Source organism: Theobroma cacao, chromosome 2, assembly GCF_000208745.1.
Source record: "Theobroma cacao cultivar B97-61/B2 chromosome 2, Criollo_cocoa_genome_V2, whole genome shotgun sequence".
Classification (NCBI taxonomy): Eukaryota; Viridiplantae; Streptophyta; class Magnoliopsida; order Malvales; family Malvaceae; genus Theobroma; species Theobroma cacao.
In genome coordinates, this window is record NC_030851.1 from 4,075,684 (window position 1) to 4,144,474 (window position 68,791).

The 68,791-nt window shown below is 34.9% G+C and overlaps 10 protein-coding genes and 2 pseudogenes across 11 annotated transcripts; 7 read left to right on the top strand and 5 right to left on the bottom strand.

The window, feature by feature from the left end:
• Window positions 2,633-7,620, top strand: LOC18607754 (glucose-1-phosphate adenylyltransferase large subunit 1). Its single transcript, XM_007042084.2, has 14 exons — window positions 2,633-3,449; window positions 3,611-3,733; window positions 3,920-4,090; window positions 4,437-4,529; window positions 4,665-4,748; window positions 4,831-4,886; window positions 5,006-5,099; window positions 5,530-5,715; window positions 5,999-6,079; window positions 6,426-6,512; window positions 6,585-6,689; window positions 6,810-6,916; window positions 7,000-7,060; window positions 7,157-7,620. Exons 1-14 carry the CDS (start codon window positions 3,219-3,221, stop codon window positions 7,256-7,258), a joined length of 1,581 nt encoding a protein of 526 aa, XP_007042146.2. The 5' UTR covers window positions 2,633-3,218; the 3' UTR covers window positions 7,259-7,620.
• Window positions 7,918-10,898, top strand: LOC18607755 (annotated as a pseudogene).
• LOC18607756 lies at window positions 11,446-16,329 on the bottom strand. The gene is made up of 4 exons (XM_018115343.1): window positions 16,129-16,329; window positions 13,551-15,024; window positions 13,330-13,355; window positions 11,446-12,834 (listed from the first exon to the last, which is right to left on the bottom strand). Exons 2-4 carry the CDS (start codon window positions 14,977-14,979, stop codon window positions 12,064-12,066), a joined length of 2,226 nt encoding a protein of 741 aa, XP_017970832.1. The 5' UTR covers window positions 14,980-15,024; window positions 16,129-16,329; the 3' UTR covers window positions 11,446-12,063.
• LOC18607757 (protein RER1A) lies at window positions 20,190-23,543 on the top strand. Its single transcript, XM_018115344.1, has 4 exons — window positions 20,190-20,311; window positions 21,006-21,374; window positions 22,537-22,717; window positions 22,874-23,543. Exons 2-4 carry the CDS (start codon window positions 21,025-21,027, stop codon window positions 22,925-22,927), a joined length of 585 nt encoding a protein of 194 aa, XP_017970833.1. The 5' UTR covers window positions 20,190-20,311; window positions 21,006-21,024; the 3' UTR covers window positions 22,928-23,543.
• On the top strand, window positions 23,908-28,937 carry LOC18607758 (adoMet-dependent rRNA methyltransferase spb1). Its single transcript, XM_007042092.2, has 10 exons — window positions 23,908-24,508; window positions 24,597-24,755; window positions 24,858-24,904; window positions 25,123-25,279; window positions 25,365-25,426; window positions 25,653-25,845; window positions 26,187-26,276; window positions 26,832-26,974; window positions 27,077-27,194; window positions 27,662-28,937. The coding sequence occupies exons 1-10, from the start codon at window positions 23,987-23,989 to the stop codon at window positions 28,718-28,720; spliced, it is 2,550 nt and encodes an 849-aa protein (XP_007042154.2). The 5' UTR covers window positions 23,908-23,986; the 3' UTR covers window positions 28,721-28,937.
• On the bottom strand, window positions 29,328-32,396 carry LOC18607759 (isoflavone reductase homolog). The gene is made up of 5 exons (XM_007042093.2): window positions 31,987-32,396; window positions 31,765-31,899; window positions 31,450-31,687; window positions 29,825-30,028; window positions 29,328-29,713 (listed from the first exon to the last, which is right to left on the bottom strand). The coding sequence occupies exons 1-5, from the start codon at window positions 32,167-32,169 to the stop codon at window positions 29,547-29,549; spliced, it is 927 nt and encodes a 308-aa protein (XP_007042155.1). The 5' UTR covers window positions 32,170-32,396; the 3' UTR covers window positions 29,328-29,546.
• On the bottom strand, window positions 33,213-35,712 carry LOC18607760 (probable pinoresinol-lariciresinol reductase 3). The gene is made up of 5 exons (XM_018114612.1): window positions 35,423-35,712; window positions 35,202-35,336; window positions 34,643-34,880; window positions 34,343-34,546; window positions 33,213-33,621 (listed from the first exon to the last, which is right to left on the bottom strand). The coding sequence occupies exons 1-5, from the start codon at window positions 35,603-35,605 to the stop codon at window positions 33,458-33,460; spliced, it is 924 nt and encodes a 307-aa protein (XP_017970101.1). The 5' UTR covers window positions 35,606-35,712; the 3' UTR covers window positions 33,213-33,457.
• LOC108660613 lies at window positions 36,397-37,229 on the top strand (annotated as a pseudogene).
• LOC18607763 (aureusidin synthase) lies at window positions 49,286-51,824 on the top strand. 2 transcript variants are annotated; one of them, XM_007042098.2, is made up of 3 exons: window positions 49,286-49,401; window positions 49,515-49,881; window positions 50,054-51,824. In XM_007042098.2, exons 2-3 carry the CDS (start codon window positions 49,772-49,774, stop codon window positions 51,639-51,641), a joined length of 1,698 nt encoding a protein of 565 aa, XP_007042160.2. In that variant the 5' UTR covers window positions 49,286-49,401; window positions 49,515-49,771; the 3' UTR covers window positions 51,642-51,824. The 2 variants fall into 2 exon arrangements, with proteins under 2 accessions (XP_007042160.2, XP_007042161.2); XM_007042099.2 differs by having other exon boundaries at window positions 49,292-49,401; window positions 49,525-49,881.
• On the bottom strand, window positions 55,140-57,540 carry LOC18607765 (laccase-11). Its single transcript, XM_018114646.1, has 6 exons — window positions 57,411-57,540; window positions 57,168-57,319; window positions 56,834-57,078; window positions 56,618-56,746; window positions 55,598-56,521; window positions 55,140-55,484 (listed from the first exon to the last, which is right to left on the bottom strand). Exons 1-6 carry the CDS (start codon window positions 57,516-57,518, stop codon window positions 55,354-55,356), a joined length of 1,689 nt encoding a protein of 562 aa, XP_017970135.1. The 5' UTR covers window positions 57,519-57,540; the 3' UTR covers window positions 55,140-55,353.
• On the bottom strand, window positions 58,152-59,866 carry LOC108660614 (putative pectinesterase 11). Its single transcript, XM_018114842.1, has 5 exons — window positions 59,628-59,866; window positions 59,341-59,500; window positions 58,773-58,961; window positions 58,428-58,663; window positions 58,152-58,344 (listed from the first exon to the last, which is right to left on the bottom strand). The coding sequence occupies exons 1-5, from the start codon at window positions 59,864-59,866 to the stop codon at window positions 58,152-58,154; spliced, it is 1,017 nt and encodes a 338-aa protein (XP_017970331.1).
• LOC18607766 (universal stress protein PHOS32) lies at window positions 63,540-66,276 on the top strand. Its single transcript, XM_007042103.2, has 5 exons — window positions 63,540-64,074; window positions 64,176-64,255; window positions 65,570-65,688; window positions 65,826-65,902; window positions 66,006-66,276. The coding sequence occupies exons 1-5, from the start codon at window positions 63,843-63,845 to the stop codon at window positions 66,029-66,031; spliced, it is 534 nt and encodes a 177-aa protein (XP_007042165.1). The 5' UTR covers window positions 63,540-63,842; the 3' UTR covers window positions 66,032-66,276.

Genomic DNA, 68,791 nt, shown 5'->3' on the forward strand with positions numbered 1-68,791 from the left:
AATGTGCTTTGGATTTTCCTAGATTGTCTTAAGCTCGGCTAATTATATTTGATCAAATCACAAAGCAGATTGGCCCAGCAATCCCTTTCATTATCTTTGTCTAGCAATCATCAACTTCTTCAACGAGGACCCCTTCCGCGCCCCCCCTACTCTAACTATCTTCTTATGTTGCATGTTGGAAACTTACACTCTCTCTCTCTCTCTCTCTATATATATACATATATATATCATCTCTTGATACACAAACTTATTTATCTGAGTGAAAATGTGAACCACATTTCTTGTCAACTGACAGTTCTTCACCTGAGAGAGTAAGACAAAATTAAAGCTGTACTTGGTATAGAAGGATAGAAAGCTAGAGAAGTGAAAAGCTGGTCCATCACATAGTATTGTAGGATATTTATCAAGAGAGGAAAACTAGAAAATGAAGGGGAGAAAACCAAAGGGTAGGCTGAAAAACTGAAATAGGAAAGAAAGATCAATAAAGTTTGCAGCTGGGGACCAAAAGAGAAGATTTTGTGTGGAGGAACCCCACAGCTGCAAACCAAGATACGGATTGGTGGGCACATAGGACAAGTCAAGGCACGACATGGGGGGCTGTTTCTGCACAACGAAATGAGAACCGTCCATGCGGTTAGGTGATGTGTCGGTCCAGAATCTAGAGGTTTGGCAGGAAAATATTCATGACTGAAAAATCTCCTTGTTTGGACATGGCCTCTTAGGCCCCACGCAGTTTCATCAAATTTTATTATCACTAGTAATAAATGGTCTTGAATCTTCTGATTTTACTGCCAGTGGTAGTATTTTTTATGTGCATGCTGTCATCAGATGTCACTGATTCAGTGCCCACTGCCAGCATGGAGATTGTCCTGTTTATAATGAAGAGCGTACGCGAATTCTACGACGTTTTCTTTGCCTACGATCATATCATAATGGATGGAAAAATATAATAATAATGAACAGGTCGAATATATGTTCTTCTTTCAAGATATTCTTTGCAGCAATAATGGAATTCTTTTTCTTTCTTTCTTTTTTCTTGGTTGGTTATTTTAATTTTGGCTTTTAAGATTATTGTATCAAATCAGTAAAGCATATATGTTCTGCTTTAAATAACTACTCAAAAATTCCAAAGGTGATTGCAAGGGAAATAGTTGAGAACCAAAAGAGAAAATGGTTTTAGGGTAATCAACCAAAGCGAAGACGGTGCTCAAGGAAACAATAATGTTCTTTACCGTTCAAATTGATGAAAACATCAAACTGCAAGCAATGCTTGAAAACCTCCAAAATCCTGGAAGCAGATTGGTGAATTCTGTGACAATGCTATGGACAAGTGCAGCCAGGAAGCATTTGCTAGCATTGAAAAAGAAACGGAATAGTACATGGTTAATAACACACAAAATGTACAAACAAACATGTCCTCTCTGGGGTTGGATGTTTCTCCATATTTGTTATCTTGGTGCATTATCAAAAAGGAAACAAGGTTTGAGTGAGACTAGTGGAGTGGGAGGTCTAACCAAGAAAAAGAAATTTGAGTGAAGGCGGTTAACTGGTTACTTCAAACTGGTAGCTTAGCTGCATAGGCTCTCAAACCATCAATCATGGAGCATGGTTTTCAGCTTAAAAATTTAGAGATCCTGACCTGAATTATGCAGCTCATCTGATTTACTACTCTGATGTGGACCTCAAATTTGCTTTGCATTTATGACAAAAAACAACAAGGACTCAATCAAATTTCTCTTCCATGTTATAAAACTTCACCTGGTTCGTAAAAGGATTTCCCACCCAATTGTCAGAAATAAATTCTTGCATCAATTATGATATGATCCCTTCAAGGATGACAGAAAAAACATTAAATTACTATATATATTGATATTATTCTTTTTTGAAGCCAAAAACCTGAAATATATGCATCTTTCCTATATAGCCAATATATTTATATTGATTCCATCCAAGAATATATTCAACATAACCTCAATTTCATTTTTTGAATTTACCCAGAAAAAAAGTTTTTGAATAACTTTTTACTTATGAGTTTAGACCAAAAAACCTTCTTTTTATGATTGTTCAGTGCACCAACTGGCTATCATCATCAAGCAGTCATATAAATCTGATTACAAATGGAGACAACTATGTTACTACATAAAGAGGTATGCAACTTGTATACTGATTAATAAGGGAGATCACAATCACACTTGTGAAGATTACTAGGTAAATTATCAGTTAACTAGCAACATGTCCAAGTGGGGGGGAAAGATGTTAATTTCAACTGCCCAATGAGTCCTTCAGGATGCAAACTTGGCCGTGAAAACATTTTCATGACCAGCAAATGATCAAGATATCAACAGCTGGAGTCTAGAGAGTGGGGAAGAAAAAAAGTCCAAAATTTTGATCACGTGACACATCTGTTTATTTATTCTTTAATTAATTCTAAACTATATTGGGTTGAAAGTTGAAATGGACAGGTGTTTGGCAATAATGACTTCCCTTTTGTGTAAGCAGAGACTAGACTAGAAACTTGAACTGAGAGTGGCATTGAGTGGCATTTTCAAGAGAAACAAGGTCACATTTGTTTATGATACATTTTGTTTGTTGTATCTTATACAGCTATAAATACCAGGTTACAGGATTTCTCGTGAGGGCTCACAAGCCGAAAAAGCTAGCTATAAGCAGTTAACCACCACCTTCAACATACATCACACATTTTCACTTTCCATCTGAATATTGACCTGCATTTCCCTCCTTAACCACTAAAAAGCTCATTTGATTGCTTCTCTGAATCCAATTCTACAACACTTGGTGTTGTTCTCTCCTTTGATCTTTCTATTTCATTTTATTTTTTAAAAAAAAGGTTCTTTGGCCTCCGGGTCATTCAGAATTTTGCTTCTTTGGAAGTTTTGTGATTTGGGTTCTTCAAGTAATCTTAAATGCTTTGATCTGATCCGCTTATTTAGCCTCTTTTCAGTAACTTGCTTTTGGGGTTACCTTGATGTTAGTCCTGTATCATATTCGGTGCTGTAACTTTGAGTATCTGACAGACTGACGCAACTGTATTTCCCTTTTTTTTTTTTCTCTTATAGCTTTATGTGATGTACACTTAACTTGGTTACTTAGATTAGAGGGTCTTCGACGGTGGTTCAATACTTTAGTAAGTGTCTTACTATTTGACCCATCCTCTGTTTCATCTGGGGGTCATTCGTTACCACCAGCCAGGAATTGTAATGGATTCTTGTTGTGTGGCCTTGAGAGCCAATTCTCATTTGGTGAACGCAAGAAAAGGTGGCTTTGGCAATGGAAATAATGGATTTTGGGGGGAGAGAATAAGAGGGAGTCTTAATAACAGTCTTTGGGTTAATCAGCTGGCTAACAGCTTGAGAACAGATAAGAAAGAAAAGAAGATCAAAACTGGTGCTTTCGCTGTTCTCACATCAAATACTCCCAGAGAAGCTGTGGTATGTTAATACTTTTCTGCAATCTGTTGTCCCTAAGATGATCTTGTTTTGCATCTACCATTTTTGTGTGATCATGACTATTTTCGTAATTTACTTTAAAAAAAATGAACTTTTAATTTTTTTGGTAAAGTCTCATTCATTTTCTTTGATTTTGGTTTTAGACCTTACAGCCACGTCGAATTGAGAGACGAAGAGTAGACCCAAAAAATGTGGCTTCAATCATATTGGGAGGAGGTGCAGGGACTCATCTCTTTCCACTTACCAAAAGGGCGGCTACACCTGCTGTAAGGACACTAAACAAATTCTCTTATGCTAAGCTCAATTTCATGACAGAACAGTCTCTTTTTTCAGTACTATATGCTTGATGCAGATACTTAGCTTACGTTAGACTCTCTTGTTACATTGAATCTAGATCATGTTGGAACCACTTTTGATTGTTGAGGATGGTTTTATCTGAATATGATCTGTAGGTTCCAGTTGGAGGATGCTATAAGCTGATAGACATTCCAATGAGCAACTGTATAAACAGTGGGATAAACAAGATTTTTGTTTTGACCCAGTTCAACTCAGCTTCCCTCAACCGGCACCTTGCACGCACGTACTATGGCAATGGTATCAATTTTGGGGATGGTTTTGTGGAGGTATGAATTCCTTAAGGTCAATAAAGATCAATTTGTAACTTTCCGCTGATTTAGAAGGTAGAGTAAGATGGCTAAGGGCTGATTTTGTATCAAGAGATGGAAAAAAATTTTCCTAATTATACTTCCTGTTGTATATTGATAATCAATCAAGAAATAAAGAATAATTGTGATGTTTTCCAGAAAATAGAAAGAAAGCCCCATCTTCTTTGTCAGTTTAATTATTGCAAAACTCAAGTTGAGCTTTTGCTAAGGAATTCTTGTATCCAATCATATATGAATCTGTAGTAATTCTATTGAGCATTCCTCCATTATTACATCACTTGAACAAAACTCTTTTGGTCAACAGGTTCTGGCAGCAACTCAAACATCAGGAGAGGCAGGGAAGAAGTGGTTTCAAGGAACTGCAGATGCTGTTAGGCAATTTATATGGGTATTTGAGGTAGAAACTGAAAGTTTTATTTCCCTTTCTCACGTCATCTCAAACAGGCACTGATAACAGTGGTTGGGAATTCATGTAGTTCACATTCATTTTCAACCTAAATTAAAATATGATAAATCCAATTTATTCTTGTAGGATGCAAGGAATAGGAACATTGAGTATGTACTGATCCTGTGTGGGGATCACCTCTACCGAATGGATTATATGGAATTTCTACAGGTATTGAATACTTTTACTTGATTGCACTAATTTTTTTTAGCATTGCTAGAAGCTCAGCTAACTTATTTGCAATGCATAACAGCGTCACGTTGACAGTAATGCAGATATTACAATTTCATGTCTGACAGTGGACAACAGGTCTTTTAATCTTCTCTGTTGATTTAATTTTGTGTCTGTGTTTCTACATTATAATTTTCTATCAACAAATCTTAAACTTCATTTAAAATGCTGAGCATGGATAATCGATTACTTTCCAGCCGTGCATCTGATTATGGACTGGTGAAGATTGATGGCAGGGGCCGTATTGTCCAGTTTGCTGAAAAACCAAAGGGTGCTGATTTGAAAGCAATGGTAAGCACTAAGATGATGTTCTTAGTCCAGCTATCCTGTTAGTTTCCTTTTTTCCTATGTATTTCTGAAATTCAGCATTCTGAGGGAACAAAAATATTTAACATTCCCAATTAAAATTTACCATATGCTGCGACTTTGAAGGAAAGTTTTGGCTGCTTCCTATATAGCTGCATATATCTTGCTAAATATTTGTCTATCACTGGATCACTTTGTGTACATCTTACTGAAAGGCTATTCGATATCTTATGAGGAAAGAAAGTTATGACGTTTACTTTCTGCAGATAATCTAAACTGCACACAATCGTTTTATCAAACTGTCAGCTATTTAACTTTTAAATTTTGTTAAAACATGTTATTACAGTAAGACACTTTTTAACTAATTAAAATTATCTCAACTGATACCACTTTTTCTTTTTATGATTTTCTGCAGCAAACGGATACCACTCTTTTAGGGCTGTCTCCCCAAGAAGCCATGAGATCCCCTTACATTGCGTCAATGGGAGTCTATGTATTTAAGACAGATGTTTTATTGAAGCTTCTGAGATGGAGATTTCCTACATCCAATGACTTCGGATCTGAAATCATTCCTGCTGCAGTGATGGAGCATGATGTCCAGGTAAGAGCTATTAAAATGGAACTTCCATTTTCTTAAGATATTACTCATCATTTCTAACACAAGGGTTGCGTTTATTTGTCATGGGGCTTCAAACCCGGCACCTACTGCTACCAGCAAAGAAACATGCCCTTCCACATTGCATTCTGGGATCTTTAAGACTATAAATTTGAGCCATCATGTTATTCATATTCTTCATAGTTTCTGTATGTCAAAAGCATCTGATTTCTAAATGTAGATTGAATAAAAGATGCGCTACATTCTGAATGTTTTCCTGTATCTACAGGCATATATTTTCAGAGACTACTGGGAAGATATTGGAACGATAAAGTCATTTTATGATGCCAATTTAGCCCTCACTGAAGAGGTTGGTTTTAATTGTAGAACTTTCGTGTTTTGAATTTCTATCCTTTGGTCTCTAAATCATGAGTTTCTTGAATTTGTTTCTATTTTTAATTAAAAAAATTGTGCACTATTTGCTAGCATTCTCCACAAAATGAGATAGACTAACGGTGGGTTCATACTACTCAAGGAAAAATTAAAGCTATTTTATTGTCATTTATTTAGTGAATGGCATTCCTATAGGCACCTTCTTGTGGCACCCTTTATATAGCTCATTGTAATGTCAGATGTTCCTTTTGTATGTGAAAATATGGTTTTATGCTCCTCCTTGAAATAAGATTTAACCTCTATAAATTGTCTCCTCTATGCAGCTTCCAAAGTTTGAGTTTTATGACCCGAAGACACCTTTCTATACATCTCCACGATACTTACCACCAACCAAAATTGATAAATGCCAGGTATGATTGTTTACTTTGGATTAAAGTGACACTTTATGTTCTTCCTTCTCATGTTTCGGTCTGTTTTTGCAGATTAAAGATGCAATAATCTCACACGGATGCTTCTTGCGAGAATGTAATGTCCAACACTCAATAGTAGGTGAACGCTCGCGTTTGGATTATGGCGTTGAGCTTCAGGTGAATTTTACTGGTTTCCCAAATTCTTCTTTATGGAACAATTAAAAACCTTTTTATAGCAAACCAATTCCCTCTGACGTTATAATTTAACTGGACAAGTTCACTCCTTCCTATTTACAGGACACAGTAATGTTGGGAGCAGACTATTACCAAACTGAATCTGAAATTGCATCTCTACTAGCAGAGGGCAAGGTCCCAATTGGGATTGGACGCAATACCAAAATCAGGTAACTTAACACAAAGAACAAATTTAGAGAGTCAAACGAAAATCAGAATCTTGTGTTCTGAAAATGTGTCATTCGCTTTGTAGGACCTGCATAATCGACAAGAATGCTAAGATAGGAAAAGATGTGGTCATTGTGAACAAAGATGTAAGCATGCTATCCCTGCTCATTCATACCTTTTTCCTCCACCTTAAAATGTTGCTGCATTCGTTAAGGCATCCACAAACTGCTGTTCTTTTGTAGGATGTTCAAGAAGCTGATAGGCCAGAAGAAGGATTTTATATCCGGTCAGGGATCACCATCATACAAGAGAAGGCAACAATAGAAGATGGTACAGTTATCTAAATGGATCCGAATACTTCCACGGACAGCTCAGAGATTGGAATTGAAGGTGCGCAACAGAGAGCAGTCATGACAGTCTGCTGGAAGACGGTGCGAAGATGGCTTTTTGCAGCATTTTGCCACAGTAAAACCAGCTGCATTTCTATCAATTACTTTTGTGTAAATTACAAGTCCTTTACTGTACTGTAAAATAGATCTCAGATTTCATGTAAGGTCCCCAAATAAATCAGATGGCTTAGCAGCCCGTTGTTTCTTTCAATTAGTAGAGTAAAATCTTCTGAGAGACGATTTGGCTGATGCTTGTATTTACCCCTTTGATGTTCATATATCATAGCACGATAATGGTAAGTACCTTTAGTCATTCTCATAACTCTCTGAGATAATGGCTCAGCTTTGATCCTAACCTCAACCCTTTTAGGCCCTTCCTTGTTAGACAATGCATAATCGTATTAAGTATTTGATTCAGTAATTAGCATAATAACGACCAACTTCGACTCCTCTCAAATAAATGAGAACATAACAAACGCGGGATGATTTAGCTCCTACCGCTGACTCCACGTGGTGGATAGCAGTTGACACTCCTGTTTTGTCTCCAGACGTGGCATGGTAACATGTCGACATTTATTCAAATGCATGAAACCGAGAGAGAAATAGGAGGAAGGGTTGGGCATGACTGAAACAACAAAGGAAAGGGAACAAGAGAACACAGAATCCAATCACGATGCAAGAAACGAGGAAAGCAGATTTGCGACAACTGGAAGGTGTAATGAGAGAGGCAGAAGGCGGCGTTGTGGAGAAGAAAGGGATCGCCACGGCTGATCACGTTCAAAACAACCCTGGAAAGGATTCTGCAACTGCTCTTCAACTTTTTCTTGATCGCATCCCTATTAGTTCGATCCCTGGGATAAAAAACTCACCCGGTAATTCTTTTTTATGACATAAAAGATATTTATCGATAATCGTTCTTCTCCAACGAAATTGCGGATCCAACTCGGATTCCTTCGACGCCAAATGTTGATGATAGTACGGTATTTGTGACTTTTTCTTTCTCCTGATTTCCATTTGCAAGTGGTGGAGGTGAAAACTGGGGATAATGTGAAGGATGCAATTGAGTTGTTGTACACGAAGAATGTGTTCGGTGCTCCCATTGCGGATGTTTTAGACCCTGATACCACAGTAGGCAGGTTTTTTGATCGGTATATTGGTTTTATAGATTTTTTTACCATGGTTCTCTGGTCCCTTGAGGTGATTTGATTTCTCACATTGTCACCACTCACCAACTTGCACCCTCTTTTTTCTCTCTCACTCAATGTATCCAAATGCATTTTTCGTGTTATGACCTTCTCAGAAATGTGAAAAAGCTGGTGTCCCAACTGATAGCGGTGCTAGCGAGGAGACTGGCAAAAGCAGCATCATGTCCTTGCTTGAACAGGATGCTGACATTGGACATACAAAGGTCCTTTTGCCTTATTTCATGCTGTTAATTCCTGTTTATTTGGAATTGCCGAATTGCTTTCATGGACATCATCAGTTTTTTCCCACTAAATCATATCCTTTAACGGGAAGTGTCTTTTGTTCCATGTGAGACACAGGTAGGAGAGTTGGCAAAATCTTTCCTATGGAATCCGTTTTTCCCTGTACGCTTAGAGGATACCCTCTCTCATGTTCTGCTGCTGCTTGCAAAGCACCGGGTGCAAGTTCTACCAGCCATGGAGCAATCTGCTCTTCGGGCCATTGGTTTTGTTACGCAGGTATTTTAAGGCCACTAACTACGCTTGCTGAACTAATTGGGTAATAGGAAAAGCCAAGAAACAGATTGTTCATTACTTTGGCAGATAAAGGCAACCAGTGGAGTATAGCAAATGTAACTTGTTAAAAATTATGGTAAAATATCTAGACATTCTCAAATTTTGATTAAAATTATATGAAAATTTATTAATTTAAAAAATAAATATTTCGCTTTAAAAGAGTATTTATTATTGAATACATAAGTTCAACGATGATTAACTATTAAAGTTTTCGTTGGTTTATTGACATGATAATGTTTTTTGAATAATTTTATTTTTGAACATATAAAAATTATAATATTATATAATTTTATTTTTATTTTAAATTTTTAAAAAAATTACCTTCCTTCTTCACTTAAATTCGACTCGATCTAACGCATTGGGCTCCCTCAAGGAAGTGCTAAATCTCTCTTATGAGGGAGCGTGATATAGAGCTTATCTTACACTCTAAGATGTTGAAAAGTGTCAAATTTGACCACAAGATAGTCAGTCGATGTTAAAAAACATCACCGATCAATCAAATTGTTTGAAAAAAAAAAAGTTTAGAGAAAGAGAAAAGAGTAATTTAGTTTTTTCACTTTTTCTGTTAATAGTGTTAAGGCTTTTAAAGTAAAGTATTTATTTTTCAAATTAATTGATATCTGTGTAATTTTGATAATTAAAGAATATCTAATTATTTTACTCTAAAAATTAAAACATTTTTTTATCAATGCATGTCTGAATTTGTAACTTGTTGCCTTTCGGTAGAATGCAGTTATCCAATTGCTTCTTCCATCTGATGGACTAGCATGGTTCGACAGTATTGCAGAAAAGTCTCTATCAGAATTTTGGTAGGGCAAACTTGAAAGATATTTCAGAACACATGCGTCATTTTTGAGGAATCATTACTTAGTTGCTTTATCACACCCATCTTGGTTTTCTGCATTCGTATTCAGGTTTGAAAATGAGGAGAAAGTAAGCTGTGTGTATGGCGGTGAGAGCATAGCAAGGGCTCTTCACATCTTGTTCAAAAGTCAAATAGGTGCAATTGCGGTCATAGATAGACAGACTCAAAGGCTTATCGGTAGTGTCACGAGCAGTGATGTCTATCTTCTTATGGAGAATGACAATCTCTTCCACAATAGAAAGTGAGTAATTTTTCCTTCCAATGCTACACTGCTTTTTCTTGCCCAGTTGACCTATAAAAACTATGCATATTTGAGTTAATAACAGGGTTGTAACCGTGGAGGAATTCATTCATATGGAGACTAGCAATCCAGACTCTGATCCTACTATCGAACGAGACATAGGGGCTCTTTTATCAGCAGGGGTTCTTCATCTACGAAACAGCTTCCTTCCAAGAATGGACTCGCCAGTCACCAACAAGAAATCTGACACTCTCAAGCAAGCCATGAAGAACGTAGCAGAGACTAAAAGCAATTGCAGTTTTCTAGTTGATGAGTTGCAGCGTCCAGTGGGTGTCTTCACATTAAGAGACATAATCCTTCAGTTTGCCCCGCCCTCTGTGGACTCCAATATTCATCGAGGTGGTTTCTTTGAATCTGCTCTCGAACAAACTGGTTGTCAGGTCAAAGATGGAACCATAGTTTGTGACCATTAATGCACTTACTCCTCTGCCTGGTTCATGAGAATTTATAAGATGAAAGAGGGGTTGAAGTGGGTTTGGTTTGCAGATGATGAAAAAAATATCTATATATTTGTATATGACCTTAACTTCATCTGGCCCCCAAAACCGTGCCGATCTGCGCCAGAATATTCAGGCCTTGATGGCAAGACTGACTGACGAGTGACGTGTATAACTTGTGCTACTTAATCTTTGCTTTTTTCATCCAGAAAGAGAAAGCAGCAAACAATGGACAGAGAAGAAAGAATTGCAATCACTTGCAGCAAGCACCTCATTTCTACTACTCAGTTGGGTCCGAAGAAAATAAAATGATAATCTGTTTTGCTTGCAGTTTGTAATTCTTAGCTGGAAAACAGATCAACATGTACGGTACAAGAAAAGTTCAACATTCCCTTCACCAACAGCAAGCTATAAGTCACTAATAAATACCCCAGGCTTCCTCTTCAACACGCTCAGCTTAATCAAAATCGTCAGGGGAAGATCTTAGCATACAAGTTGTAGCACTTTGGAGAAACACCCTTGGGATGTCGGAGGATCCGACAGTTATTCCTCGTCAATATGTTGGGAGGAATAGTGCATTACGATTGAAAATAGGATTGAAAAGGAGAGAATAAGCTCTCTCAAGTTGGACCAACCTCCGTTTACAACCCGAAGAAATTAAAGAAAAAAACATATCCAGATGTTATGAGTTGCCATCAGGATTGAAGTTCATGCGTTGTGACCAAAACAGTAATCACATTGTTCCTAGACCAACGGTAAATTAAACGAGCTCAATCCACTTAAAAAGCAAAACTTAATAAAAACCTACCTGTCTTTCACTCATCTCTAAACACACTGATAATGTCTTAATTAGCGACATCGTAACCGTAACAAACACATATCGGGTTCATTATTACAGAATGTTACTCGAATATATTTATGATGTATGACAGCCCTGTTTGATACTTACATTCTTATCATTTCTTGAGTCCATTCATTGTTTACTTCAAGCAATTTTAGAGGACCAAATCAGGAAATATAATGGAGAGTTCTTCAAACTTACAGGATGATGTGATGGCTGTTGAGATCGCCGTTTTTATCCTCCATCCAAGTGCTCATTCAAGACAAAAGGCCTCTGTTTGATCCTCCAATAAGTAACCCGTCTAGATAAAATTTTTCGTTTGATGTAAAGGTCACATAAAACAAATGCAGGCAGGGAACATACCTAAGCAACATTCTGACTTCATAAAACAGTATATCATATCCTGCCAAAGATCTGATTGATATGTAATATGGATGGGCAGAGCATTTTGTCCCCTAATTAACAAATTGCACCCACCAAGAGAGTTGCATCACCTATTAGGTCACTTTGTCTTTCCCAACATGAATAGTTTTAGCTAGAAATACCTCAAAAATTCTCAGGTGCTCGTGCTCCAAACTATCAAAGACCCGCTTCTTCTAAACTCACAAGGACGAAAAACGCTCATGGCCTTCCCCATCAGAGCCATAGCTGCAATGCTCGGAAACCGCTTCTTTTCGAGTTCATCCAATGTAGCCTTTGCACTCTGTGGTTCACATAGCACCACAGCTTCAGGCTTCTTGTTTGGAGACGCGGCTCTGTGACGACACCATCTTTGAATCCAAGAACGTGAAAGACGTCTATCTTGACTTTTCCTCAAAGAATCACTGGAAGTGGAGTCACCGTTCTTTAATAGCATTGCAGTTTGATCAAGTGCCAGTTCTGGTCTCACATGGCTTCCACATACTGTGGCATCTGAACTAGTTTTGCTGCATTTCGAGATTTTGTTGAAGATCTTGTTAACCCTTTCACAGGATGAACCTTCTCCAATTTTAGAGCTCTTAGGACCAGGAGCAAAAGGATCCGAAGTGCTCAACTTCAGACGTTTAACCCATCTGATGCTTGTCTCTGGTCCCAGAGAATCATCTGGACAAGCAGTAGTTTTAAAATTTGAGGGCTGCTCAGCATGGGAAAGGAGATGCTCTGCATCTAAACTCTGGGTTCTGGAGGTACTTGTTTCTCCATCGTCTATTGAGTTTGCCACAGCTGGAAGTGCAGGAAGCCCATCATTCATATCAGGTAATTCAGTATTTGCCATTTTGTCGCCAGCTTCTTCTCCAGTAGCATTCTCAGTTTCAAATAATGATGAATTATGAATCTCCTTGATGTTCTGCAAAAATTATCAATAAACTTAACTAGTAATGTCTAAATTTAACAGCTCAATTGTGCAATGGGGACTCTTAGTATAGAAAGAGATAGTGTTCTGGCATGCTATGCTCACTAGAATTCCATGATGCTTGGAACCAATGACTGGATGATACAGCAATCTGTTAACTTAGAATGTAACAATTTTCTACTAGAAATGGTTCTCAAGGTAATTTTTTATGTTTATTATGCACCCAAATTACTTTGATGAGGACCAATGAACACATGTAACCTCACCTACCAATTCCTTATTTCTGTTAGTCGATAAATTTTTTTTTTTTGAAAATCTTCTGTTAGTTGATAATGAACCAAACTAAAACATAGTCCTTGAGAGAAGATGCAAAATATAGAATGTCAAGAACATGTTGTTCATAAACACTTTGGTCTATAAACCAAGCAAGTAATCATCTAAAAACTACCATTACATGCACATAGTAAAATAGACATTAACAAGAATTACCTGATCTGATGGACATAAAGCCACACCTGCAACATAAAGTAAACATGTTAAAAGTATGAACATACAATACTGAAAGACCAAGTAATTATTAAATTAACTGAATCCACAGATATTTCTAATCATAAGTTTCTGTCAGTCTGATGTGACCATTTTCATAAAAAAAATTATACTATAAAGTTCCATTCACTGTTCATAATTATAGAGGTAACATAAATACATACTTGAAAGATGGCTCTTCTGGAAAACATCCAGTTCCATAGCATCAGTTTCAACTGATGATTCATGCTTTAAGCAAACAGTAGAAGTTCCGACATCTCCAACATTGTCTTTTTCTTCACTATCCGAGGAGCTCCCTAGAGGTTGCAATTTCACTCCTTGCTGACCGTGGAAACCAGAACTGGGAGATAAACTCAGAAACTCACTGAACATATTTCCCTTCAATTTGGGGGAGACTATAGAGTCTTTGAACACTTGTCCTCCTTCGTTTATGTTCACACCAGTCTTCTTTGTAATGAAAAATTTGTGAGTTGTCTGAGAAAACTTAGAAGGACCTCTGGGTAATTCTTCCACAGAATCTATAGTGGTACATATTCTCATAGTCTTGACATCATGAACAGAACGAGGTACTTTTGGCAGCAAGAAATTTTCATCATATGCTTTTCCTGATTTTGCCACCTCAGGATAGCCCAAGCTTGGAAGCAATCTATTACTAGAATTGTTTTCTACCTTCTGACTCTGTTTATTAAGAAAAGAGCATAACTGACTATCGTTGGTCAACTGATCATTAAGTAATAGAGGTGCATCTCTCTGTCGAGATAATGAACTCCCCAGTTTTCTGGACTCGAAAAGGGTATCAGCTTTCTTCTCATGGACCCAAAAGGTAGAATAGCTGCAAAATTTACCATCTGTGAAGTGCTCTTTGGATGCTACAACAGGACTTACTTGATCAATATTTTCATGCTGACATGTAACGGATTGCATTGGAGCCACTCCACTATTCATTACATATGGTACAATTTTAGAACTTGACCCAATATCATCCTGAAAAGATGATGAAACAGCTAAGTTGTTCTTTTCAAGAAATTCATGAGATTTTACCAGCTGCTCAGGAACCCTTGAAATGCCTTCAGGCTGAAATTTACGTTCTCTAGATGGAAATTCCATTTCAGGATGAGCCCACTCACTTCTACCCATAGTAATAGAGTTATAGCAATTATTGAGATCAATTTGATACTTCACCACCTCACCTTTAGACGAAGTACCTGCATTATTCTTTGAAGCCATAGCACTCTCCCTATTCCCTGAAATATTGAACATTGGAGGAGGCTGTCCATCTAAAACTTCTTTCCCAAACTTCCTTGAACCCATTTTCGAATTCTTGCTCATGGTGTCAACTGTTCTGGCTTCAGAAACTTCTCTAAATCCTTGAGCATAGTTTGAAATATCGGTTTCCATTTCAGGCCCAGAAAGCAAAGGATGATGCTTAGAATTGCTATGATCATCTTTACGCAGTAAATGACTGTGAACCTCAGTGGATGGTTTACGACTTGTATTCTTCCAATGATCCATCCAAGCAGCTTGGTAATGATGGATGGAATGCCTAGCTGTTCCAGCACTATGGTGATCTGATTGTGCAACACGATTCGACATGATATGGTCAAATCCTATTTTAATTAAAGGCTCATTGTGCCTTACCTGAAAATGCAATTCAGCAAGCACTATTAGACATAATATCTATTACGTTTTAAAACAAAATTACAAGAAATTAGAAATAAAAAAAAATTGAAATCAACAAATAGAAAAAATCTAGAGCTCATAAGGCCAGCATAGAGAGTCTATACGAAATTAAGGATCTACAAAACATATGCTTAACCAATTATTTTGCACCCACATAAGCACACATCAAACAGTCCTTCCTTGATGGACTAAGAGTGGTTAGTATTTTAAAATATTAGCTCAAGATGGTTTGATTTCTGAAGGTTTAGCATTGGTAGTGCCCCTGTTCTTGATCGATACTCCTAGTGAGCCAGGAATAAAAATTAAAAGGGGGGAGACCACAGAAAGAGGCAAAAAAATGCTCCCAATTCCTATAATCAGCTTCCCATATACCAAACAAAATCAAAGAAAAAAAAAAACTACCAAACGCAAAATATTTTAAACATGAGTTGCCAATTATCCAGAAAGGAAATTTGTAAGGACAAATTAAAACATCTTTCTTCATCTCATCTCAACACAATTAAAAATCCAACATTATCCAAAATATTTCTAGGAAAAAAAAAACAGCTTCTTCTTACTGCAACTTCTCTGTACAGAAATGTGTGATTACCCAATTCATGTCCCGTCAAACAGGGATCTGCAGAAGTGTGAATTAGAAACCTTAAAGTTGAAACAATCCAAGATCCTTTTAGATAGCACCAAACCCTTTTTTTTTTAATTTTAGTTACATCATATATGAGCTCAACTCTTCAACATAATGAACAAGGAAATATCACAAAAACGACCCCTTACCAAGCTTTTCTTTTCTTTTATCACTACCAATAAAAATAAAACAAACTCTACTGTTCAGTAAGCAACGTTAGAATCATGAACTATTCAAACAGAGAGCGAAGGGAAAAAAAAGAATAAGAACTTGAAACGAAAGAACTAACACAAGTAACCAAGCTCCAAGCTACGATCAAACAACAATAGAACAAGCTAAAAATTCACATGCATACATACTAAGCAAGTTTTAGAGAAAGCAAGAAAAGGGTAGTTCACAAAAGCACAATCAAAATTAATTTCAACCATGCCAGGACTCACCTTAAGAGCGAAAGTAAATAAAAAAAAAAAACAGAGTTCGTAAAGCCTATGAAGACCCAGCAAAAGAGCAACGGTGAAACACAGGTCCAGGGAGAAGTTGAGATCACAAACGCAGGAAAAAAGAGTGTGTCTGTTTAAATAGTAAAGAATGAGAATTTGTGGACAGGCAGCGATGTATTTGGTGAGGGAAGAAACAGCGAAAGGAAGGAAGAAAGAAAAGAAAGCATCTTTAAAAGCCGAGGAGCCGCATATAGATCCCCCCGAGCCGACGAAATTCGGGAGCTGAAGGGCCCCACTACATTGCACTTTTGTAATTGGGCCTTCCCTTTTCTAATTTTTTTCACTTTCTTGGACTTTTTATGTTTTTTTTATTTTATTTTATTTTATGTTCTTATATGTATGGTTATTGTAGTCCTAAACACAAAACAATGCTTGGCCCAGTTAATAAAAATAAAAAATGAATTTTTATTTGATGGAAAGTAACAAAAATTAGCATTTTGTAGAATATGTTGAGTTCTTTTTTCCTATTAATCCGGCTCTTGATAAAAGAAGTAAAATTTTATTTTTAAATAATATGCGATGTGATAATGTTAAGACATAATACTTTAAAAGGTCTTTAATTATTTTTAAAAAATTAAATAAATATTTATTATTTTATTATATTTAATCAAATTTTTATATATTTTTATTTTAAATTAAATATATTTTAATTAAAATATTACTTGTCATTTTTATATCATATGGTATTAATATGATATAAAAACATTTCACATTGGATAATTATAAGAAATGATATTATTGTCATATGATATTTTTTACTTTTTACTCAATATCATATAGGTATAAAATGATATTTAATGAATTGTTATTTACGAGTAAATATTTAATTCAAAATAAAAATTTAATTAAATATAATAAAAAAAATTTAAAATATTATTAGTATATGAATATTAGAAACATACTGGCTCATGGGAATTTGGAATTTGGATGGATAAGGTTGACGCCGTTGGTGTAGGATTAACTTTACCTCAGTAACGGTGTCTACTACTAGGATTGATCCAAAATTTTACACGTTGTCTTCTTCCTCTCCGAAATATCTTCGTTTTTGGGAACCAACTTGTTGACTTCTCCATTTAAAGTAAAAAAAAAATAAAAAGAAATATTTTTAAACTCTAGGAATATGAAATTTCGGTAATAAAATAGTGGAGAAAATTTATACTCTATGTTTCTTGCCTTTGTGCACATTTGGTACGGATATAGCTAAGTCATTCTTTCCTTATTCCTTTTCCATTTTTATTCTTTTTTTTTGGTAGGTTTTTGAGGTAATAGTTATTCTCCAAAATTTTAATTTAGCCATTCTCCACCTCCCCCTGTGTTAATGGCTATTCATGACTATGGAGTAGAGTCAAAAACTTATTGGACAAAAATGTTCCTATTTATTGAAAATAATTACAATTTACAAATACAAATTATATTAATAATTTAATAATAAATTATTAATGTTTAAAATTTTAATGAAAATAGAAATTAAAAGATTAAAAAATAAAAGTACAAATAGAGAAAAAAATAAAAAGAAATCGAAATAAAAAATGATATTAATAATTTAATAATAAATTAGTAATATTTTAAATTTTTAATGAAAAAAAATTAAAAAGATTAAAAAATATTATTAAATTATAATAATGAGTAATTTTGTTTAATTTATTAAATTATAATAATGAGTAATTTTGTTTAATTTATTAAATTATAATAATGAGTAATTTTATCATTTTATTATTTATTTTTTAATTATTTTAAAATTATTTTTATTAATCAAATATTAAAATAAATTATAATAATAACTTTTATCTTATTCTATTTTATATATCAAACTATATAATAACATTATGTTATATTCCGTTGCCCAAGTATGTTAGATGCAACGACCGAAGCTCGTGGCTCGCAAGATCGAACAGAAACGAGAACAGTAAGGCGGACTGGCTACTGTGGGTGAGCTCGGCTGGGTGAGAGTTGAGCCGAGGGTATACTGAGCTGGAGAACAGGAGGAAAAAACAAGAAAAGGAAATACATGCTTTCATTACAGTACAGCGATGGACGGCTGTGAATGGCCACCCGACATATCCGAACACGAAGCAAATGAAGATTTGGCTATCCTTTGTCCACGTCATCCTATGACAAATCCACCCATCAGTCATCCCAATCTCTTTCTTAAAAAACGCTAAGTGCATGACAGGGTAAATCGTAATTTAGATTCATTTCCGACACCATTCTTATCTACAAAATCAATCACCCTCAGTCTATTATAGCATTTCCTTACGTTCCATCTTATCTCCAACTCAAGAGTAAACTCAATCGAACAAGACCACTCGTGCTACTTGCCTTAATAACTTTTATCCTAAATATTTATGTTCTCCTAATTTATAATATTTTTATTAAATTATTTTAATTTATAAATAAATTATAATACATATATATATATATATATATGTATTTTTAGTGAGTGAATGAGATAGCCTGGATTTGAATTCTTTAACAGGAGTTTAGTTAAGTAACCATGCTAAGTCTCGATTCAAAGTTGACACCAAAGCCATTGGGTCAGGGCGGCTTCCGGCCCACTGATGATGCTACCAAGGTGAAATTTTGGATTATCCTTGGAAAAAGCCAACTCCGGGCCACGAGGCTCTAACGACGTTATGTTCCCCCGATATTCAGGAACTAGCCCATCCACGACATCTGTTAGGCCCCGAGCGGGGACGGTTCTGAATTTACGACATTACTCGACAGCTTAATTGTCCAATCCAATCCCATGTAATGAGAAAGAGATAACATTTTAAGTTAATATTTATCGAAAAAATATTATCCATTCTTTAAAGGATAAGATTTAATGTTTCAAAATCCCCAATCCATTTTGATTTCTTCACATGTGTTTAAAAAGAAAAGTATTTCTTTAAAAAAGTTTATTTTTATAGCTTGAGTTTTAATTATAAAACTAACTTTAAATCCTCACCAATTGGTGAGACCTATCAAACATTTTATGAATAAGCAAAAGAAAAAAAAAGTTAATTTTATGAATACTCTATCAAATATTTGACAAATGCATCTTTTAATTAAGGATGTCAAAATATGTACCTTATAATCAAACACTTTGGATTATTGAATCCAAACCAATTAAATAAGATTAGAGTATCTTATAATTAAGTTTGAGGCGTAAAATCACGTTTTATTATAATTTGGATAACATTTGAGTGGTGATTTTAAAGTAACTATTATTGAACTCAACTATAAATAATTATTGTTAATATTAACTTTTAATTATATATAACAATTATTTTTAATTTGTTAATTAATATATTATTTACTAAATTTCATTAATATTCTTGATATAATTTTAAAATTTAATTTATTTTTGTATGAATTAACTTTAAATTATTAATTTAATTTTCAAATAATTAATGGATAGTATATAAGAAATTCATACACAAAATCAAAAAGAATTCAAAAAATTGATAAGATATTTATAAAATTCGAATAATTTATCAAATAATAGAATTTATGTTAGAGTATTTTAAGACAAACAAAATATCTATTTTTTATAACTAATTTTACAAAAAAAATTATCAAAAAATTAAAAGACTTAAAATTCTCTTTCACCCATTTTTATTTGACTGGAAATCAGTTCAATTAATTTTTCCAGTTACATCTTGACAATCATCCAAGTCCAAACCAATCCTTTTCAGCTCATATAGAAAACATAAAAAAAAAAAAAANAAATTTAATTTATTTAATTAATATAATAATTTACAGATTTATTGAAATTAGAAAAGTAAACAAATCTTGACAAAAAATTACTAAAACAAAACACATGGCAAAAACCGCGGCATAGAAAAATGAAAAAGCATATTCCTTTTTCGCAAGCTCCGGTTCTTTAACTACTGTTTTCAAGCCGCGTCACTGTCGGTAAACAAAAAAGTAAACGACCCAATTTCCCCGTCTAACGGTAAAAACTCCTAGTAAGAAAAAAAAAAAAAGTAAACGAAGTGAAAATACCTATAAAAATAATAATAATAAAAAAAAAACCCATCTCCAAATAGATCTGCTTCTGCTTGGTTTTCGCTTCCTCTTATCAGAAAAGAAAGGAGAAATTTTTCAGAGTCCAAAGCTTAACAACGGAGAGTCCTCCGAGGTTAGCCTTTTTCTGCCCTTCTTCGACTCTAAAAATCGTGTGCTGTATATTACCATATTTTGACTTTGTATTGGTTGTTATTTCTATTGATCGTAACGTGTCCTTTTTAAGTATTGAACCATTTCTTCATGTTGATAGTAGATTCTTTTATTCAACGATTTTATGGTTACGTAAATCTAGGGTTTTGGTTGTTCTGGATCTGGGTTTTCACGCTTAGTTGTTCTTATTGAAGGACGTGCTCGATTTGTATTTTGATAGACACTAGGTTCTTGTTTTGTTGGTGATAAAGCTGAGGGGAAGTTTTGGGATCTCATGTTCTTTTGGTATTGTTTTGGGTTTGGTGATGGTAGTGGGTTATTTCTTGCGTTCAGTTGACGGGTTTTTGTTTTTATCTCTGTTCCGAGATTCTGGGCATGAAATGTTTATGCATTTTCTTGGTAAACAAACATAGGATTAGGGTTTTCCTTTAATTGGATTCATTGGTTGAAAATGGCTAGCTGTTTTGCGTTATCTTTTGTTGCACATGGTCGTACGTGGTGATATCTGATGATTTACAGCTATTAGTGCTTAAATTGAATTGAATGTTTACTTTAAGTATCAAGTTCACTGAGTGTTGACTTATAACTACGATGTTTTTGGGAACTTAATGTATTTTTTGTGTTTAAGCTGATTGGGTCTTTCTCTTATGGTGTAGGATTTGAAGCTAATATTGAATGGAGGGAATTGGAGGCGACGGTGCATCAGTGGCATCACCTTTGCCTCAATGGGGGCATGATGCTTGGAGGATGTATCAGTATTATCTGGATAAGACTACTCCTCATACAGCTTATAGGTGGATTGGAACCCTTGTTATAGCAGCTATCTACTGTTTGCGGGTCTATTATGTTCAAGGGTTTTACATAGTTTCATATGGACTTGGGATCTACCTGCTGAATTTGCTAATTGGGTTTTTGTCTCCTCTGGTCGATCCTGAAATTGAAGCTTCTGATGGGCCTTTACTGCCAACAAAAGGTTCAGATGAATTCAAGCCGTTTATTCGTAGGCTACCTGAGTTTAAGTTCTGGTAATTGAAAATTTATCTTTGGTTTCTTATCTGTTATGATGCTTTTCGTGTTACAGAAGCAATTTATTAGTGGTGTTTGTTCCTTTTTGTGGTCTGTGCCAAAATCTTTTGATATGGTTTATTAAGGGAAACCATCTACTCAAGGTTCATTGACCTATTTAGGCAAAGTCATAAACACTGTCTGATCTTTGAGATATAATAGAAACATGCCCTTTGTTATTTACCAAAAAAGGGAAAAGATATGTGGAAACATGTGATGCTCATGTAAATGGTGTGATCCAGCAGCATATTAATATCAGCTTTCTGGTTTCTCTAGAGAAAGTTCAGAAGCCCGTGAGATCTTTTATGCGTTCTGATCATTTATGAAACTCAGGGAATGTTATGCATGTTTTAAGATTTTAGCTTAAGATAGATTACTTCATGGTGGGTTTGATGATAATAGCTTGTATTTAATTGAAATCAAGGTCTTAGTCATTCTTCTTCGCTGTTTGTACTTTGTAAATCTTTGATGGAGTTAAAAATAATATAAAGGGTTATAACATGCACAACAAGTGATACTTCTAGTAAGACTTCCTTTAACAACAATCTTGCATTACATGCATAATTGACAACCAGCAGCCATGTTTTTCTCCTCTAGTTACCTAATTTGGTCTGCGCAGATTTTACATGACCTCAAGTTCACCCTACCGTTACTTGGTGGCATGTCATATGCCTAGTTTGCACCCGGGCCTTCCTTTCTCTTTACCTTTATATACCTCAAATGAAAAGTATCATAATGGTTCAGAAATCTACTATAATGTTTCCGATTGTGGGAACGTAGGAGAATATGCTTGAAAGCATTTGCTCCTCTGTCAATTTCATTAGCCATTACCTTGTCATTGTCAATCACTCGATCTCATGCGATTCACTGTTTCCTTAGAATGTAGAATCTTTAAATTTTGTTTGTTTTACCGAAGAATTACAGCTTAGAAAAGTATTTCTGTTTATAGCATAGAAATGTGCAACTAATTGTGAGTGGAACTAAGTTATTTGCTATAGTCCATCATTCTTCTTCATCCATTGGGAAGTTTCATGTCTTACTTGAGATCTGTTTGAATTTGTGCTTAATGAATGGGTATGTAAGTATGGATATAATACTTCTTTTGTTTTATTATTATTGCAGGTACTCCATGACAAAGGCTTTCTGCATAGCATTTGTCATGACTTTCTTTTCCGTATTTGATGTTCCTGTCTTTTGGCCTATATTGCTTTGTTATTGGATTGTTCTCTTTGTCCTTACAATGAGGCGTCAGATTGCACACATGGTCAAATACAAGTATATCCCATTCAACATTGGAAAGCAGGTCAGCTTCCAATGAAAAAATGATTTCTACTTGTATAGTTTCAACCATATCAGCAAGCACCTTTCACTGGTACTTCTAATTATGAGTGGCAGCAGGGAAGTCTCTAACATTTGCATTCTTGAAAGATAAACAGTGTTTTTCTTCTCTCTTTGACAGAAATACACTGGTAAGAAAGCTTCTGCAAGTAGCAGTGGCTCCCGCGGGGATTGAAGCTTTGGCTGGTTCACAGGGGAAATGGTAAAGGACCTGGTGGAAAAAGGAAAAGTAGGCATTCTGAAGATTCATGATAATTGATTTCACCTTTGGAAGACAGGCATTTGTGTTATTATGGATTTTTTAATATGCAGTTACTACAAACATAAGTTCAGTTGTCCCTGTGAAGAAGTGCTGACGTCGCAGAACTGAAACTTTATTGTTTATACAAATGGTTTTGGAGATTTGATCAAAGTTTTTGGGATTATTGGGCAGTAATTTGTACAACAAAATATCGTTCCCTGATCTCATCTACGTTACTTGATTTGTAGTGACAAGACCAAATTTCTTATTAGGAGACATCCCTGGCAGATTTTAGGCGTTTATTTTTCTTTTGTACTTGACGGGTGCAAGAGCAAAACTGCAGTTTTTCCTTAATGCATTGCACATTTATGCACAATTTCAATTGGGGTCCAGTTTTTCACAACTGGGGTTTCAAGTTCCGGTAACTCAAGTATTTGAAGAGGGAGATAAGATTATGTTTCTTCAACCTGTAGGTGTGTGGACATGTGGTTCCAAGGGAACTGATCCATTTTCTTCGCATCTGATAGCAATAATATGGGCTTACTCACCAGTCACCACCTTTCCTTAATTGTATGTTCATTTTTTTCACTTCCATTAAGAATTAGAGGGAAGAACCTATAAGCATTCTTATACTGTGATTTCTCAGAAAGATGATACTGTATCTGTCCTATAGTATGTATTTGCAAAAAAAGGCTGTCTAAATAGAAAATTAATCTCACATGCTTCCCCTGTTTTGTTTGTATATTCTAATTCCACATAAATTTTCACTTACCAAGTTATTAAGAGCTTGGGCCTAATCAGCTGGGAACCCCACTCACCCAGGCTCAAGCCCAAATGGTAAAGACCCAAAGATAAAATGCAAAACCCTAAACCCAGGGAGTCGGTTTGATTGTTTTCAGATATAACCCCCTAAGACCTCACTTCCTATTTTCTCCCCTTCTTCTCCTTGCTCAGATATTTTCCCTTCTTATTCGATCCGAGTGAAGAAAGGATATGGGTAAAGTGAAAGGAAAGCATAGGTTAGATAAGTACTACCAACTTGCCAAGGAACACGGCTACCGTTCCAGAGCATCATGGAAGCTAGTCCAACTCGACTCCAAGTTCTCCTTTTTAAATTCTGCCCACGCCGTCCTCGACCTCTGCGCCGCCCCTGGTGGTTGGATGCAGGTTGCTGTCCAGAGAGTTCCTGTTGGCAGCCTCGTACTCGGTCTCGACCTTGTTCCCATCGCCCCAATACGAGGTGCCATCGCCCTCCAACAAGACATAACCAAATCCGAATGTAAGTCCAAAATTAAACGGGTCATGGAAGAGCATGGGGCCCCGGCTTTTGATGTGGTTTTGCATGATGGATCCCCTAATGTTGGTGGAGCCTGGGCTCAGGAGGCAATGAGCCAAAATGCTTTGGTTATTGATTCTGTTAAGCTGGCTACCCAGTTCTTGGCTCCCAAGGGCACTTTTGTTACTAAGGTTTTTAGGTCCCAAGACTATAGTTCTGTTCTCTATTGTCTCAAGCAGGTGATTATTTTCCTTCGTTTTTTGAAGATATGATCATATCTCTGTAAAGTTTTGTTCTTCCTTGATATGTGTATTTGGTTTGCTTCAGTTATTTGAAAAGGTTGAGGTCGATAAACCCGCAGCTAGTCGTTCAGCATCAGCTGAGATTTATCTTTTGGGCCTGAGGTATAAAGCCCCTGCAAAGATTGATCCACGTCTTCTTGACGTCAAGCATCTATTTCAGGGATCAGTAGAACCACAGAAGAAGGTTTTTATTTTATTTTGGAGTTTCAAAGTCTCTTAAAAGATAACTTCTTCCTTTGATTGAGTCTCTGCTAATTTTGTTCTTTCTACCAAATACTTGATGTAGGTGATTGATGTACTTAGGGTAACAAAACAAAAGAGACACCGTGATGGGTAAGCTTTCCCTTTACCCTACAGCTATGTGAACTAAATAAAATGAGTTTCTGATAATAAGTCAGATAAACAAATTTACTGCTTGTTAGCAATGACTGAACAAGTTAATAGCATGTACAAGAAAATTAGAAATTTTTTTCATCAATGTTTGTGTTTGTGGATATTGTTTCAAGTGGGATCTATGTTATGCTTTGTTGCTAACTAGGTTCAATTTACAGTTATGAAGATGGAGAGACAATCTCAAAGAAGGTGTCTACAGCTGCTGACTTCATTAGGTCTGACTCTCCTCTTGAAATCCTAGGTTCAGTTACTTCCATAACCTTTGGCGATCCAGCTTCATTGCCTATTAAGGATCACAGTTCTACCACAGAAGAGGTAATTATTTTTGTGTATTGTTATTGTTTACCTTGCCTTCAATCTTTCCAGGTTTTGATTGCTTATTTTGCTGCTGTCTGTCCAGATCAAAGCTCTTTGTGATGATTTGCGTGTTTTGGGAAAGCAAGATTTCAAGTGCCTTTTGAAGTAAGTAACACAATTCTGTTTACATTTCCCCTTTTGAAATTTTCAAATCTAAACAACTTGTGAGAATATGAAAGCCAGTGTAAGCAAGTTTTAATCAATGCACTTGTTCATAATATTTTGAGTGGGAGCTTGATAAGGGAAGAATGCTAGATTTTTGTGCATATATAAATGTATTACATGGCACCGTTCCCTTGTTTTGATATTATCATGTTTGTTTTTCATGTAGGTGGCGGTTGCAATTGAGAAAAGCTTTGTCTCCTTCAGAAAAGGCTACTTCTTCCACCCCTGCCACAGATGTTGACAAAGGGGAAGAAGAGAACGAAGATGATAAATTACTCAATGAAATGGAGGAGCTCACATATGCTATGGAACGTAAGAAGAAAAGAGCAAAGAAGCTTGTAGCAAAAAGACAAGCTAAGGTTTATTTCCTTGCTCAGATATCTCTGGTCCCTGTATCTATTTCTTAGTGCATTTACAACATAATAGAAACCATGAAATGGAACAAATTTATTGATTTTACCATGGTTTTGTATCTACAGGATAGTAGTGATAGTAGCTAAATGATACATGGTTTTCTTTTCCCTTTATTTTTGAAAAAATTAAGAAATCATATATAGATTTGGTACTAATGTTTCAGATACCTATGGTGTTCTATATTGGTCCTTACTGTTGGAAATTTCATGTTCCTTCTTTAGTTTTAAACTCTAGGATGTTGCCATGCACTCATTTAGTTGCTGCTTCTTGCCTCATCGTTTTGCAGGATAAATCACGGAAGGCAACAGGAATGCAAATAGATGCCTTGGAAGATGGTTATATTGATCATGAGTTGTTTTCTTTGTCTTCAATCAAGGTTTGCTTTTGATCAAAAGACTTCAAATTAGGAAACTCAATGTTTATTCCATAACAAGTTAAAAAAAAAAAAGAGGCTAGTCTAAACAAACATCTAAAACAAAATTATTGGACTTAAGACCGCAGTTATGTCATTTAACCAAAGGCATAGTTCACATTTAACCTTTCCAAGCCCCTTTATTATGGGCTAAACCATGGCATCATCTGATGTTTAACCTTATTGTCCATGATATGCTGTTTTGAACAAGAGGCATGTTTTGCTCTTAACATCTTTTCTTCCAGTTATGTGTTGGCATCTGTCTGTTTGTTAACTGAAGTGTTTCTTGGGCATTTTTTATTGAGCTAGACTATTTGTCATGATAAAATGAAGCCTTTCCTTTATTGTCTGGAAACTGTAGGATTATTGAATGAAGTCACCACTGCCCTTCATATTTCCTTTTAAACTGATGTTTATAGTAGTCATTCTTTGGTATTTCCTAAAAAATTGACTTAGATTTTCGTCGAAGCTTTTTTCTTTAGATAAAGTTTATTGATGCTAGTCCATTAATGCCTTTAGGGTAAGAAAGATCTAGCAGCAGTTGACTCCACTGAGTATGATGATGGGAATAATGACTTAAGGGGTAGCAAAGATGAAGAAAACCAGGACAAAACTGAAGAGGAGTCATCCAGTGATATTGATTCTGATGAAGAACGCAGAAGGTTGGTTGCCCTGATTCTTAGTTATAACTGGGGTTTGATTTGAGCAATATATAATTTCTAACATTCTCTGTATGTAAATCAATCTTGTAATTTTGATGCTAGATATGATGAACAAATCGAAGAGATTCTTGATCACGCTTATGAACAGTATGTGGCCAAAAAGGATGGAAGCACAAAGCAGAGGAAGCGTGCAAAAGAAGCCTACTCTGACCAGTTGGAGGTATGAAACTCTTGTAGTGTGTAATTGAGAACTCAACATGTTCAGCATTATCACAAACTTTAAACTCACATGTATAATGTGCAATCTTTTATTTATTTGCCTGACATTCTAAAATGATCATGTATGCCATGTTTGTTCAGTGTCTGATTTTGAAGGCCTTGTTCTGTGTTCTATTTACAAATTCCCTCACTTTCGCTCTCTCATTCTCTCTCTTTTCAGTTTCCTCTTCCACCCCCCTTTTTCTCGCATTTGCATGCATAGTCCCCCCTAGGTTGCTCTATCTAGTACAATTTTTTTCTTCCCCTATGCTTCCTAACTTCATATTCTATCCATATGAATTTTTGTTTTCCCAGTGCTATTATCATTCTTTCTTATTTATGCTGTTAATACAGCATGGATAATGGTTGATTTTAAAAGCTGACCAAATTTTTACTGATTAGATTGAATTTCTCTTCTCGGCTGTGCAGGGTGGTGATGGTGATGATATCATTCTTTCTGATCATGATTCAGACAAGGACGAGGCTGATCCTGAAGCAAATCCTCTCTTGGTACCACTGGATGATGGGGAAGGACCAACTCAGGAGGAGATTACAAACAGGTGGTTTGGTCAGGATATTTTTGCTGAAGCTGTAGAGCAGGGAGATTTAGGGAAGTATGACAGTGATGATGCAATGGAGGTTGATAACCAAGTGGACAGGCTACCTGTTCCTGAGAGGGCCAAAGAAAAGAAAAGGCAGGATGAAAGACAAATCGCTGACAAGGTCAAGGAAAAGAAAACAAACAATGCTTCGGGCCTCAATCGTAGTCAACTCCAGGCTCCTAGGGCGGAGGATGATTTTGAGATTGTCCCTGCTCCAGCTACAGATTCTAGTGATGATTCGTCTTCAGATGACTCAGAGGAAGAAGATGTTGATACAAAAGCTGAGATATTGGCTTGTGCGAAGAAGATGCTCAGGAAAAAGCAAAGGGAGCAAATTCTTGATGATGCCTATAATAAATATATGTTTGATTATGAGGGTTTACCCAAGTGGTTCTTAGAGGAGGAGAGGAGACACCACCAACCAATTAAGCCTGTTACGAAAGAAGAGATTGCTGCAATGCGAGCACAATTCAAAGAGATCAATGCTCGACCTGCTAAGAAAGTTGCAGAGGCAAAGGCTAGAAAGAAGCGGGTAGCAATGAAAAAGCTTGAGAAGGTTCGACAGAAAGCAAATAGTATATCAGACCAAACTGACATCTCTGATCGGTCAAAGAGGAAGCAAATTGAACAACTATACAAGAAGGCTATGCCCAAAAAGACCCAAAAGGAATATGTGGTTGCGAAGAAGGGCGTACAAGTCAAGGCTGGCAAAGGGAAAGTCCTTGTCGATCGGCGGATGAAAAAGGATTCGAGGGCACGCGGAATGGGTAAATCAGGAAAAGGTGGTTCAAAGAAGGGAAAGAACGGAAAAGTTAGGAAAGGCAAAGGATCCGTTAAGGCTTCAGGGAACAAGGAAAACAAAGGGAAAAAAGGTGTGCGCGCATGACTGAACAATTGAAGTTCTGATGGATACATTTCAGATAAAATTGAAGATGAACAACATATACATTTTTGTTTTGTTCTTTAAAATATTTTATCCATTTTGTTGGGGTTGATTGATAAAATTAAGTACGATGTTTTGATGTTTTGAGTATTGATTCAAGGTGTAATTGTGATGAATGAGGAGCTGTAGATGTTTTACAGTCCCGAAAATTTTCCTTCTACCTCTCTTCTCTGACCAGATTTCTTATATACATATTTATCCACAACTGGAAGGATATAACCTCTTAGACATGCTGAATCCGTGTTTCCATCGTGAAATTCAGATTGCTAGAACCCATCGGCCTGTTATATTTTATACGTGAATTCAGTTTTGCCCTGCACCCTGCAGCTCAACTTATTTAATTTCTGTTTTCTTCAATCTTTCCTTTCTTCTTTCACATTCAATTTTAAAACTTATCATTTTCTAATCCTTTTTGCTTTCTCCATTGTTTTTACTCTATACCTACACATGGCGGCTTTTTTTGCTTGCTTGTTCGTCAAGTTTAAACATGTTCCCGCTGCTGGAGTCTTGCCTCTTAATAGGAAAAAGGAGCAGCTTAAAACTAAAGCAATTGCAGAGAAAGAGTGAAGGTAGATGCGAAGGCAACAGATAATTCCTTCACAAGCAGTTGATTATTTTCCTAAGTTTAATTCTTAGCAAACTGGAAGTCCAGCACTCACTAATACACATCCTAACTTGGCTAGCAACTTACAAAGTCTGCCAGAATAGCACAAGCAGAGAGAACAGTATCTACTTATTTATTCAGACGATGTACGTCGATGCAGGAGGATCAGACAAACTGATCAAGATACTCTTCAACGGTAGTATACTTGACATCCGGGTACAGCTCCGAAGCCTCAACTCCAAATGAAGGTTCAATTTCAAAGTTGGTGTGATCTCCTTTGACAAAAACAGAGTGTCTGATTGACAATATCACATTCAGTGGAACGGCAGCTTCTGCAAGAAAGGGAAATTATCCAATGCTTAATTAGCCAATTTCAACAAATCTCAAAACGAATTCCTTGGATGGGTTTTGTCCAAATTTTACAAAACGAATTTCTCACTGACCTTGAATGTTTTTCAGCAGTTGTTCTTCTGAAACATAGCTCCTCTCAAGGGTTCTGCCAATCTTCTTTTCCCACAAGGAGACAAGATCATTGAATGAATACGTGTTGAGAGGGGGTCTAATGTAGAGGATTTTGTTCAGGGTTCTGGGATCATCCACAGCTTTGATAGTATATGTGCCTATATCATCTTCCTTGTTGAAAACAGCTGCAAATCAAAACATGAAGATGTAAAGTATGCTGGCGCTCTAGACACCAATCATTTGTTGGCAGGCTGCAATTGATCCAATCAATTTTGTTTACCTTACAAAACTTTTGGTGTAGTATTTTCCTCCTTCCCAAAAAGGTTATCAAAAGAGTCACCTAACTTTGCTCTGCCTTTTTCTGGAAAGGCTAAAGAGAGTGATGCTAGGGGATCCAGAGTTCGTTGGGATTTTATCTGTCATCCTAAAACAGAAGGTGGTTTGGGGCTAAAGGACATCTATGTGGAACACATCCTATTCTCTAGCCAATATGGATGCTCCTTTCTCAAGCAGGATCCGTATGGGTAGCTTGGGTAAAGGCTTATGATTTTGAGTGCAAAAGATTTCTGGCAAGTGCAACCATCTACAAGCAATAGCTAGGCTTGGAGGAAATTGCTCAAGCTTGGGTCTATAGCAAATTCCCTTATGGACTTCATTCTCAATGGAGTAAAACAGACTTTGGAGCCTACATGGTTGGTCTCTAATTCTGGCAAATATAATGCTTCTGAGACTTGCAATACCATTCGGCATCACCAACCTAAAGTAGACTGGTACAGGCTTCTCTGGTTCCCAATTACCTTCCCAAGCATGGTATAATTAGTTGGATGGCTATCCTAGAAAAACTGCCTACCCTGCACAGGCTTTCATCTTGGAATCTTCCTATTACAGATGACATGTTTTATTTCGGTAAACAAGCTGCAGAAGACAGAGATCACTCGTTCTTTTCTTATCTTTTTTCTAACCAGGTTTGGAGTAAAGTGCTGGTTTGTTCTGATATTCCTAGATCTGTTGAATTCCATTGTGCTAAACAGTTGAAAGGGAAATCTCTTCCTGTGATCATCCTCAAAAATTGCCAGGAAAACTAATATCTACTTTCTCTGGATCGAAAGGAATAATAGGAAATTTGGAAGTAGGCTCATGATGCTGATGAAGGCTTTAACTGTATAGTGGAATCTGTCAGCTTCAAGTTGCATAATTGCTCCCAACAGATCAAAGCAAGACATGCCCTTCTTTGTCTTAATTAGAGAATTCCTTTTGATACCTTGTAAATAATATTTAAGACAATTATGCTGTATAGTTGTTGTACAGTTTTTTTTGGCTGGTTATTTGCCCTGCTTCTTGGATAAATATACTGCCCATTTATCCCAAAAAAAAAAAAACAGAAAGAACACGTAAATTATGGGTTTTATCACAATCTTTGCCATAACATTTCTCTGATTGTTAACCCTGGTTTCACAGCCAAGCCCAAACAATGAAATAAAGGAGCTGATTTTTCTGTCAAATAGTTTGATCAACCATGTGCCCTAATTAGCATCTAATCTCCAATTTCGGTTCCACCATCAACAACTTAATAAGCATAAAAATTAAACGAAAAATAGAAGCTCACCTTTGGCATTTCCATCCCCTAAAATGATGACTTTATCTCTTGGGGGTGCGGTGGCTGCAGGTTGTGACAAAGTGGGAAGGAAATATCCGGCGAAAAAATTCGACGACACGTAGGTGTAGGGTATTCCTTGAGCTTCGACGGCTCGTCGGATTTTAGCCTTTGTAGCAAAGGCTGTTTTCGCCGGCTCCACCGCATGCACACGGTCCACGTCATTCCCAAATTCCGAAGGAAAAAATCTCTGCAAAATACCAAAAAAATAAAGAAAAATCAAAGAACGTATATATGAGAATCAATGAAATTATAGCAAACTTTTACCTTAACATTGCCAGCTTCTTTAATGGCAGCGATGATCTTGTCTTGATCAACTAGCTGGGCGTGACCAACTGTTGATATCACCACGTCCACCTGCTTTATCGCCTTTACCAAGCTCTCATGATCGTACAAATCTCCCTACATGCATAACAAAGAAAACTTCTTTTCATCCTAACGAACCGACATGAAAGATTGGCGGGAAAAAAGAAACGAACAGTTACGCACGTGAAGGAAATTGACTCCTAAGGTTTTGAAAGTGTCGACGGTGTTGGATTTGGCAGGGTTCGAGAGGGTGGCTTCCCTAACCAGAACAAACGTAGGGTGACCGGCTTTTGCACTCGCTTCCACTATGAACTTACCGATGTACCCCGTACCTCCGATCACCAGAATCTTGCTTTTCTCCGCCATCGGAAAGGTATAATCCGGCAACGTCGTGATTGAGAGAAAGAGAGAAATGTGAAAGAGACGTTACGGGTATGCTCTTGTCTCAACGGACGAGTAGATATATATCCATCTGTACTGTAAACTGAGAAGGCTGGAACTAGAAGCGCTTGCTAGGTGCGCAATTACTCAAATGCCTTCCATGATTTTGCTACAATCCCCAAAATGCGTCTTGATTCATCTTGTTTTAGGCTTTGATGGGTCTTAATTTGCATTCACAAGGGAATAGTGGACAGAAGACGCTGTTGCAAATTTGGACCAATGAGGAGTTTAGTCTTAGAGCTACAAAATCCTTCCTTGTTTTGATTCAATTTGAGTTTGTTTATGATACGGTAATCTGTCTAGATTCATTCCTTTTCTTATGGGGGTTTTAGACTGATATCCTCACTAGTATTATAATTAATATAAATGGTATTTTAATTTAATACTCAATGTCACGATGTTAGAAGAAAAGAGAACCGTGAATTTCGTGTCAATTGTGAAATAAAGTAAAATTAGATATTTAAATGTTCACAATTTTTTCTAAAATAAAATCCTTGAAGATCAATGATTTATGAAAACAATATCGATACACTCAATCATATATATAAATTAATTTGAAATACATACCAAATAAAATATTCGATGAACCCTTTTTATATTTATGTATATATATATATATATATATATATATAAAGATAATTTTACAAATCTATAACTAATATTTTTTAAATTTATGAATAAAAGAGGAAAAAAATTAATTATCATCACTTTATGCCTATTTTGTCATTTCCAATAATAAGAGAAAAAAATTCTCATTTGAAATCATTTATCTTCCTTTCTTTCACAATACCATTTCTACTCTTGTCTACTATGAATTCATTCGTTCAAAGGCTCCGCAGACATAGGATTTCGCAAGAGTGGGTTAGGCGTGCACTTAAATGTTGCCCACCTATAAACTGAACTAGAATTGTTAGGTAATAGTGAACGCATGGAAGTATATGACTAGACAGTAGGGGCATTGAAGAAGGTTCAAGATAAAGAAAACTCCCAAGAGTTTTTCCAGCTCTAGTCCCTTTTGATCAGAACTCAAAAGGACAGTTTAAACATCTTCGATAATCTCAACCAAATTGATGACAGGTTTTGTTACATAATAGTACCGAAAAATTTGCCAGAAATTCCTTGACATTGCCTTTCTTCTTCTCTAGAAATCAAAAGCTCCAACCCTTCTGAATCTATTCACCATATAAAAAGTGTGGCGTACAAGTCATAATTCTCACAGTAGAGTGTCTAAATGCTCGCTGACTGTAGTGTATTTCAAGTGTGGGTACAGTTGTGTACCATCAACTCCAGCAGCCTCGATATTGAAGTACGTATGATCTCCCTTTACAAAGGCAGAATATATGAATATCATCTCCATGTTGTCTGGGTAAGGAGTCTCTGCAAATGCCACAAGCTACCTAATTTTAGTACATTTTAAAACAAAAAAGAAACAAGAATAAATTGTTTGGAAAGGCACCAACTCCCATGCCTGTTGGTCTGGAAATAATCCAAGTAAATCAAGTAAAGCTTTAACATACAAGCAAGTGAATGCATGATGTGCACTACTATGCAAGAGCCCCACTTTTGGTAGTCTTAATTTATTGTATTTCTGCTTAAGTTAGAGCCTTTCATGCATCAATTAATCTATCACCTCTAATCCAGAATCACAATGTGACCTAATGCCAAACAGAATGTAATTACGAGCATGTCAAGCAGCTATAGTTGCATTATTCTGTGGTTAGGCTCTTAGGTTGGCTAGTGATACACCGAAGATATTCAATGTAGGATGATTTCTCCTACTCTCCAGTTTTCACGGACTGTATTACTTTTAAGAACTTAGTTATTCATTATCTCAAAAAAGAAAAGAACTGAGTTATTCATGGAATATAGAAGGAATCTTTAGTTGCTCCTCTGTAACCTAGATGCTGCTTAGAGTACGTACTAAATAATAACCCAGAGCTACTTCTTCCTAATCAATTAATCATGTAATTCTCCTGTTTTGCTTACAACAAGCAATAGAAGCTAAAAAATTTTCAATGCTTTTTCTAAAAGCCTCACTTTTTTCAACTTGCTAATAAGTATATTATAAACTTGCTACATAATGATACATTAGATATACCTTTGATTTTTTTAAGAAGCTCCTCTTCGGGCACATAAATCTTCTCAAGTTTCTTAGCAATTTTATTCTCCCAAATAGCTACCAGCTCATTCATGGAGTATACATTTCCAGGGGGTCTCAGATACAAAGTCTTATTAAGTGTTCTGGGATCGTCTATGGCACTGATGGTGAAAGCAGCAACATCAATATCCTTCACGAAGACAGCTGCAAGAAAACCACAGCAAAAGCACATTGCTTTACAGGTCTCCTAATTTCCATAGGAATAATTAACTTATTACTCCTAGCAGATCATCATCAAACCTTTAGCATTTCCATCTCCAAAAATAGTGACCTTGTCCTTTGGGGGAACCTTTAAGCCAGGTTGAGCTAGCCATGGAAGTAAATAACTCATCAAAAGGTTGCAGCAAATGTAAGTATAAGGAATGCCTTCAGCTTCTACAAGGCGCCTAACCTCAGCTTTTCGAGAATAGAATTGATGGTCCAGGTCAGATATCTGAATTTTGTCAGGATCTACACCGAATTCGGATGGAATGAACTTCTGTTACCATTGCAATTATTAAGTTCAATTAAGAGTACGGAGTCTGTGTTATCCAAAAAGGTTAACAAAAGGATTGATATTTATTTTCTGTTAGTCGATCCAGAATATTCACAAAATACAATGGCATTATAAAACCTCTCCAATCTAATAAACAACTAGGTAGTATAGACACAAAAATCCCTTGGCTGGTTCAATTTTGCCTATCCTACAAAGTGAAATGTACCTAGAATTTAGACAACATCCATGACCCATCAACAATAACTAACCAAGAAAAAAGAGAAAGAAATCCCTCAAAGCCAGCATGAATGAAGGGATACTAACCTTAATGCACCCAGATTCTTTAATAACCTGGATGAGTAGTTTCTGGTCAAGAGCCTGTTTTGATGGGATTGAACAGATAACTACATCCATTCGCTTCACTGCTTCCACGAGACTCTTCTCATCTTCAAGTGAACCCTTCAATCCAAATCGAAAAAAAATAATTAGTCCTTTGGGTATCAATAAATCATAAAGAAGTAGAAGAAAACTAAAAAAGGAGTGACCTTGAGGGGAATAGCACCAGCAGTTAGAAGAAAGTTGAGTTTTTGAACTTTGTTTGGATCAGTTAAAGAGGAGTCTCTGATAAGAATAAAAGTGGGGTGACCATGTTGGAGACTAAATTTGGCTAAATGGCAACCTAATCTTCCCGTTGCTCCTATTATCAGGACCCTGCTCTTCTCCTCCATCCTTCGTCTTCTCTGTCCCCTTCACTTCGAATGGGCAGCGTGGGACTGGGAAGTGGGGAACCCTTCGATCAAACGATACCGTTTGCAAGTGTAAGTGAACAATTGAAGAACGACAACGTTTTCCTGCAGGAATTCGCGGATAAATGGGCTTTTAGCCTATTAGAATATGGAAACCTTCAGATTTATAATTTGAAACAAGATATTGCAGTAACGGAAGCCATCATGACTCTTCAAAACTGAGAATCTTTGCTATTAAAATGAAACCTGAGAACCATAACTAGTTGCAGAGACTCTCTTGTTTGTGCAAAATCAATTCAAGCATTTGTCATTTTTCTTTCGAGTTTTTTGATCTTGTTTCTTAAATGTCGAGGTGCTACTTCAAGGTGACAGATTAAGGTTCATACTTCATATATAGTGATATTTTTCTTTCTTAGGCGATTATATCAGTAACCAACAGGTCATTGAATTCTTTTATCATCAGTGACAGTGAACAGTAACTTTAGAACATATGTGGGATGATATTTTTTTTAGATTATTTGTTGGATAGACAACAGTAATGCAATTAAGTACAAGCAGCACCAAATAACTCAATCAGTATTCCCTTGTTGATTTAACTGTTACATATATGTGGCTTACCATTGCTTGATAATTAATTTGTTTCTTGCTCCTCTTTACTCAATTTTGTTTGTTTACCCATTTGATTGTGTTCTTTTAATTTGTATCAAATCTGTTCTATTGCTTAAAAGAGAATCTTTTTGTTTTATAGGTGGGGCATTTTAAGTATTTCAACTATGAATGATCTCATGACGAAGTCTTTCCTTAGCTACGTAGAACTCATGAAACAGGCCATGAAAGACATTGAAGCCGAGGCTGACCAGGAAATGGGCCAATTGCATCCTAGAGATGAGCAAAACCTCTCCAAATTCTTTATGTTACATTGATCAAGAATGATATGGAAGAGATTACCAATCTTCTACTTAATCTCAAGACTTAAAAAGAAGAGGCAAAGACCACTGACAGTGCAAAAGTTCTTAGGGGTGTTAGTGATAGAATAAACTCAGATATAGTTACCATTCTTCGAAAAGCAAGGAAAATATCAAAACCAGATCGGAATCAGTTGATCAATTTACTATAGAAAATCGTAATGTCTGCAAAGAAGGGAGTCATGTTGATCGAACAAGGGTCTCGGTGACTAATGGTTTGAGGGAATAGATTGTGAAAGACCACAGAGAGGGACTGAAAAGGAGGTATCACAAAGTGACTGGACAGGAACCGAGTGAGAGGAAATGATAGAGAAGATGATTTTGGAAGGTGGTGAGCAAGAGAAAGTTTCCAAAGGGAAGGCAGAATTGGCGTTGGAGAATTCAGAAAAAGGCACTAGGCTTTGAAGGCAACACAGAGGACTTTGATGGAGCTGTACCATCTTTTCCTTGACATGGCTGTCAATGATATTGAAAACAATGTGGCTCAAGGTGGTGTTCATGTTAATGGTGGGACTAATGGGTTGCTCTATGCAAAGCAAATGAAGAAGACAAGGAGTTGGGCTTGTTGGGTAGAGGCTTTAGTGCTGCTTCAGCTCTTGGTATGTATCATCATATCTTCTTTTTTCTTTTATAAAGGTTAAGTCGGATTCATTTCGAAGGAAGGAAAAATCCTTACATTTACAAAAGGGAGCAGCCGAGTTAACTGACTTTAACGTGGCTTAGAAAAAACAGCCATCAGCAGAACCTGCGAAAGGCATCAGGATTCACAAAATCTGCCAACTACCTCAAAATCTATACAACTTTGGGAACTTGACAAGTGTGACACTGTAGAGGCCCGGCCCGGCCCAAGTTTTTATGAGTTAAGAAAATATGAGTTGGGCCGGGTCAGTTCATTATCTACATGAACCATCAAAACCTCAACCTAACCCAGTCCTTATTAGCCATGGGTCGGGTTAGATCAATTTATTTTTTTAAAAAAATTATTTTTATAATTTTACTTAATAAATTTTCTATCAATAAAATTGTTTTATGTTTTAATTTATAAATTGAATAATAAAAACATGTTACAAACAAATAAATTACACAAAATACAAATAAATAAATAGATTACATAAATAAATTATAAATCTTTAATACAAACTACCATCCCATAAATATAAGTATATAATCAAATAATATAAACTTTAAGACTCATTTATATCCTTCTCAATCCTCATTCTCAAGCAAAATATTTAAATCTTATTTAGACAGTAATGATGTCTCAAGTCTGAATCATTATCAATTTATTATATAATATTCATTGTCATAAAAGAAAAAATAATAATAAGTTTTAATCTAAATTAAAATTATTAATTTAACAAGTAAATATTAAAAAAATTGAAATATATAAAATAAGTACTATTATTAGTAACTAAATTATTAAATTAATTAAAATTATTAATTTTTTCAAATTCGCAAGGCAAGGCCGCCTCAACCCACTGATTTAATAAACTGACCCATTTAACCCCAATTTAAATATAGACCTAAATTTTTTAATAAAAAATGAATCAACTTAACGAGTCAAGTCCATTTTGACAAGTCTATGTGACAGTAATCAAACAGGAAAGCAATTCGCAAGATCACTCCACAATAGAAAAAATAAGAAAGACAACCACAACCTGCAGGCCTGTTCACAGTTCTTACTTCTCCGCATGCTCGATGAGATTAGGAGAGAGTGAAATCCACCATATCCATATGAGTTTCCAAAATTGACAGAGACTCCCGAGAGAATCAGAAGCAAGAAGGACAAGCTATTGAGAAAAGATATGTAACAAGTCACTTAATCTATCAACTCCCAGTTTGGCGAGGTTATCTGCTATCTATTACCTATCCTCGGAGTATATTGAATCTGCCAGCCTGCTACTTTGCCTTTGAGTACAATGATTTGAAATATCAAATGTCGAGGTTTCCATGGAGCAGCCTTCGATTTGTTCATCCAAGTGACGGCGTTACTAGAATCGCTTTCAATGATGAGGTTCAATAAGTTTGCCCATAAGAAAAGCTGCATGGTCATCACCTCCCGTATCGCCAATACTTTCGCGAGGTTGGCATCCCCATCCAGTCTTCTGGGAAAACAACAGTTTAAACTCCCCTCATCATTACGTAGCACCAATTCAATCCCAAAGTTTCTCGAGCAGTCTCTGGTAGCACCATCCGTTTTAAATTTGAACCAACTTTTAGATGGTCTCTTCCAAGAAACAGTCTTCTCCATGGATTTCCTCGAAGTAGACTCACGTGCAAGGAAAAGGCATACACAATGTCCATGTTGGATCCATCAACATTTGGTCACTTGGACTTGACTCACCATATAATTCTTATTTTAATAACATCGAAAACTTGCTTGGCATTTCACAATTTCTCGTCAAAAATCATTTCGTTTCTAAAGAGTCAAAATTTTCTTAACAATAGTACTTAGGGTCTATATGCATTTAAACTTGAGTTGATAAAAAAAGTTACTTCACTAGGGTTTATAAATACTGATTAAGGATAGTTAAATATTAATTAAAAATATTACATTTAGTGTACTATTGTCATTAAAATTTGGAAAAAATAATACACTAATTACAATTGTTTTCTTGAGTATCATCCCTAAACACTAATTATCATTACCCTTCATAGTAAAAAGTGAGATTTTCTGATAAAAGAAAGCCAAGAGAAATTGTCTGAATGAGATCTGTCTTTCTTTTTCAACTATTATGTCAGCATTTAAAGACCGAAATGATTGGTTAGTTGGCTGTTGCAACTAAGTAAAGGACAGACCCATGTGAGCTTGTCAAGCTCGTTTTCGAAAGAAGAGTGAGCTTTTCTTTTCTCCTGTTTCAAACCTAGCCAATGAGTAGGGTCACAAGTCACAACTCAAATGTATGGTCACAGGCAATGCCCAACACCATCTTTTCTTTTTCACCTCCATCATATTTACGCACAAATAAATATTTATCTTTTTAATTATATTTAATTAAATTTTTATATTTTAATTTTAAATTAAACAAATTTTTATAATTAATTATTAATTAATATGATATTTATTATTTTTATATTTATATAATAATGATATGACGTTAATATGAAAAATAAAATTATCATACAATCATGTAATTATATTACGTGACTATTAATTATGACATGTCAATTACACATAAATAAAAAAATCATATGTCATTTGATTAGAGACGGTAAATAAATTATTAATTATAAAAATTTATTTAAAAATTAAATTTTAAAATTTTAAAAAAATATTATTTTTTTAAAAAATATATTTTAATGATAAATTTTTTTTTCAATTATCTTACTTTGATAAAAAATTTTGATAAATGTAAATATTAACATGCACTCGAACATTTAACTCATTAATTGATACATAATTTTTCTACTTAAAAAATAAAATTTTAATCTTTCTTTCTTTAATTATAAAAAATATATATATATTTTTAAAAAATATAAATAGTAACATGCATTAAAATTAGAAAAGAACAAAGTGAAATACGCAGCGAGTATTTTCCTTTTTAAAAAACATGATACACGTTTTATGAAATTATTGTTTTTTTTAGTACTTTTTTGTGTCGTATGAACAGTAACAATAGTAGTAGGCAGGTTTCAGGAAAAAGCCAGTGCTCTCACAAACACTACAACCATGTCACAAAAAGTCGGTAGGCAAACACACAATCAATTTAGAACAAAAAGTCAAAAAAAGAAAACAAACTAATCAAATTTGACATAAACAATAAAGTATTCTTTAACATGGCAATCAAAAGATTGACATAGACGATAATCATGTTGATGTTAGATATCAAGTTACCTAGGTTGTTTTAGCCCAAGAAAATTATTAGTATTACTGTTCCCAAGAGCAGGGACAAGACACTTGAAGGAATGGGGTTGGTTTAAACCAGTATTTGTTCAAGGAGCATCATAAGAAAAGGGTCAGAAGGATTCCATTCTGATTTGCACCGAGGTTTAAAGGACAGAAATCAGCCACGAGCATTGAAAGGGTGTCTGAACCAGGCGTGGTAGCTAGAGAATGTGGGGCTCTCTATTATTTACTTTTCCTGCTTTTACGTCCTGGAGCCATCAAGATGTCCTTCATTTCCTGCACAACCTTCATGATGTTTTTTAACTTATTCAATTGATTTAATTGAAATTTTCAATAGTTGGTAGGTAGGCAGAGCCGTTCTATTTTCTTTGTTTACCAAAAAACAATGTAACGAAGTCCCACTTGCGGTGGAGTTGCTTCCTCCTCCAGATATTGTCCATACATGTCGTTTTCTTTACTCCTTTGGTGTTCGAAGTTGCAACGTTTATACACGGTCTCACAAGTATTTTACCTAACTCAGCTTTTCTATCTGATGCGACATGTGGAAACGAGAAATCATTTGACCAAGAGCGAGAAAGAAGAGGAAGAGGTCATAGTTGTCCATGGAATTGAAGTGAAAGGAGACGCATATGTTAAGTTTGATGTGTATGTGAATGTGGTTGATGAGACAATAATGACTCCAAAGTTCAGGGAATTTGCAGGTACCTTTGCTCACATCCCCGGTGGTGGGGAGATGATGAAGAGGAAGACCGATCTCAAATTGGGCGTGTCGGAACTATTGGAAGATTTGGAAGCCGATCAAGATGAAACCATTTGGGTAACATTGTTACCTAGGACGGCAAGCTGTAGCAACGTCACAATTGGCGGGGTACGAACCGAGCACATCAGATAATTCATGTCTGTTATTACCACTTTTTTGAAATATATAGTCTCTTTTACTTTTGGAGATGCCATTATACCAAATACAAGAGAAATGAATTATGTTTTCTTTTTTTTTTTTCTAATGCAAAATATTTGCTCAAATTCTTTTCAAGGGTGGAATAATTAAGTCGTCAATGAATTGAAACTCCTACCTTGTTAATGGTGCAGATTCCTTACCTCGAAAATGGTACAAATGGTTATGGGTTCTTTTTATTGGGTTAGGTCAATTGATTTTTTTATTTATAATTTTATAATATATTGATTATTATCTTATTTCCGTATATATAATAATAAATATATATAATTTAATAAATGATTATGGACATCACACGTTTGAGTGGTGATGATAAATTTATTTAAAATTTTGGATAAATATTCATTAATTTCTACCATGTATAGTTTTCCGTAGTTCCCCACCATTTAAACTTTAAAATAATCTAATAAAAAAATCTGAAATAGTTGTTATAGTATATGTAGTATTTGTTTGACGCAACTCTTATTCATGGCATACTTCTCTTACTATGGTTTTAAATTTCTTAGTCTAAGGATATTTTTTCTCTAAATCAAATCAATAAATTAAATTATCATGACATAATTCGAGCAAAATTAGACCAAAAACTAATCATCATGCTATGAAAGGTAGTGCCAACATAACAACATCCCAAAAGACAAGCTCAAAGAATCACGTTCATAAAACTTGAAAATAATAATTAAGACATGCCGACAACCAGCCTGTAACGCCATCACCGATCAACACCAAGTGACAAATATACATCTCGCAATCTCATTTTCGCCATAATGACAGCACCATAATTTGCTTTTCTCAGCACGTTCCGAAACAAGATATATACAATTACACCACGCAACTTATAATTCAACGGCCATTTTAATAGTATAAACTTCAGTATAGTCGCAATCAAACACACCAATGGGACCAGAAAATATAACATGAAAATTCCACAAGAATTTCTCAAAATATATACCTTCACATCTCGTAGGATGTAACTTGCTTCTAGCACAATCCTCCACGTTGAATTTTAAAAAATTTGCTTGAGGGGACTTTCCATATAGCTTCTCTTCTGTATGCCATGAACTTTGACTCATGTGGCCAGGACTGGCTCTGGGGTAAAACGAACAAAACCTTTATTTTAAATCTCAAATTTTTATAAGTCTTATAATTTTATAATAATATAATTAATTATATTAAAAGTATATAAAAATTAAGAAAATTTTCTCCCAAAAGATCCAACTCCGTGAACATCCAAGAAGCAAATTAGTCAAAAAATTTGACAATATATATATATATATATATATATATACTATTCCCTTCCATTTTTTCCAACAGTCGTCATCATAGTTTTCTTATCTCTCTATCAATCATTAGGACTTTTTGCCACCCAAAATAAAGGCGTTCAAAGGATATTTATTTTTCTCGCCTTTTGATAATATACTAGAGTATGACCCGTGTGTAACACACGGGCCTCTTTGCAATCCCTTCTTTGCTTCAACGATAAACTCTGATCTCTTTGCAATCTTTTCTTTCTCTCTCTTTGCTTCAATATCTTTTCTCTTTCTCACTCTCTCTGCCCTCACCTGGTCAATTCTTCTTTTTAAATATATTACAGAAATTACAACTTTTCACATGACAAAATAAAAATGTGGCCAAATATGGAGCTAGTTTTGGATTTTCAAATTATATATGTTATAGATATGCACTACAAAATCTAGAAGGATAGACTAAGTTACTAATTTGAATAGTTGTCAAGGCAGATTTTAATAACGCTCAACAGTTAATTATTTCTTTTAAAGTTTATGTTTATTATGAATATATGTGTAAATATTTATTATGTTACGATTGAAGATTTTAGACTAGACCGTCTAAATAAGCTAAACAACTTAACAAGTTAGACATAGGAGTGTAATTTGATTTGAACTTTTATATTTGATTATATATATATAGATTTTGATATAAATTAAATTATATTAAGATTAATATTTAATCCATCCACATCAAATCCCTTAATATTGTCTTTATCTTATAAATTTTATCTAGATAAAGGGTTATTAGCCTAAAAATAAGCACTTCACTTCATTTCATTTGTAAATACACACTCTTTAATGAAATCTTCTTATTTTATTAATACTTTTCTCTCATACTTGTTTTTTCATATTATATTTTATAATACGTTATCAGCACGATTATCTAATTTATCAATTTTTGGTATTATTTAGTTTTCATCATCTTTAGGCTTCAAAAGGAGTTAATGGTTTGATTTTTAGTTTTAGCACATCAAGTAAGTGACTTGATATCTCTTTGGTGTTTTTATTTCCTAAAAATCAATCTTAATGTGAATTTTGCTATCATGTAGTATTTATCATATTTTGTCCATTGATCAGGTTGAACATGAAAATATATATAATTATATATGATATATTCGTTTCAATTTTGAAATATGATTTTCTTAATATATGATTTTTTTATTGAATTTTTACTATAATTTTGCTCAATATATATAAATCTATCTTTGATATTATGAGATTTTGCATAAGACATTATAAATTGAATTAGTATGATATTTATTTTTGTAATAAGTAAAAAATACTATACTTTGGGTAATCTGAAATATGTTTTGTTTTGGATTTCATGTCTTTTTTGTAGTTGAGCAAAACAACAAGCCACCAATGAAAAATCATGAACTTCGTCTATTCTTGAATTGAATGTGACTTAATTTAATAATTATGATCATGAATATAGAATAAGTCACCATAATAATTACAATAATGGTGGTTACACTAATCACTATTCTAAGAATACGTTTACCCACTAGAGATGGATGGATACTTTTACTCACTAGAGATGGATGGATACCTTTACTCATCAGAGGTGGATGAATACCTTTACCTATCAGAAGTGAATGGCTACCTTTACCATCAGAGGTGGATATATACTTTTTACCCATCAGAGGTGGATAGATACCCTTTACTCACTAAAAGTGAATGGATACTTTTACCCATAAGAGGTAGATGGAAAGCGAAGCGATATAAGAAAGATAAAGGTAGATAGAATAAAAAGAATATAAAAAATATCTATCATCGATGTGGCATGAAAGGCCATTGGTCGTATACTTGTTTTATGTCAAAACATTTTGTTAAATTTTATCAAGTATTACTGAAAGCTAAAAGAAAAAAAAATATCGAAACAAATTTTGTTCAAAATTATTTTAATCATAGCCAAGTTGTTATAACAAATCTAGATGTTGTTGTTTTTTTTTGTCCACCCTAAAGAAGGAATTGATCATATGATTGGTGATTAAAATATACAAGAATGGAATTTCTTAAATAATTTATTGTTATGTTTAATATAATTTTATTTTTGAGATGTTTTTATATGTTCTCATTATATTTAAATGATATATTTTTATTATGTATTTTAATAGTAAATTATATATCTAATGTTATCTTATGTTAATTTGCAAGTTTCTTACTATATATGTATCTTATTTTATTGAAGAAAAATATGAATATTCATCTTAATTATACTACACAAATATTAGAATGATTGGAATTCATACCATAATAAATCAGAAGTTTACTAATAATTTTAATATTTGGTATAACCAGTTGGGCCATCCCGAATCAATAATGATGAGAAAAATTATTGAAAATTCATATGATCATCTATTGAAAACTCAAAAAATGTTTCTATCTGATGAATTCTCAAGTGTAGCTTATTTTCAAGGTAAATTAATTATAAGGCTATCACTAGCAAAAGTTGAGACTAAATTTCTTACATTTTTTAAATGTATTCAGGGTGATATATGTAGATTTATACATCCATCATGTGAACTATTTAGATATTTTATAATTTTAATTAATACATTGATTAGATGGTCACATGTATGCTTATTATTAACTTGCAATTTGGTATTTGCAAGATTACTCACCTAAATCATTCATTTGCAAGCACATTTTCTTAATTATGCAATGAAGACTATTCGTCTTGATAATGCTGATGAATTTACATCTTAAACCTTTAATGAATATTACATATTAATTAGAATTACCGTTGAACAACCTATTGCTTATGTTAATATACAAAATAGTCCAGCAAAATCGTTTATTCCAACTAATTGCAAGGCCATTGCTTATAAAAAAAATTTTGCATTTTTGCTCAAAGGCATGTCATTTTGCATGCAGCAACACTTGTACTTGTCATGCTAACAAGTTATTATAAATTCTCTCTTATACAATTGGTTTATGGCCAGTAACTAAATATTTCGTAATTAAAAATTTTTAGATGCGTACTATATGTTTTAATTGATCCACCATAACGCACAAAAATGGATCTTTAAAGGAGGTTAAGAATATTTGTCGAATACGACTCTCTATTTATAATTAAATATTTAAAACCATTAACAAAAGATTTATTGACAACAAGATTTGTCGATTGTTATTTTGATGAAACAGTTTTTTCAATATTAGAGAGAGAAAATAATTAGCTAGAAAAAGAAATTTCTTGAAATACATTATTATTATCTAATTTTGATCATCACTCAAATCAATGTGAACTTAAATAATGTAAATTTGAAATTCAAAAATTCATTTACAAAATATAGCAAATTAGTTACCAAACATATTTACTAATTTAAAGAGAATAACTAAATCTCATATACCAACAGTAAAAGTTTCTATTAGAATTGTTGTCCTTGCAAGACAAGACATGTTAGAATTGTGGGAAACTAATTGGTTTCAAAGATAAAATTTTCGAAAAAAAGAAGAAGTAAATATATAAGATGGTTAAAAAAGGGAAACAAAAACTCTGGAAGAAGACCTAACATAATTGATAAAATTCAAATAAATTCTTATAAATATTCAAGAAAATTATTTTTCTTTTTGCAATTACTCAAACTTATGCACTATTATTTTAAGTCAAATAGGCCCTTATGATAATGGTTGATTAATTAGTATTAGTCAAAATATCACTTGTCATTTTATACTCATATGACATTAATATGAAATGTGAAAATAATTATGTGGTCATTATGTCGCGTCATCAATTAGTATGATATTTTAACATGTAACGTGATATAAAATGACAAATGACATTTTAATGAATAACCATTGGTCAATTGTTATTAATAAAAACTTATTTGGCCCAAAATAAAATTATAAAAACTTAATTGAACACAATAAAAAAATAAAGATTTGATTAAATTTTTTTGAATAAATTCAAAAATTTTCTTAGATATTATTTCTATATATTTTCTCAAATGGGATAGAGAGGGTAATTAATACTTGTTTCTATAAGATTAAAAAACCTCTTCAAAAAAATGACAATTTTGAAAAATTAATAAACTTGAACAGAAAAGAATTAAAAATAAATTCTTAAATTAACCTCAAGCAAAAAAATATGTATCTAGAAAGCTCCAAATGAAAATAACTATTAATATTCACAATTAATGGATTTTTTACATCACTAAAATAACTTGTGCTATATTTGTTTTTTGTTATCAAATTTAAGTGCAAACTACAAATACTTTTTTTAAAAAAAGTGCTAACTGCGTACAAAAGTGTACATAAAATAGGCTAAAGTCAAATGAGTAATTGATAAGTTATGATGACATCGCTATATATTTTCCTAATAAAAAGGCTAAAAAAGCATGTACAATGAATTAAGACTGAGAGCAAAACTTTGATTTGATTTGTTTTTGGTGTTTGACCATCTGCCAGCTCTGAGTCTCGTTTTTCTTTGAACCGATCTTCATAACTTCTTTTAACTCATACTATTAATTGATGCACTTATTTTTGTAACAATAATGTTTGGATCTGTCTCTGTTCCTTTTATTTTTTCTTTCAACAACCAAGGTAGGTAAGGTATGTAGAAAAAATCTTATAATATCTATTTAATAAACTTACAAAGTACAGGCAAACCTTATGTTGCATGTGCACATAGTTTTTATATTTTGTTAAGATTTGTAAGTACTCTCATCATTAGTTTCAAAGCTTTCGTGTCCAATCAGCCAAATGTTTTGAATTTTTTTATTAAAATAAATCAATAATAATTGAGTTAAGCGTTATTGTTCACACATCACGTGTTAATGGCCGGTATGATGAATCAAATTCAGAACAAATATAATTGAAAAGATTGTACTACTGTTTGCCATGAATTAAACCCTAAATCACACACACGTAAAGAAGTTTGAGAATATTAATTAGTAAATAACAATCTTTAAAGTCTACAAATTTAAAATCTTTTGAGTATGATCATACCAATGTTAATTTATCGAGTTTCATCATAATTTTAAAATTAAGTGTAATTAGACAAGAGCACTATTAGAATGGGTGACAATATAAAATGTCGTCGTTTTGCAGCCCTTACCCTTTTTTTTTTAATAATAAAAACATCTACAAATGAACAACTCCTTCACTTGACTTCTTAAGATTAATCCTGATCTTCTGCCGTCCTCAGGTGAAATTGATAATGTGTAGAAAACTGTTTATTTTGTATAGTGTGTATATTTTTGGGTCTCTCGTTGATAAGAGAAGGGTATGCAGGGCTTTGTTGATCTATTGTCTATTTATGATGCCTTTATTTGATGGTGTCTGTAAGCTGTGTTGTCTGGGTGCCAGCATGCCTGGTTGGGAGGGTTGTGCTGGCCATAATCATGGTAGGCTTGCTGGGTGCAGTCAACAGGCAGCAGGGGGCTGGTTTGTGGTTGTTTTGATATGCAGGGTTTGTTTTTGTATACCTGCATTGTGGTTGATATTTCATAGAGAAGGCATCAAAGTATGGCATTTCTTAAAAAAAAAATGAATAACTCCCAAAAATGTGCTCGGGAATATTCCTTTTTTTTAATAATATATTATATGAGTATCAACATGCCCAGATTTTATATTTATAGAGATATTCTAGATTTGGTGTCCTATTTTATAATCTAATCCTTCTTTTATAATTTTTGTTTGATTTAATTTTTAAAGTTAGTATATGGTATAAATAAGAGCTAGCCTAATAAGTAATAATAAGTTAGGCGATTTTTAATTTTTTATTTCAATTTTGAACTAAAATTTGAGAAAAACAAATTGATCATTAGTAACTTTTATAAGAGGTAAATTAATAAGGTCTATTTTGAAAAGTAATAATCTTCTCTTCCTCAATGTTTAAATCCAAAACTTCGAAATTAAGTGTACCAAAATTCTAATTATTGTGAAGTGTCTTGTTAGGAAAAGTCTATATATATTATTTAGATAATAAAAGCAAGTTTTTGCACAAAAAACTTATTTCGTTTACAGATCTATCTATCATATTTAAACGAGTTTGAATTTAATTTAATTTGTAAAATTCAGACAAATATTGATTTTTTGCACGTATACAAAATGAAAAAAAAACTCATTATAGTATTAAATAAATATATATATATTCTTAAAATAATACAAAATGATCTTAACCACGAGGCAACCATGTCATATATTTTAAACCCATGCAGATAATTTGAAAGGCTTAATTATTGGCTCGTGTCCTTCTACTAGTCATTAGGCTAGAAATTAAGCTTTTTAACTTATACTATTAATTAAAAGGTTATTCCCGTGTTGCACCAGAGAAGTCGCAATCCGCTAATTATTGATGCATCGAGTAGGTGAGCATAATCTACCAATATCTTCTTTTACTTTGTTACGTAAAGAAAATACTTGCGTTCTGGTTGCACGGGTCCAAGTTGCACAAAGTCTGCATGTATTTGCACACACCATGCTGTATTTAATTTGTCTGATCTAAGGCACATGTTTTCAGACATGGACAGTCAATTTTTGCTGTCTTCGGGGAAATTTAATAAAGAAAATGATTCCCAGACGCCTTTTTGAATTGATAATATAATATTATTATTGCAACGATTTTGTGTTATAACTCGTGAGAAATTTAGAGACCGTTGATTTCAATCAAAGACCAGCTGTTTGCAGTGAACATTGAATTATTTAAGTTGCAGTATTCAAGCGTAAAGTAGATCAGTCCTGTGGAAAGGGTTAGAGCGGCTTGGGAAGAGCATCAAAAGGTAAATCTATTGTCTCCTTCATTCAACTTACAGCAATCTTTTGCTCGATTTTATTTATGCTTGATGCCCATTATTTTGCACGTTCGTCAACTTAATATGCTTCTTCTATTTAGATCCCCTCAGAAGAAAGGCCTCCGTCGGTGAAACTGGAACACAGAAGACTTATGTTGTAGAGCAAAAAAGAGGTTGGGCGTATATATTTATATGTACATGCTTGATTTGAGCTGGTGCTTTTCGTCTTGAATCAGTTAGTCACCAGACTCATTACTATCAAGGAGAAGGTCAGGAGCAGAAATTTGTCCTCCAGGAATCTTGGAGCAGTTTAAGGCTTTCGACGCAAGCTTGTTAGCAAGGTCCTGGATTTCCAGCCATGGAGAAGAAGAAATGGATTCTTACAGTTGTGTTAGCCCTCATCGTGGCAATGCTGCCTTTGACTTTTCGAATCCTGGAATCGCATCAAGTTCAGCGTTTATATACGGGGTACTTTATGCAAGTTTTCTTCCTTTTTCTCGCATTGATTTGTCACTTAATTAATAAATGTATCTTAAAAACTTATACATGACGTGTGAATCCAATTCTATCTTGATTTTTGTCTTTTTTTCCTATCAGATCTCTTTGATCTGTAACAAGTCCTTACTTTTGATTTCTCCAGGGAACTAACAGACATGATACTCGGAAAGCTGGGAGGCCGGGCTTCCAGTAACCACGACCTTAGCACAGACAAGGCTGTAGCGAGCAAATTTATCGCCCCGAACTTAACAGCGTGCCACCCATCATATGGTCGTCCAGATCTTCTTGTTCACTGTTGTCCTCCGGGGTTTGAATCGCCAGTGCCCTTTGTCGATTTCCAGTTTCCTGATCCTCAATCGCCAAAACGTGTGCGCAGGCCAGTCCAACTTGTGGACGAGAACTACATCGCCAAATACAACAAGGCTTTGTCGATCATGAAGTCCTTGCCATACGATGATCCTCGAAGTTTTGCCCGTCAAGCCAACTTGCACTGTCTCTTTTGTACTGGAGCCTACGACCAACAAAACTCCAATACCCCTCTTAGTATTCACAGAACATGGTTATTCTTTCCCTGGCACCGCATGATGATCTACTTCCACGAACGCATCATCGGTAGTCTAATCGGAGATGACACGTTTGCTTTTCCGGTTTGGACTTGGGACATCCCTGAAGGAATGGTGATGCCGGATATTTACGCGAACATGAATTTATCATTCTTTCACAAGGTACGTGACTTTTCACATTTTCCACCGCGGGTGGCAGATTTGAACTACTTCGAGGAAACAAATTTGAGTCCTCAAGAGCAGTTGGATACAAACTTGGCATTTATGTATAACCAAATGGTATCTGGTGCAAAGAAGACGGAATTGTTCATGGGATGCACATATAAAGCCAATGAAGGATATTGTAATTCACCCGGCACTGTAGAGAGTGCCCCTCACAACACTTTGCATACATGGGTAGGGAGCAATCTAGAACCTGGAAGGGAGGATATGGGTAAATTCTACTCAGCAGCAAGAGACCCTATTTTCTATGCACATCATTCCAATATAGATCGTCTTTGGGAAGTTTGGAGGGAGATTCATAAACATGAATTGGATATCAAAGATCCAGATTGGCTAAACTCTTTCTTTTTCTTTTATGATGAGAACTTGAAGCTGGTAAAGATTAAGGTTCGTGATGTTCTTGATATCTCCAAACTTGGTTATTCTTACGAGGAGGTCGATCGTCCGTGGTTGAATAAACGTCCCACGCCTTCAGTTCCGCCAAAGGTAGCCCGTCAGATATTAAAATCGAAAGAGAATGAGAACCAATTCCGACTGTCCTCTGATTTCGGGCCCCATGGTCGAGCTCTAGACGCTAGCTTGACAGTAAAGGTTAACAGGTCTAAAAATCATTTGACCAAGAGGGAGAAAGGAGAGGAAGAGGTCATAGTTGTTCACGGCATTGAAGTGAAAGGGGACGCATATGTTAAGTTTGATGTGTATGTAAACATGGTTGATCAGACGATAATCTCTCCAAAGTCCAGGGAATTCGCGGGGACCTTCGCTCACATTCCTGGGGGTGGGGAGATGATGAAGAGGAAGATCGATCTCAAACTGGGAGTGTCAGAACTATTGGAAGATTTGGAAGCAAAGGAAGATGAAAGCATCTGGGTCACATTGTTGCCAAGGACAGCAAGTTGTAGCAGTGTAACAATTGAAGGAGTACAAATTAAGTATATCAAATAAATTCATGTCTTCATTAGAGAAAGAAGGAATGAGAGAAAAACTTTTGAAGTCTCCTTTATTTTGGAGATCTCATTTTTAGTCATTGAAACAAAGATAAATAATGTTTATTTAATGATGGAAAATATTGTCTTTTATTCTGTCTAGATTCAGAGTAATTTATCGAATAAAGTTATTTTTCCCTCATAGCACGTGTCATGGGCATGTTTTCAGTGGGTTAAGAGCCCTTCAATTATTTTCTTATCTATTATTTCTCAACACATTTATTATGACACGTGAATTAGTCTTGGACCACTTATTCGTCTGACCCAACCCTATTCGTCTATGTCTATCAACAATCTTAGTTCAGCCTTACCTTTAGTACCTCTATTATTTATTTCCAAAGCTTTAATTGAAAATATTATTATCTATGATTATAATTAATATATTCGTTATATAATTAAAGAAAACATTGTTTTCATTAAAATAAATAAGATAAAATAATATAATATATATTCAAATGGCATATTTAATGAAAAAAAAAAAACAAAAATGTCTAAATCCAAATAAGAGGTTAATTGAAATGGGGAACTGATTAGATGAGAGATATTCCATTAGTATGGGCTAATAATAGTAGGCTAAAAGCGTATCCAACGACTTAAGGCCTAGATTTAGCAACGTGAGCAAAACTGTAGCAAATTTAACCGAAAAGGCTAAAAATTGATTGCCGTCGGCTTTGATTTCTTTATTTTGTTAATCAGGTTTGGATCTATCGTGGACTATCTCTGTTTTCTATTTTTCAAATCAAGGTAGGTAAAGAATTGTTTTTTTCCAAGAAACAAGTCAAATTTGGTATAATATCTAAAGGGGTTTTTGAATTATTAAAAAATAAATTTAAATAAAATTTTTTATATTTAAATATTTGATTTATTGATTAGTGTATAATCTTTTATTTAAAAAATAAATCCGAATACCTTTCTTCCAAAAAAATTAAAAAAAATCTATATAAATTTTTATCACTTTTCATTACATTTAATCTAAATAAAAAATCTAAAATTTTTACCCCTGCTCGAAGCCATGGATCCTTTTTTGATGGATCAATCCAGCTAATCATGGGATATATATAAATATAAATATATATTCACGTCCTTCTTATTGCCATTTTTATCCAAATTCAAGTCCCTAATATTCTTAATGATATGGACGTGGCGTTATAATTTAATTAAAAAACTCATTATACATGTATTTAAGGCAATCAATATAATAAACGTGACTAATGATCCTAATTAACTTGATGAGCCTATTAAATTTTTTAACTTATGCTATTAATTGAGGAGTATTTATTGGAGAAACGACAATCACCTGGTTGTTGAGTAGTTTTTAAGATGTTATGACGGAAAATGTTTAAAATTAGAGATCCGGAAACTAAGTGGAAAAAGTATACTCTCATCAATTAATTTTATGAAGGAGAATAAGTAAGCTGTAAGTAAACTAAAATTATATATTGTTTAATTTACATGATTCTAAGACCAATTTTTAAGTGGAATTAAATAGGTTTCCTTTTTGAATCAATGATCAATGGCCACAAAAATCTTTCCAAAATATTTTATTCTGTGTATTAAAATTTTACATATTAGGATCAAAAGCTAGTTTGATTAAGAGGAGAGGAATCCCTGTTCGAATTGCAAAAAAATAATAAGGAAAAAAATTTTAAGTGAAAGTAAATTGCATATATAGTTATTAAAATCGGACCAAATCGACGGTCAAATTGGTTGAACTGCTGACTTGATTATCGAATTAGTTCAATTCTTATGTTAGATTGGGTACGCAAATGATCTACTTCAACTTGATCAAATTCACGAGATTTGTCAGATTTTCATTAATCCCATATTTATTTAGTGGGTTACACTGATATTGTTAGATTGGGTAAATCTCGTCTCTTTTATTCAACTTCGAGCAATTGTTGCTCGACATTGTTTGTACGTTGCTATTATGTTGCATGTTCGTTAACCTAAAAAGCTGCTTCTGTTTAGATCGATCCCCTCAGAAGCAAGGCCTCTGACATTGCAACTGAATTAGAGAAAATTTTGTATGCTTGATTCAGTTGGTGGTTCTCTTCTGGGATCAGTTAGTCATCACTCATCCATCTCAGTATTATCAAGGAGATGGTCAGGAGCAGATTTTTGTCTCCAGGAATCTCGGAGCGTTTTAAGGCTTTCAAGGCAAGCTTGTTAACAAGGTCCTGGATTTCCAGCCATGGAGCAGAAGAAATGGATTCTTACAGTTGTGTTAGCTCTCATCGTCGCAATGCTGCCTTTGACTATTCGAATCCTGGAATTGCATCAAGTTCAGGCAGCGTTTATATATGGGGTACTTTGTGCAAGTCTTTGTCCTGTGTTAATCATTGATTTGTCACTTAATTAATACATGTAAAGCCAATATTACAATTGGCTATATCAATATATCAGAACAGCCTGTACATGACGTATCCATGTTAGTCTTCCTTGCTTTTTGTTCCTTGTAGATCCTTTGGACCTGTAACAAGCCCTTACTTTCGAGCTGTCCAGGGAACTAACAGACATGATTCTCGGGAAGCTGGGAGGCTCAGGCTGGGCTTCCAGTAACCACGACCTTAGCATGGACAAGGCTGTAACGAGCAAAGTTGTCGGCCCAAACTTAACAGCGTGCCATCCATCTTTTGGTAGTCCAGATCTTATTGTTTACTGTTGCCCTCCGGGATTTGAATCGCCAGTGCTTTTTGTAGATTTCCAGTTTCCATTGACAGTAAAGGTATTTAGGTTTAAAAATCATTGGAGAGAGAGAAAAAGAAGAGGAAGAAGTCATAGTTGTGCACGGAATCGAAGTGAAAGGGGACGCATTTGTTAAATTTGATGTTTATGTAAATGTTGTTAATCATACGATCATCATCCCAAAGTTCAGAGAATTTTCGGGGATATTTGTTCACATTCCCAAGGGTGTTGGTTTCAGGGAGAGAGATCATGGTGGGGACATTGTGAGGAGGAAGACAGTTCTTGAATTGGGGGTCTCAGAACAACTGAAAGATTTGGAAGTAGATACAGATGAAAGCATATGGATTACATCGTTGCCAAGGACGGCAGCTGCAGCAACAATTGAAGGAATACGGATAGAGTACATCAAATGATTGAAGTCTCCGACACCTGGAGAGCACCATACATGATTGATTTGTATTATTGCTATGCGAAGGTTCACGTATCTGTAGCTGATATGTGTATTTTTTGTATGAAAATTGATAAATTATATAGGTAAATAAGTCGTATCTGCTATTGAAATCATGGTAAAACCTTTTAGTAACAGAGCTCACGGATTTCATATTGAACAAATTTAGCAAAACTATTCGAGTTGTGCTGTTACCAGGATTAATTGGCTAATATATTGTATCTAAGGAATTGAAGTGGACTTTGCTTCTTGCATAGCCTGCCTTATGTTATAAGATAAGCGTTGAGTTCTAGGGACACCAAACATTTGAATCAAAAAGCAGAGTAAAAAATTTCAGACCAAATCATTTTATTCCACACAACAAGATTTTAATCACAATTCCAAGAACCTCATACAATTGTAATTATTTGCCTTCATAGATAAAAATTTATCCTCCAATTTAACTCCTGCCCTTTGCAGGAAAGAGTCAAAAAGAAAAATAGTCAGCTTAACAAGAGTTGGCCGCGCCCTTTAGGCTTTTGTGTAAACCAGGAAACAACTAGCAAGGTGGAAGGTCCTTGGGAGGAGGCAAAATGGATTGATCTGGTCCCTTTCCATTCTCCACCACAAAAGCTGTCTTCAAACCCCAGCCGGTATGGAGCTCCAAATGACAGTGCATGAACCAAACTCCTGAAGAATGAAAAGAATTGGTTTAGACTGTAGAGGATTACTATTATTTTTTCGTTGTTTTAAATTGCTTTCTTTCTAATGCCATGTTTATATTGAGTTTCTGGTGAATGTACCTGGATTATCAGCCCTGAACCTTATGGCGGTCCACCCACTGGTCGGTACTCCAACTGTGTTTCTTTCAGGAGGGTCAACCAAGTTAAATTTAGCTGGGTCTTTTGCTGGGTCAAAGTTCCCGATTCCAGTCCCAACGACAAAGAAATTGTAACCATGAAGGTGGAATGGATGGGATTCAACAGTTAGAAGATTGGTATCCTGTAGCACTAACTCAACTGTGGAATTGAAAGCAATCTTGCTTAGCCTGGTGCCTAAAGTAGTACCAAGATTGGCAGTCAATGGAGCACCAGTGTAATTGAAAGGTTTAGGAGGGCGGTCAGGGAAATCTGTTCTAAATACTCCCTTGACGTTGAAATATTGAGCTTGAAGAAGGCCAATCTGTGGCATAACAAAGGTAATGTTGTTCAAAGATGCAGTGAGTTGTGTTCCATTCAGGCAAGTTGCACATGGGTTGATTCCTAATCCAATTGTGTAGAAGAGATGTCTGTCAACTTTAAGGGGCACATTTGCTGGGTATTGTGGAGAGTTTAGGCTCCTAAGTTTGGCATTGTATCTCAATGCAAAAGCTGTGTCATTTGGTGATGGTAGCTGAGGAAGGATTGGGAGGACAGTGTTTGGAACACCTTTATATTGAAGTATAGCCGTGGCGGTTTTGTTGTCTACGGTCAATGGTGCATCCATGAAAGGCCTAGCCGCCATGAAATATCTACCAGGTGCTTGGGTGGCTTGAACAAGAACATTTGTGGTCTGCCCTGGTGCAATTAGAATTGCTTGTGTAGTAAACGGTTTAGAATAAACTGCATCTATTTCTACCACCGTCATATTGTGGCCAGCAATGGCAAAGAAAAGTTCATCGTTGAGTGCAGCGTTGATAATTCTCAAGAGATAAGTCTTTCCTTGTTCTACCTCCATCGCAAATGTATCTGCAAAAGAAAAGAAAAAAATAAGAATGCAAGGCCTTGTATGCTGAATCCAAAAGCCGGTGCTAATACTCCGTTGAAAAAAAAGGCTAAGCTTACATTTCTCAGAACATGGGAATAATGGCCCTGGTTTTCCATTAATTGTGTGAGCATCAGATGTATTTGGCGGTAATCCCAGCTTGTTCCCTTGTTTAACAATCTCTTCAACATCGTTATTCCACCATTCACCTGCGCCAAGTACAAGAATTATGGAAATATTAACACGTTAATTGTCTAATTAAAATAGTCCCACCAATACGGAACAATTCACCCCACCTAAAATTATGTTAGTTTCCCTGTAAGGTTGAGGAAAAGGGAATGGGGTCCCCTGTTTTGGCATGATTACAATTGCACCATAAACTGTTGCTCTGAGCCAAAAGATATGTGCATGCCACCATAGAGTTCCTCGTTGACCCGTTACATTAAAATCGTACGTGTAACTGTGCCCTGTCTGGATAGGGCATTGTGTTATAAAAGCTGGTCCATCTGCCCATCCATTGCGAAATTGTTTCAGTCCATGCCTGCCATGACAGAATCGTATCAACAAAGCCCAATAATTGACTTCATGACATGAGAATCGCATTTTCAAAAGAAATGATGCATTTCCTACCAATGAATGGACATGTTATATTGGGCGTAGTTTGCGACATTAATGAGAACTCTGTCGCCTTCTCTCGCGTATATTGTTGGCCCTGGAAACATCCCATTGACTGTAACAACAGGTTTAGCATGGCATAGCCTGCTAACATTTTTCACTTGAATCTGAAAGAACAGAAAGCCATATTATCATTAAGAATGAAAATAAATTCAGCTAAAAGGTGAATACAACATGCCATGGATTCAATAGGCCTACATCGAATTGGTATCTTCTCACTGCTGCATCTGCAGGAAGAGAAATGAAGCCAACTAGATAGAGGAAGAAAAAGAATGACCCCGAGCAGAAAATTTTGCCTACTGCCATTTTGTGTGCTTAATTCTTCGAATTCCGGGTTACGTTTCTTCTGATGAGACATAGGGAGTTGAGGTTTAATGGTTTTTATAGTGTATGAAAAAGGTTAAGTAATGCTATCAGTTTGTTAAAAGGGAAGGGAGAGGGTATTGTTGAATTAGGTAAGAGGAGGAGCAGAGGTTGAACATGAACGCTTGTAAGCAAAATATGAGAGGGACTTGAAGGGTGTTACACTTGAAGATCAGAAGACGGAGAGACCAGATGTTATTGATAAAATACTAAGAAAATAAACATGAGAGCTACTTAAAACCAAACACGACCGCCCTGAGCTGGTGAGCTTTACCGTTAAGGAAAAGTGTTAAGATTTACTTCAGATTCCAGCTGCTTCGGGTTGTTCAAAAATGTTTTTTTATGCACATGACAACAGCCAGCCATATCTCACTTGGGAATAAAAAAGGATAATTAAGGTGGAAGAAGAACCCTCTTATTTAGTTATTTTAATTGAATAAACATAGGGGTGCATGTATGTCATATGTACATGAATGTTACAATAAAGTCACTAGTCTATTGTGGACTACTACATCAAATCAATGTGTTCTTCTAGATTTGATGCAATAACAATCAATCAGTATCTAATTATTTTCATCAGCCACTGGTAATGGAACCGGGGCGCCTTTTGAAATTGGTTGGTGCAGGTCTAAGCCAAGCTCTCCCTCCAATCATGTCCATAGTCAAGAATGGTGCAGCTTCATTTTGTGATAGGCGGTGTGACCACTGAACCCTCTTTGATGCATCAGCTCCAGGTCCATAGCACTTGTATTCACCATAATACGCAGTCCTGTCATGCAAAATAGAAAATGTTACTAAACCAGTAAACATAGATAATTTTAATTTTCAAGATTAGCTGATATATATATGTACCTTTGCTTTCTTGGGTCTTGCCAGTCATCCCATCCTTGTGGGATTATCACATTGGACATGTAGGTTTCGGCAAAGACTACCCGAGAAAAAGCACCCCACGGCCTTCCAAGGAAAGCAGCACCAATGCCAGTGATCTTGCAACCCAAGAAAGTGAAGCCGGTATTCTCTGAAGGTGAATTCCTATGTTGAGCAGTGATAGATCCACTTTTTGTTGAAAGGGAATGCAAATGGCATCCCTACAAGGAGATAAAAGTCGTATCAACTTGTTAGTCATCCTTGAAAAATTTTTACTGCTAAAATTTTGCCATTTAAATTTGTCTCTTTTAGACAATGTAAAGCACTCACTTCATAAAAGGACGAAGCATTTCCACATATGAAATCTGTGCCTCCTTCAATGTAGCAATTTTTGAAATAATGCTTTCCGGTATCATCCAGGAGAGTATCTTGATAGGAGAGAATCCTGCATCCATAGAATGCAGCTCTGTCTCCTGATACCCTCATTGCAACAGCCTTGCCACCCGTCCCAAATGTGTTCTACAGCCACAAATTCATTTCATTAGAATTTGGAGGTAAATCAGCGAGCTTAGGGGTAATATCAATTGATTGTTCGACTGAAATGGACTTAAATTGTGTTGGGAATATACATCAATTTTTATGTTGACTAAAATTTGAATTTGTATCAGAATTGCATCCTTGACAAACATCCTGAATGGCCTACATCCCTACAAACAAAACCTATTTATTTCAGACTGGTGCCCACAGAACATGGGAGGAAGTCCCACACAAAGCTCCAGCACTGTTTAGAGGCGCATCATATGCTGAATTTTTAGATGAAAAAGAAAGAGAAGAAAGTGAAGAGACTAGCAACAGCTCTAGGAATTGTTTATACATATAAGCCAACATATATAGATACCTGAATTGTGAGATATTGTCCAACAAAGTCAGAGGCCAATACAGTGAGCGCTGCAGAATCAAATATCCCCCCGCTCTCATTCCATGTTACTATGGTGTCTTGGGCCCGAGTGCCACTCAATGTTATAAATGGCTTATCAGCAGGCACAACAATCTTTTCCCTGCTCAATGAAAGTTCAAACAAAACAAAGAGTTAAAAAGTCTGAAAAAAAAAAACAAAAACCATCTCAATTAGCCCATCAAGTTGTAGTATTTAGCTATAAACATGGTCATACACCCACACGTTACCTGTATGTCCCTGGCTTAACCAAAATGAAGTAGAGTTCAGAGTTATTAGATGGAACAGCGTCTATTGCATCTTGTATCTTCTTAAAGTCCCCATGGCCAGCCTGATCGACCCTCAAAAGAATGGCGGTAGACATGTCTATGGGAGCTTTGGCAGCTGCGTTAACCATAAGAAAAGCAAAAACAACTTCAAATAAAACGATAACAATATTAGCATGGCTACAAATATTCATTCCTGCCATGTGCACTTGTGATGACTTCCTTCGTCTCGATGGGTGTGCAGGCCGGGAACTAGATTAAAATTCAATCAACCTATATGATTTTCTTGTAAAGGAATAATGAAGCAAAGTTACACAATTTTGACTGGTTAATTAATAACAAAGGGGGCCTCATTATATAGTATTCTCAAAGCTAGTTTCTTATGTAATTATGGCAATAATACAGATTATAAGATAAATCATTATAATTATATTAGATCACGATATTATTATACTACGATAAGATTAATTTAATAATATGGTAATTATTTATATATTTAAACATTTAATTCAATAATAAATGTATTTTTTTTAATTTAATAGGGTCTAGCTACCCTATTAAGATTTATTAATTACGAAATAAAAAGTATAAATGAGAGGATATAAACCGTACCTCCAAGTTACATGATTGTAAGAAAGTTTTGAAAAAATACTTAGAGTATGGAAATCCATTTTACATGTATAACTTTTGATGATACAGTAAAACAGATATTTCCTACTATTACATTGAAATAATATATTAAAATAAAATTTAAAATAGAAAATATAAGTAAGAAAAGCACTTAGAATGAAGTGTTTCATTTTATGACAATAATTTATACTATCGTCATAAAATTGAAACACTTTCATGTTACAACACAATAATAAATGTATGTTTTCAATTAAAGAATCTAATTTTAGAATTTTATAAAACCATTCAGCCAAAGATTTTGAACTGTTAGATGGAAAGTTGACATGTTTGGCAATATGAGTGTTAGCTGATTACTTTAATTTAATCCCCGACAGGATTGGTATACTTGAACTGGAAAAAAGTCATCGGATAAGCAACTAAGGACAAATGAATTGAACTAGTAGTACTATTTAGGTAAAGGCTCCTGCCCTAAAACCCGGGGGGCGGGAGTCGACCATGACAATTATATTTTACTTGGTGGTAATTACAAGTTGCTATACTTGTTTTATTCCTTAAATCTTTTCCTCAAACTAACAAGTAATTATTTGTACAGCTAAATAGTTAATCCTTACATGTTTTTAATTAAGAAATCAATATCGAATCTTTCTCATTCCATAAATAAACACACAAAAATTATTATCGAACCAACTAATGGAGTCCAATTAATTTTTGAAAGTTTTGGGCCTCTCTAGATTATGCTGATTGTGAGCTACAACCTTATCTGGAGTCGAATCCAGCTCAGCTTTGAGACCTTGTTATATAATCTTATCAAATGGAGTTTGTAACATAATTATGGCAGTTATCTAGATTATATTTTAATTTAATAGAATTATTATGTGAGATTCTGATATCATTAAATTACGATATGAATAATTTAATGATATCATAATTATTTATACATTTATATATTTAATTCAATAATAAATGCATCTTTCTGATTAAGGAATCGACTTTGAATTTTTTTCACTTCATAAATTAAAAAAAAAAACAATAATGGTTGAACAGAATCCGTCCCTACACCGAAAACTGATTGGGCCAACTAAGGGAGCCTAATTAATTTTTGAAAGTTTTGGGCCTCACTTTGATTCTGCTGATTGTGGGCTACAATCTGATCTGAATCGAGCCCAGCCTGGTTTCCAGGGCCCAGCTAAAACCCGGAGTACTTTTGATTGGCATTTTCGTAATTAGAGTCAAGATACCGGCGATAAATAATAGCCAAGTTCTGAAACCCTAACAACGAAACTGGTTCAGCTTCAAAACCAGATCTCTTCTTCCCTTCCTCTGCCAAAATCAAAAACTCTAGCCTTTATCTTTATCAGTTTCCATGTTTTCTGCGTTTTTATTTTGCTTATTTTGAGGATTTAATGTAGAAAGAGAAGGTGCGATGATGATTATAGAAATTAAATCTCGTTAATCTGATTCGTAACATGAGGATGAACTTTTTCATCCATTCTTAAACGTCTTCTGAGCGTCATCTCTTTCTTTTTTTGGTGCTTCTGGTTTTTCCCCTGTCCCTCCTTTGTGAGAAAGAAATCATTTTTATTTGCTATTCTTTGTGGGATAATACAAACATTGTTTTAGCTTTAAAAACTTGTGTTGAAATGTCATGAGGATTCCATTTTGTTAATCTTCTGCAAATTCTGATTTTTCGGCTTGAATGGGGATTAAGTGTTGTAGCATTAAGGAACGATACGATTCAGAAATTATTATGAGAACTGAAACATTTGGGATCGGTTGGAAAGTATGTGAGAAAAGTTTTGCAGATTTCCTACATGAATTAGAGGCCAATGTGTTGAGCCAGCCGATCTGACGGGAAAGCTCGAGCCCATTGCTGCAGTCGCTGGGCCTTACAGTTGAAGAGAGGTCAACCAGGACCTGCTTTTTTGCGCCTTCAAGCCGAAAGCATTGCGATTTAAAAACTTTAGAAATTTGATGAACAAAATTTTATAAAAATAATTAAAATTAATCCAATGTATGTTAAAATTGAACATGGTTAAATTTATTATATTAACAAATTCTATCAGTTTTAATTATTAATAATATTAGTAATACTTTTTCTATATAAAATATATCTAAAAGTTTTTGTTCAATATTCCAATAATATTTTATTAATAAAGTCTATATGTTTTTAATTTATTTTTATTTATTAAAAATATTAAAAATATTTGTATATAAAAAATATATAAATTAGTGATTGAGTTTTTTATTTGAAATTATACAATAAATTATCCTTCCTAATTGATTAACACAGAAAAAAAAATTAAATCGAAATGGTCAAATTCAATCCATATAAATTAATTATTTAAAAGTTAATAAATACTTGCGCAAGAAGAAACGCCAGGTTTTTATTATTGTTCCTTCTCAAAATTTCCAATGCATGAAATGTATAACGTAATGACATCAATAGTTTAATCTTTAAACTTTAAATATGATGATATTTGAGTTTTTAACTTATTAGTTGATATATAATATTTTATCTAAACATTTAATTTATTGATTGATGCATAATTTTTTATTTAAAAAATAAAATTTAAATTCCTTCTTTTAATTTTTTTTAAAAAAAAACTTCAATATGATGATATTAATTAATAGTTTGGCGAGTCCAAGTTTTAGCCATTGTAGCCACCACCAACCGTGTAGTAGCGGTCCAGCAATGTAATAAAACAATTACATTATGGGCTATGAATCTACATTTCTAAAATATACATGTAAATGTAATGGATGAATTTTCTGTATTTTTCTTTGAATTTTAGAAAATGAAATTTCAGCTTCTTATTTTCTAAGTGAATATATTTGTTTACTGCTAAAGAAAATGAGAATGGTTTCAGTTGGTGGCAGAGTCAAGCTAAGAAATGTTTACAAGTCATAATTCATGAGAATTAAACTTTTCGGGTTGGTTGAAACTTGAAAGGAAACTATTTTTCCTTGAGAAAGAGGAAATTAAAGTAAATATATTTTGAAAAAATTATAAGTAGAATTCTTCCACAATTTCAGACAGAGAGAAGGGGGTTAATAAGTTTTTCAAAAGTTTTAAAATTTTATAATTTTCTTTTACTTTTTAAAAAATTATATAATTTTATCTTTACTTTTTCTTCAAAATTTTATAATTTTATTCTTACAAATGTAAAATTTTTTATATAATTATTTTAGCAAGCCTGTTTGCTCGAGCCTATTAACGAGACCCGATTTGATTTGCTTAATGGATGGTTAAAACCGCAGAACAACGGGCTGCGCCATGTAACGAGTAACGACTCGTGTGAATCCGATGGATCTATGACTTTTCGAGCCGACGACATGGTTAAAAGTTCAAACACGTAACTTTGTCTGGCGGCGACACCAAAATCCTACTAATCAAAAGGTTGGGTCTCGTATTTCATCCAATTTCCAACCCATCAGAACCAAAACCAACCTCCAAAAACAGGACATAAACCAAAGCTTAGAACACAAGAACTCAGGAACGAAATCCTTTTTTCTTTTCTTGCGGAAATCATTTTGGAATCAATCAACTTAATGGATACGGTTTTGGAAGATGAAGAGTACAGTTACAGAGAAGTAAAGTTGCCAACGTTGATCCCAATAGTTCCAGAGCCAGGGTTGGAGAGGGAGTCAGGGGAGAGAAGGAGAGGCAGAGATATAGTAATAGCAGTTGATCATGGTCCCAACAGCAAGCACGCCTTTGATTGGGCGCTTATTCACCTCGTCAGGCTTGCTGATACCATCCATCTTGTTCATGCTGTTTCCAGTAAGCAAAATATTTCGTGGTTATTTATTGGAAAATAATCAACAATGAGATTACTCTATAAGTTGTTTCTCAAAATTATTTTCTGGGTTTTCTTTTAATAGGCGTCAGAAACGAGATTGTTTATGAGACCAGCCAAGGGCTTATGGAGAAGTTAGCTGTGGAGGCGTTTGAGGTTGCCATGGTTAGTACTTTCTTTTTTCTAATCCTTGTTCTGTTTTATGATTGCTTAAAGAGGTGAAATTCTGTGGTAAAATCTTCGAGGTTGTGTGCCTTGTCCAGCAAGGGAATATATTTACCTTCTGTGTGAACATTTTAACATAGGCTGATCTTAGATGCATTCCATTCTCTGTCTATGATTCCAAGAGATGAGTACATTGCTTGTGATCAGCAGATTACTTAATTTTCTAAGGGGAAAAAATGGGTAACTAAGTTTATATAAAGATAAATGTAATCTTTACGTATTTATAGGTTCATAATGTAAAATATAGGTTGATTAGTTCCATTTCTAAAACTTTTTCTTTGTTCTTTGGACACACATGTCTAAAACTTGTAATGTGGCATTTATAGGGAAGTTTGAATGTAGATCAATAACCATCACCATCCCAATTTTTAAACTATGAATTGGTTGTCTATTTGCATCTTTAACTTTTAAATTGATATATTTTGATCACTTATTGTTATTGTTTTATTCCATATCGGTCCATTTTCAATATGCAAATTTTCTTTGAAGCACTCTGTCAAAGATTAAGGTATTCCATGGTTAGAGTTATATATGTTAAACTTTATGTATGATAATTTACACTTGACTCAAGATTTATCATAGTAGTAATTTAGAATTCTGATTTATGATTTGACAACCGAAAGGATACTAATCAAATTAAGTGGTAGGATTCAATGCACTAAGATCCTCCTCTTCCTTAATTTATTACTTTCAAATGAATGAGATTCTGAATGTATTTTGCAAACCGAATAGCAGATCTAATTTTACCTGTCATAAGATTTAAGGTTACTACATAGGTTTACATTATTAAGTTCACGTATAATATTGGAATCAAACCCACTTTATTAGATCATATTATGAGCTATAATATTGTCTCTTTATTAAGATCAAATTAGCTTAACCTGATTTAAATAAAAAATAAATTAAATAATATAAATCCACATTTTAATTATTCAAGGAAATTGAACAATTCAAAAGTATATGTTGATCAACATGAACAGAAAAATTGAATTTTTAAGGAACATGCTAATTAAAGTGCAATCATCAATTAGTTTTCGCATCAATGCACAACAAGTTTAGGATGCAATTGGATAATTGACTCCAACCTCAGGGTGGTGTTTTATAGTCAACCCTACCTTTGCATGTCCACTTCAACTCCAATGTAGCTTAGAGGGTCAACAATCTTTTCTTTTTTCTTTTTTTTTTTTGGTTTTGAAAATGGTCAACAATCATTCAGTGTTTGGTTTCAATAACGGTAAATTGTTCTGGAATTAGGTGAAGACTACAGCTCGAATTGTAGAGGGGGATGCAGGTAAGGTTATTTGCAAGGAAGCAGAAAGGTTGAAGCCAGCAGCAGTGGTTATGGGAACCCGTGGCCGAAGCTTAATACAAAGGTTTGCTTTCCCCTTTCCTACATGCTACATCTTTCTATGTGGATGCTTGTGCTTGTGTTACTTTGCCATTCTACAGAATAACCCCCCTTGTTTCCTTGCTCATCTCTCTTCATATTTATACTACTTTTAATTTGCAGTGTTCTTCAGGGAAGTGTGAGCGAGTATTGCTTCCACAATTGTAAATCTGCTCCTGTCATAATCGTTCCTGGGAAAGGTACTACTATTTCTCTAATTGATAGAATCCTTCCATATCATTTCGTTTACTTTATCCATTGGAATGATTCACACAGTTTTCTTTTCTACCCTTAACTTGGCAGAAGCTGGAGATGAATCACTGATATAGTGGAATCGGCAAACGTGGAAAACTAATACTCATCAGATTTGTCTGTTAAAAATTAATAGTCATCAGATTTGTTTGTTTGTGTGTGATGGTCCTGTATAATTTTACCATACAATTTGTTGCGTGTAATTTATTGTTTCTTATCTGATTTGCTTGATTAGCTGAAATCCTAATGTATATGAATGACTTGATTCGAAATGAACTTGATGCATGCAATATTATCTTCTATGATTGCGGGATTTTGGTCATCCTAAAAGAAAGCATGAAAGTGTGAAGCAGAAGTGCTATATATACAAGCAAAGAGGCAGTTCATAACTGTAGATGTGATCCTTTCAGAATCCACAAGACAAGCATGATTGTTTCCATGGGTTGCCAATTTGTTGATGCAACGGAGTTGCGGTCTTAACAAATCAATGGCTGCAAAGCAGCTGCTTCGCTGCAATGTCTGTGATTAGTCCAAATTTTTATCTGTGAGTAGTCCAGCTCTCAGAAAATCAGTTCCATAAACCACTGATGGGGTGAGAATTCATTTATACAAGGTTCCAACGTCAAACTTCTCTATCCGCATCGCTCATTATGTGGGATTAGTTTTTACCACAAACTTTCCTTCTTTCACTTTACAGCAAATTGATCTCTGCGCAATGGAAACCCAAATCATGGTTGTTTACCCGTCTGATGGGTCCAGTTGATCTTTCAAGTTCATTTTACGTGTTCATTTCACCAGGCCTTGTATATGGTGTTGCGTGAAAAGCCCTTGAATGACTTTACTGGGCCTCTACCAACCCAGCTGCAAACGGGCTAACGACCCGGGTAATGTCTGAAACTGCAGCTCTCTTCTGGGGTTTAAGCAGCTTCGATCTGATTTATAGAAACATCACTTTCACAAAAGCTTCAATTATATATGAAACTTGTCTGGACTGAGGCTTTAATTATTTCATATAGGTCCCAGACTTTGAGCAACTTATTGTGAACGCAATTTGTGGTTTGGTGTGTCTTGGTCCTACCATCAATACTCCAGTAACAAAATCAACATAGAAAATGAATATTTTCATTTGAACTAGCCTGGTTCCTGTTTTTATACCAATTACTATATTATAGTATGCAAGTATGTAAGCCTGCCTATAGCATCCTCGCAGGAAGTGGAGTAATGGTTGCTGGCTGTTTCTCAGGATTCTTGTTCAAGGTCAAGACACAAGCACTGGGCTTTTACATGCTCCAAACGAATTCTAATGTATTGTACTGGAAGTACCCACATAACTAAGAGAATCTTTGTGGGATTTTTGCCCCTTTGTTCCTTGGAATTGCGGTTTGTGAAAGGTAGAGGGAGAAACTTGAAAGGTTTAGAAAAGAGAGAAAAAAAATTTCACAGAAACGAAATGGGCCCAAGAAAGGGAAAAGGCAATATCATCTTTCACCATCAACACAAAACAAAGAGAATCAAAGAGATCTTGCCTGTGGATGAGGCCAGGTCCACTCCTTTCACTATTACTTATGGCTTGAAAATGAAGGAAAGCTGAGGCTCTTGTGACTCCAAGAACAAGTAAATGCAATGAAGGTGCAGGCAACCTTCAGTGGTCCCTGCCAGAGCCGCAACCTACACTGAAAAGCCCCTTTCTTCTTCATTAAAACACTAGTAGTTTTTCGAGGATCGGTTAAAAACTATCCGTCGATAGAAACATTTCCTAGTCGTTCAGCTTTTGCCTTGTAGGAAATTCAGGTCCATAATTTTAGAATTATGATTAATCTGAAATCAAGTTACGTCCTATCGTAAAAGAGTAATTTAAAATTGGATCACAACCTCCCAAGTCACCAGTAGCCAACGACAACGGAACAAGAAAATTGAAACCAATTTTTGGCCGTGGTGTGAACATGGGACTGGCCTTATCCCTGCCCTTCTACTGCTGTAGAACCAAAACCAAGAAGCGCCCCTAAGGAAATAGCATACAGATAATGAGTCCTTGGAAATAATCTGGAAAACAGGGAGCTTTGAGAGTTTAGATTCTTTTCGCCAAGTTGACAAGTTCCTCCACCCACACGGGCAGTTAATGTACCTCCACAGTTGTATAACATTCTTGTCCAGATTTATCCATGTTGATATCAGATGCATCAAACTTTAGTTTCAATCCTTTTGTGGTTATGCGCTGTTTTAGTAAAGCCGGTATAGCTTTGGTCATGATAGGTACATCATCACTTTTATGTTAAATAATAGACAAATGCAAATATCCATCCGCAGGAAAGCTATAAAACAAATGCTAAAGTTATATAAATTAAGTATTTCCCTTAATAACTCCACCAGCAAGCATTCTTTCTTTATCGATGTTCATAAAGGCGAAACCGTACACGTCTTAATTAATGAGAGCAGGTACGTTGACTAGAAAAGATCCAGTTTTGTTCTCCAGTTTCCTTCTGGCTCTTACATGAATTGGAAGTGAAAAATCATGCTGAATCTGGGAATATTTGGATTATTCTCTCCCTGTATTGCAGTTAACACCAGAGTTCCTGCATCCAAGCATTACATACAATTTGTCGTTGACAAATTCCTTAGGTCCTTTCAGGATGAATCAGAGAGAATAATCTATATGGAATGATTCAAGACTGATTCAATTTTCTCTTAAAAATAAAAGTAATATTCGATATAATTTGGAGTCACGGAAACCATTCTAAGGCGCTGAATTAACAAAGGAATGGTTGCCCTTTCACTGACATCCCTGTGCGTGTCTGTGCTACCAATTTTCGCCCCTTATTCCTCATTATATGGTTTAA

Bases quoted from the DNA above. Each gene is read 5' to 3' on its own strand.
- LOC18607754 (XM_007042084.2), top strand. From the start codon at position 3,219: ATGGATTCTTGTTGTGTGGCCTTGAGAGCCAATTCTCATTTGGTGAAC. The intron at 4,749-4,830 runs GTATTGAATACT...AATGCATAACAG, and splicing joins ATTATATGGAATTTCTACAG to CGTCACGTTGACAGTAATGC. The intron at 6,513-6,584 runs GTATGATTGTTT...CTGTTTTTGCAG, and splicing joins CCAAAATTGATAAATGCCAG to ATTAAAGATGCAATAATCTC.
- LOC18607756 (XM_018115343.1), bottom strand. From the start codon at position 14,979: ATGTCGAATCGTGTTGCACAATCAGATCACCATAGTGCTGGAACAGCT. The intron at 13,356-13,550 runs GTATGTATTTAT...TTTATGTTGCAG, and splicing joins CCAGAAGAGCCATCTTTCAA to GTGTGGCTTTATGTCCATCA. The intron at 12,835-13,329 runs GTAATTCTTGTT...TAATTTTTGCAG, and splicing joins CTTTATGTCCATCAGATCAG to AACATCAAGGAGATTCATAA.
- LOC18607757 (XM_018115344.1), top strand. From the start codon at position 21,025: ATGGAGGGAATTGGAGGCGACGGTGCATCAGTGGCATCACCTTTGCCT. The intron at 21,375-22,536 runs GTAATTGAAAAT...TTATTATTGCAG, and splicing joins CTACCTGAGTTTAAGTTCTG to GTACTCCATGACAAAGGCTT. The intron at 22,718-22,873 runs GTCAGCTTCCAA...TCTCTTTGACAG, and splicing joins CATTCAACATTGGAAAGCAG to AAATACACTGGTAAGAAAGC.
- LOC18607758 (XM_007042092.2), top strand. From the start codon at position 23,987: ATGGGTAAAGTGAAAGGAAAGCATAGGTTAGATAAGTACTACCAACTT. The intron at 25,280-25,364 runs GTAATTATTTTT...CTGTCTGTCCAG, and splicing joins ACAGTTCTACCACAGAAGAG to ATCAAAGCTCTTTGTGATGA. The intron at 27,195-27,661 runs GTATGAAACTCT...TCGGCTGTGCAG, and splicing joins CCTACTCTGACCAGTTGGAG to GGTGGTGATGGTGATGATAT.
- LOC18607759 (XM_007042093.2), bottom strand. From the start codon at position 32,169: ATGGCGGAGAAAAGCAAGATTCTGGTGATCGGAGGTACGGGGTACATC. The intron at 30,029-31,449 runs GTGAGCTTCTAT...TTTGATTTGCAG, and splicing joins AGGGGATGGAAATGCCAAAG to CTGTTTTCAACAAGGAAGAT. The intron at 29,714-29,824 runs GTCAGTGAGAAA...CCTTTCTTGCAG, and splicing joins ACTGCTGAAAAACATTCAAG to AAGCTGCCGTTCCACTGAAT.
- LOC18607760 (XM_018114612.1), bottom strand. From the start codon at position 35,605: ATGGAGGAGAAGAGCAGGGTCCTGATAATAGGAGCAACGGGAAGATTA. The intron at 34,881-35,201 runs GTTAGTATCCCT...CAATGGTAACAG, and splicing joins AAGAATCTGGGTGCATTAAG to AAGTTCATTCCATCCGAATT. The intron at 34,547-34,642 runs GTTTGATGATGA...GTTTTCTTGCAG, and splicing joins TGGAGATGGAAATGCTAAAG to CTGTCTTCGTGAAGGATATT.
- LOC18607763 (XM_007042098.2), top strand. From the start codon at position 49,772: ATGGAGAAGAAGAAATGGATTCTTACAGTTGTGTTAGCCCTCATCGTG. The intron at 49,882-50,053 runs GTACTTTATGCA...TGATTTCTCCAG, and splicing joins GTTCAGCGTTTATATACGGG to GGAACTAACAGACATGATAC.
- LOC18607765 (XM_018114646.1), bottom strand. From the start codon at position 57,518: ATGGCAGTAGGCAAAATTTTCTGCTCGGGGTCATTCTTTTTCTTCCTC. The intron at 56,522-56,617 runs GTAAGCTTAGCC...TTTCTTTTGCAG, and splicing joins ATTCCCATGTTCTGAGAAAT to ATACATTTGCGATGGAGGTA. The intron at 55,485-55,597 runs GTACATTCACCA...TTCATTCTTCAG, and splicing joins GTTCAGGGCTGATAATCCAG to GAGTTTGGTTCATGCACTGT.
- LOC108660614 (XM_018114842.1), bottom strand. From the start codon at position 59,866: ATGGCAGGAATGAATATTTGTAGCCATGCTAATATTGTTATCGTTTTA. The intron at 58,962-59,340 runs GTATCTATATAT...TTGTGGCTGTAG, and splicing joins GACAATATCTCACAATTCAG to AACACATTTGGGACGGGTGG. The intron at 58,664-58,772 runs GTGAGTGCTTTA...ATCTCCTTGTAG, and splicing joins ATGCTTCGTCCTTTTATGAA to GGATGCCATTTGCATTCCCT.
- LOC18607766 (XM_007042103.2), top strand. From the start codon at position 63,843: ATGGATACGGTTTTGGAAGATGAAGAGTACAGTTACAGAGAAGTAAAG. The intron at 64,256-65,569 runs GTTAGTACTTTC...TTCTGGAATTAG, and splicing joins AGGCGTTTGAGGTTGCCATG to GTGAAGACTACAGCTCGAAT. The intron at 65,903-66,005 runs GTACTACTATTT...TTAACTTGGCAG, and splicing joins CATAATCGTTCCTGGGAAAG to AAGCTGGAGATGAATCACTG.